Raw genomic sequence first — 72,089 nt, 5'->3', positions numbered from 1 at the left:
TCTTCTCTATTATCTTATCAACTTTGCTGTAATCTCTTCACTCAACTTAGTTAACTCTCAAAACTGTATGACTTTTCATTTTATGCAATTTCAGTAGAATACCTTTTCAGTATAATTCCAACTCAACAGAGAGAAAAAAATGGATTGAAACTCAATTTTGATGGTCGTAAACATCAATTCCAACCACTATAAAAAACAATGTATGGTTTTGATACATTAGTCGAACTATTCTATTTTGTCATTTTGCTATATTAACATTTTATATTATGAATAAAAACCAATCATTATATCAATATTTTACATTATGAATTAAAAATTTCTCTATATTATTTATTCTTTAATTAAATTAATTTTGTTTTTAGTTTTTAATAATTTAACATAATTTATAGTACTATTCAACCGCTATAATTCTGTCAATTAAACTAAATGCTTAACCGTTTTTTTGTTTACTTTACTTTTTTTCTCTATCTGCTATTTATAACCGCTTTTTAATAACTTTTTAATCGTTTTGTTTAAACGTGATCACCAACCAAATCATGTGTTACAACTTACAAATGACATAAATACCAATCTTATCATAGGTGGGAAATTTATCTAAAATTCAATTATAGATCCTTTCTAGTTATTAAGAAAAAAACAGTGTACCAAACATCATCTTTCAATAAAAAGACATGACACTTGAATTCCACGTGCTTCACAGCCAAGCATCCTGCAAATACGGATAAGCACAACGTACACTACTATATTACCATTACGCTAAATTTACATCACTACCCTCTCTTGCACCATCTTTGTATCACTATTGAAAAGTAAAAACATCTATGGGTAATTTCGTAACTACGAAACCTCAAGAACAACAATCTACGAGCACCACGACCACCAAGATTCCTGAATCATTATTTCTAAAATTTATTACAAAACCCTTCGGTCATGTACAAAGATAAAGATTCTCGAATTTTCTTTTTCTTGTTTTTTTCTTGTCATAAAGAAAAAGAGAAACAGTTGCGGCAACAAAAAGACAGTGGATAATCTACAGTGAAGATGTGAAATTGAGAAAAGCTAACCAAAACTAAGAATTTTCAAAAAAGTCCATAAATTAATACATAGTTAAGAAACAACCCCCGAGTTTTCTTTATCACTTGTCGTTTCTTTTCTTCACCATCTCCTTATACTTAGTAATGGAATCAATTCTCTGTAACTTCAACTGATGCTTGAATCGATTGATGAAGTCATCAGCTTTAGCATCTACTTCTTCATCAGCTTCTTCCACCGTCGTAACTCTCGGTGCTTTCACCGTCGCAGGACGACGAGCCTCGACGGAGATTTCATCTTCTTGAAAGTGAGAGAATGGAGATTTGGTACTAGCAGATTTCTTCATCTTCTTTGGAAGCTTCGGAGGTCTAATTCCAGCAGCTGGTTCAGTGTCAGATTTTGTCCTAGCGACATGGTTTAGATTGAGTTTACTATAAACCTCTTCAAGACTCTGTTCTTCTTGTTCTTGTTCTTGTACTTGTTCTTCTTCTTGTTTTGACTCTATGGTCACCGACGGTGGTGGAGCTTCGATTATATTGGTGGGTTCTTGAGAAATGTAGTTGTAAAGATTGAAAGATTTGATTCTATGAAGAACAGAAGGAGATCTAGACAAGAACGGTTGATTCTGTTCGATTGAAGCTGGTTGGTGAAAGTTGTTGTCTTCGGGTGTTGAAGGAGGAAACTCGAGATGAGATTTGTCTGGAGAAGTGAAAGAAGAGAAATTTATAGATTTGAGACGATGAATCATGGAAGGAGAGCGTTGGATCTGAGTTTGATTTGGGTCGTTGGATTTGGAAGAGAAAGATGAGCTAATGGCGATAGTACCAATCATTAGGTTGAGGAAGACGAAGAGTACTGTCGGTGTGAACCAACTATACATCGCCGTTAGTACAGATTCCGACATGTCTAACATAGATTTGTTTGGTTGTGTTCTTGTCCGAAGAGAAAAGGAGAAGAGGAAGGAGATGGGTGAGTTTGGTATTTTCGGAAAGCAAATAGGAGCACATGTGGGAACTAGGGGTAGTTTTGGTATTTCATGCTTTCACTTACTTTTCAACTTTGTGTTTTTATTTTTTATGAGGAGTGAGATGGTGGAAGACAAAGGAGGGAAGTGGAACATGCTTCTAGAATGTCACATCCACTACAATTTTGTTTGGTTTATTTCAATTTTTTGTTCTTGGATTTTAACGTATTTTTAAGAATTATTTGTTGTTTTTAATGGTAAAACTAGGTCTGGACGTTCGGATATTCGGGTCGGGTTCGGGTCGGGTTTTTCGGGTTCGAGTTTTTCGGGATTAGAAAACTAAAACCCGTTCGGGTATTTTAAAACTTTGGGTTCGGGTCGGATATTTCGGGTCCGGATTCGGGTTTACCCGAAGTATCCAAATATTAGAAATTTTGTATCCGATTCAATGCAAAGTATTGAAAAATACTCAAAAAATCTATAAAACCTAAGTATTTTATACCCGAATGTAACCCAAAGTAGTTAAAACATCCGGAAATATCTTAACATCCGAATATTTTAGGCATTTAGGTTATTACAAGTATAAATATTACTAATATATTATAATTTTTTTTTTTTTTTTTGGACAAACTAATATATTATAACTACGTACTTATATTTGGGTATATTCGGGTACTTGTTCGGGTTCGAGTTCGGGTCGGGTTTTCGGGTTGTGAAGTTTAAAACCCGTTCGGGTATTTTAAAACTTCGGGTTCGGGTTCGGATCGGGTTTTTCGGGTCGGGCTCGGTTCGGTTCTTCGGGTTCGGGTATTATGCCCAGGCCTAGGTAAAACCATGTTTTCGTTCGTGTAAAGACTAAACTGAGTAATAACCATTTCTCTAGATTAAAGGGTAATATTAGCAAATAGCCAAATTCTACACAAAAATTAAGAAACTAACCATGTGTCAGATTTTTTTGGAAACTAACTCTTTTTAATGTGGGGTATGGGTAGCACAAATACCAAATTATCCCTTTAAATTAAGATAATTACAACACAATTCAATTATTTAGAGAAGACGAGACTTGCAACGATAATTAGTATCATAATTCCAGTGTAAAATCTGACAACGGCGATGATGGTGAACAAGAAGGAGGAAGTCGCAGTGAAGGATCAAAAATAAATAAATAGCAAAAATTACAAATTTGGGTGAAGGTGGTGTTGTCGAGATTCATGAACGCATGAGATTATAGATCTAGTAGATGCGGTGGTGGTTGAGGTCAATACAATAGTAGTGGCCACCGTGAAGAAAATGGTAGCAGAAGAAGTGATGGTGGAGAAGATCCGATAAGAGACAAGAACTTTGGCGGCGGAGATAAAGAAAGAAGATAAACAGATGCTGATAATTTATTAAATGACATGTATCAAATAAAAATAACACGAGATCTGAAGAAAAACATTAAAATAACTTGAAATTTGTGAAAACTACAGTGTTTTCGGAAAATATAGTCTGTCAAAAGAAACAATAGCTTGCCATTTCAGAAAATATAGCGTGTTGAGAAACAATAGCATGTCATTTGAAAATAAATAGCATGTCATATGAAAGAATATCTTGTTAAATAAAATAATATCATTATGATTTTGTTGGAACTTATGTAGATGCCGATAGAAGAGAGTTTGATGGTTGTTGATTAGTCACTATGTGAATTTGATTGATACTAGTGGATGTGAAAGAGATGTTGTTGTCAACGGTGGAGTGAGAGCCTTTAAGGTGTTAAGATCGAGTCAGGATAAAAGCAGAGGATCCGGTGATGATGGTGGTCGTTGTGAGGGAGGTGGTTATGGTGGCAATGACTGTAGATATAGAGATGACGGTTTTTATAAGAAATCATGAAATTTTTAGAAATGACATGAATCAAATAAAAATAACGAAAGAAACAACTTGTAATTTGGAAAAATCTCATGTATCTTTGTAAAATAGCATGATATATTAAAAGATCGTGTGTAAAACGGAAAGATACCGGTGCCTCGAGAAAAAATACACAAATTCTGGAAAAGTAAAACTTGCAAACAATGGAGATATTTTCGACGGCGGAGTTCCAAGGGAGAAAGTGAGATACGGTTAGCACAAAAATTCGACGAGAAAGATAAACTAGCAACATAAATTCGGTAGAGATTAGGCGTAAGATAGAGAATCAAATGACATGGAGAAAAGTATGACCGCTGATGGGAGAGAGAAACCGTTGAGAAGAGGGAGATCGAAGGCAGAGATTCAATGAAAGAGAGAGACAAAACTATTAATTTTCTAGCGAAACTTCGGACTATAGATTGAGTCAGAGTTGTTCTGGCAAAAAAGGTTATAAATTGTGTTTTTGGATGAGAGAGAAATGTGAGGTAGAAGATGAGAAAATGATATTTAAGTAATTTTATATGCTCATCCGACAAGATACTGTACATCATGGTTATTCTCTTAATTCTTTTCATTTTCATGGTTAGTTTCTACATATTCTCTAGATTAAACTTGAAGCTTATTATTCGGGAGTTACTATAGAGTGTCTCATCGGTTCCGGCAATGGTGGAGTTAGGTCTCGAAACGTGTCATTTTATCTTTTATTGTATGGAAGTCTGGAGAAGTCCAATTTCAGTGGATTGCAAGCTTTATTACACCAGTTTTACGTAGGGCTTTGCAAAAAGAAAACGGTAACTAAATAACCGAGCGAACCAAACTAAAAAAATCCAAATCATATACAAACCGAAATTTTTAAAATTACCGAATAGCTAGTAAAAGTGTCTATCCAAATTAACCGGAACCAAACCAATAACCAAATTATCCAAAAACTTAGAATACACCTAAAAATAATACCCATAATATCCAAAAATTATAAACTCAAAAATATTAATTATTTTTAGACTCAAAACAATCAGATACTTTAAATAATCAACATATTTAATGTCGTTAGTTGTATATTTTTTTCAAAGTTAAATACTTGCATAATCAAGCTAAATTTAATTTTCTTTCTAATTTTTTTTTGTATTTTCGGTTAATTTTGGTTATTTTAAGTAAAAACCGAACCAAATCAAACTAGATAAAATTTCGGTTAGTTATGGTTATCTGGTCAAATATTTAATCCGAACCGAAAAAAACGAACTGATCCGAACCAAAATTCATTAAATATCCGAATAGTTATTATATTATTATACCCAAATTAATCGAAAACAAGCGCAACCGAACCAAAACCGACCGATTAACCGAATGCTCATGCCTAGTTTTACGGATTTGTTTAAAATGCTATGCAACTTTTTTTGTAAATGATACGAATTGTGGAAAAATAAAATAAATTAACAAAAAAATCTTGACGAATAAAATATTTTAGGGTTCATTTGTTATATGATCATATGACAGAGATTTATTTGTAAAAAAAAAGTATGCGGAGATAACATCAGTATTAATTAAGGTTATGTCTTAAACATATAGCATGATATCATGTAAAATTTTAATATAATTTGCTAAAATAATATATTACTAGATAATAATCCGCACTATGTGCGGCACAAAACGATTATCAACCAATTTTAATGTACTGAGGATATCGAAAGTGTTCGATTTTTATATTATTAGACAAACGGTGATGTATTTATGATTATCAAGATTAGAAAAAATTTCATTTATGTATTAATGTTTTTTTTTTTTTTTTTTTGTGCAAATTATGTATTAATGTTTATGTTTATCATAATATGATATATATCTTGGTATATTAATCAATATACAAAATACTTGGTACTCCATTTTGTATAGATTCTTATATCTTAATTGCATATTTTAATTGTATTTTGTTTTAGTTAATTGTATTTTCGTTTTAATTAATTGAGTAAAATAAAAAAATATAAATTAAGTGGAAAAAATAAATGTAGGTAAACTAATGGCAAAATTTGTAAATATCTTAATAAATGTTGAGTTTTTAATTAAATGGATTGAGAAATTCTATGAGAACGACACGTTAGCACGCCATTTTTGTTAATCACATGTGAAGATAAGATTATTTTTTAAAAATGCTTCTCCATTAATATATAAGAGGTTTTTCTGAAACAAGAACATATGAACAATTCTTGGGTTCACCCCTAGGGGTGAACCATTATATTCACCCCCTTTAGTTTTAACCAATCATTATGCCATGTCATATATCATTTAAATTGAAATTAAAAGTTAAATAAACAAATAAAATAAATAAACAAAATAAAATCATTCCAAAAAAAATTAGTTAATGGCGTCGTTGTTTGAGGAACCGAATATAAAGATCAAATTGCTTGAAGTATGAATCTAAGACGAATCTTATGACCCAATACGAAACATGACACGACTACTGTCACTTCATCACCTTGCTTCGAACTGCATCCATTCTTGCACTCTTCATTTGGTATTTATCATGCATCATCAATGCAATATGAACATACATAACATCATATCAATATCCAGAAAACATAACCTCCTGTGATTAAAGGGAGCAAAGAGTGTTGCAGGATTCATGTAATTAAGTTCCTATTAGCACTACATGGCATAATGCACACATCAAGATTTTCCCCTTTTTATATTTAAGACTTAACTCCAGGAACACATGATAAATAGCTTACATCACTCTTGATGATTGTCCATTTTTATCATCTTGACAAAGGAAAAAGTTGAGATTCTCATTAGATGCAAGACATTTGAAATTTGGTTCAAGATTTGTCAAATTATGCCACATGTAAGGCTGTGATTTAGTCTCTTAATTTCCTAACCCAACTACTCAAGTAATGCAGAGAAAGCAGATGGAACTCAAATGCCAACATAAACTTCAAGCGTATAAGAAGTAGAATTCAACTCATGAAAACTGCAACAAATTTAAACATCAAAATTTGGATGAGAAACATAAAACTGAAAACATGGCTTCGCCTAAACAAGAGAGAGCCTAACAGAAATGCATCAATCTATAGAAACCTCCATTTGCTAGGGCACGTAACCTTTAAGACCAACACAACAACCTTCATAAATAACATATATACCAACTCTACACCTAATCGACAAAAATCTCCAATTCGTTTCTGAATCCAACCGAACAGAACCGTCGTCTCTTTCCCGTTCGAAACGAATGCGTTTTCTCTTTCGAATCCAATCAAGGAGAACCACCGTCGTCTCCTATTTTTTTTTTTTTGTTGATGATTTTATTTTCTTAATTTATTTTATTTGTTTGGTTAATTTTTAATTTCAATTTAAATAATATATGACATGACATAATGATTGGTTAAAACCAAAGGGAGTGAATATAAGGGTTCATCCCTAGGGGTGAACCCAAGAATTGTTCAGAACGTATTCCATGCTATTTGTTAAATACAGTGTGATAAATGATGTAATCTATTAATAATTTTTTCATCGGTCATTTTACAAACAAATGATCAAGATATGATACGTATTTTATATATGAAACAATCATTTCTAACTTTTGGAAATAAATTTTAGCTAATAGAAATCGGTGTATCACAATTTGACATGTATTAACCGGATCGGATGATTAAAAAAAGAAAAACATCAAAAAAGGATCTCACACATTAGCGTTAAGAGATTGTTGCCTGCATCAATCCATCAAAAAGTATACGTAACCAAACAAGCGCATAAACAATCGGGCCATCTTGCGCATAGATAATTAGTGATAATTGTGTAAGTGTTGCATCTCAGTTTACCCAGTTAATTGTATATAACATTTTTGCTTCACTGAAACTGAAAGGACACATAAACAACTTAAGATGGACGTCTATAGAAATTAGCTAGAAGATAATACGTCAATGCCGATGTATATCTAGTAAGGTCATCCCACAACTTTACAATTTCGCAACTTTGGCTCTCCAATATGAAAACCAAATTGTTCATCTGGATTATGAATATATCATTGAGAATTTTATAAGCAATGTAAAAGATTACATTGTATACAAAAGTTTTAGTTTTAAAACTGTTGGTGCAGGAATTAGCACCTCCGACAATACCGGCTTAAACCGGACGAATTACGAATCAAATTAAGTCCTCAGTTTAAACCAGGAAATCCCGGTTAAGCCTGTTAATGGGCTAAAGAAGGAGATCGCCAGGCGAGCTCGGTTCAAAGACGGGAGATCGCCTAAACCGCCTTCTTCATTCAAGAAAAAGGAGGTTTTCCTAAAAGAAAAAAGAGAATCCCGAAAAGAAAGGAAAATCAGAAGATAAAACCTCGAAGATTCAGAAGATTTACATATCTCTAAACCGCCACTAAACATGTATAAATAGAGGGGTTTGTCCTCTATTTTAGGCATCCGCAACTTAATGCAAAAACCCTAATTGTTCTTGAGCAAAAACCCTAAACTTTGTCTTTAAGCAATAAAATTCACCTTTCCTTTGAATCTTTGATCAGAATTTGCAAGAGAGTTAATTGAATTTGTTTTCCCCCTTTAAACAAATTCATTGTGTGATTTTCAGAATCAACAAAAACATTGAGATGTAACTCAGGAAACAAACTTTCAAAAAAAGAAGTAAAACATGAGGATCGGATACCCTTATCAATTCTCACTAGCACTTCCCGCATTCCCGACTCTCAATTAATCTTGAGATATCTTAACCTAATATGAGATCAACTAAATGAGCAATCATACGTTTAACATTCAGTATAGTATAGATGTCTAAGTATATATTATCTTTATGTATTCAAACATAATTAGTCAATAACAATTAACCTGAACAACTTCCAAAACCCAAATTTTTGTGGTTCATCATATGTCCTTCTCAAAGCTTCAATACGACTTGGTTACTCTCATAGCCACACAGGGGAAATGAGTTTGCAATCTCCTTCTCTTAAACTCATGGTAATAGTAACAATAACACAATAAATATCCGTTTATAGTCATAGTAACAATAACACAGTAAATTTCCGTTGGTAGTACACAAACCTAAACTATATAATCTCGTTATACTATGTTTTTGCATACTCACTCTCGGTATATAGAACAAGGAAAAAAGATCACACGGGTCCAATGCATTTTACACTCAAGCCATTGATATCCAAACTCAAAACAATAAAAAAATATGTATATAAAAATAGCAAAACCAAAACGAGTAACATATAAAGCAAACCGAGTATTAGTTAATTATTTTTTAAAGCTTGGTACTTGACCGTACTTTAAAAATATTGAAATTTAGTTATTTGTTATTTGTCTTGACAACAATGAGTACTTGTTTTGTCAAATTATATGTGGAATAAGTAATGGGTATGGAACAACTAACATGTATTTATGCTCACTCTAGTTTGAAATGTTTTTTCGATCACCTCAAAAAAATTATTAGAAAAATGACAAGGGAAAAATATGAAAATGAAAATTAGAAAGTCACGGTAATGTTAAAAAGAAAATAAAAAGTTAAAAAAAATTTGTTTTCCAAAAACTCCGTAGAAATAGAATTGAGATTTTTGTTTTTGTTCAATAATTGGTACAACTTTGAGAATCATTGGCCAAAAAAAAAAAACTTTTAAGTGGGTTTTCTAATTTTTAGGTAAAGTACTTGTGCAACAATTTCGAATGGGTAATAAATTGTTTTTTTTTAGAATCAAACACCAAAATTCATTATAAAATTTATAAACACTTAACGCCTAACTCAAATGCAAACAACAAAACTAACTAATCCAAAGAAGGAGGTTCTTTTGTCTTTACAGTTTAAGGAACCCCAATAAACAACATCATAGAGAGGCATGAAGAAAGCCTTTAAAGACTGCAACTTTAAAAAATATATACTAGTGTGTCCACTTCACAACTACACTAAGAAAATGCATTTTACTTTCTTTTACGATGGGATTAAAGTTTAAACCTCAATCATAGATGTTTTTTTTTTGTTAGACACAAAATCCAATTGTACCATTTTATGAACCATGGTATAAGGAACGCATAAATCCTATTTAAGAATTGGACTGGACGAAATCGAGACGATGGAAGTTATGTATCTCATCTATGGATTTAGGCTTTGGTGTTTCTTTTGATTACAATTGAGTGTTTGTTTTCTTTTCTTTTATTTTACTTTTCAAAGAGGTTAGTGTTAGAAGTCGGTGTTCACCTCTGCCTTGGTTTTAGTTTGTATAAATAAGATCGAATAATAAACAGATGAACTCCTCAACCCCAAGTCTTTGAACTCTATATTTTTCTCCGCAAAAATCTTGAGCTCTAAGCAACAAAAGATCATCGTAATCCATTGATTAAGATCAATATTTTGTTATCTATTTGCCCACTGCATTAGTTGGTACCACAGTCGAACAGATCGTAATCATGTAACGTAAGAAGAATCTTTAAAACAACTTGAAGATAATAACAGAAAGTGGGAATTGGGTTTTAAACTCGCCATCCCTGAATTCATGGGAACTTACAAGTTACAACCTGACAAGTTTCTGCACTTGGTCAGTTCGGTTGAAGAGAATCTCGCATTCAAGCAGGTTCTCGATGATATGAGTGTTCCACTTTTAGAATCACGATTCACAGGGAGAGCCTCGGTGTTGTGGCGGCATGTGAATGAGGACATAGCTCATGCTGGGAAGAGTCAGATTGTCACATGGAAAAATTTTAAACGACATCTACACAAGGTGTTTCTTCTTTATAATTCGCCAGGGCTGGACCTAAAATACGTTGGGCCATAAACAAAACCAAAATGAAGGCTTGTACATTTTCCATTGTCTAAAACACACAAAAACACATACAGGCCCACAAAAGTCTACATAGAAAGCTCAAGAGTCTTGGAGTTGGAAGGGAGATGAAATAATAGGTTTTTTCTTTTAATTATGTAGGTATTTTCTTATTGATTAGGCAAGCCTAAGAAAGTCTAATATTTTAACTACTAGATTTTGTACCCCGCGCGTTGCGCGGAATTTTAGTTTAAAATCTCTTCTATTAATATCAAATTTTCATCATAAAATATAATCATTAAAATTTAAAAGATAAATATTTGAGCATAAATATAATAAGCGATATACAACATATATATTGTCGACGATAATGTTTCCTTGACAAATAAATAGTTTGATATATATCACGTGGTAACAAAGATCACTTAAAAAATTCGCGAGAAAAATAAACGATATCGACGACCTTCAAATGATCCTTTTATCTTATCTCTAAAAGATTTTCTTTCTTATTCATATTCCATGAAAACATTTTTTTTAAAGTGTTGAAGTTAATTATTGATTGTTGACTCAATTGTATATATTATTTATGATTAAATATTGATACGAACATAACATCATTCCATATAAAATGCGAATATATCGAGTTTCATGAACATTATTTAATGTAAATATACATATATAATACCATCTTGCTAGAACAGCTTTAGCGAGCTTGTTTTACCCATCGAAGTAAATGCAGCGTGTCATAAATGCAGTGTGTCATAAGAGAATTCTAGAGTAAGTCATCATTGTGTCTATCTTATCTCACTTTCCATGATTTACATGACTAAACGGTTAAACCCAAGTTTGAATCTAATAATCTGTTTAATAATGTATGTCATGTATTTTTCTAAGAACCCATTCGTTTCACACAATGAATGAGATCTCAAAGATTTTACTTTAGTCATGTGCATTATCTTTCTAAGTTTTAGAAATTTATTTTCACACACTTTTAACTATCAATTCTTTGGTCATCTTCTATGATAAACTCGTTGCCTTCTGACATCAACTTTCTTTTCACTTTCTATTGACTCATATATAATATATATTGGACTGTGAATTAATTTCAAGACATATCATAACTATTTTCTCCTTAATTCATATCTTTCAATACTCAGTTTTTTGGGTTAAAAGCATTGGATTCAATTGATAGAAAAATCAAATTTTTTCTTATCATGTTATAAAGTTAAAGTTCCACATGAGAATATGCTACACAAATTATATATCACCTTTTTTTTAACAACTTACATATCATTTTTTGTATATTTTGTTGTAGAATTCATGAATAATGTGATCATTGATTATTTATTTTTTAAAAGATGAATGATAATGTTTTAAAATTTATAAGATTTGTTTTTATAATTTTACAAGATAAAATGTGAATACAATATCTCCGGCTTAAATTATAAATTTAAGTTGAATTCAATAAGTTTTTTATTTTTAAGTAAAAATTTAATAATAAATAAAAATATGTAGTATATCGTTCTTAGAAACTAATGCTTTACTATAAATTTAATCTTCTTGTTTAAAATCTTATATATAGAATTGCATAAATTTAGTTTTATACTTTTATTCTACCATGCTTTTAAATTAAAAGATTACACATTTAGAAATTTGAAGTATGATCATTTTTAATTTTTATCTGTTAAAAGTTGAATTATATTATTACTACTAATAAAATTTTAATTGTATTATTTTCTTATTATATTAACATTTCTTTTTTTTTTTACATAATTCGGTTTTTATTTATTTTTATTTTTTATATTAATTATAAGTAACATAAATATGCACTAAATGAATGTTTAAAATTTATTTTAATGTACAATAAATAGTGTTGTTTAGGTGGATAGGCTAGATGGAGAGAAAACTCTCTCATTATATATATAGATTATTTACTTGTAATGTTTTGGGCTTATCTTAAATATAAAACTTAATTTTTGAATGGACTTGTTAAATTTGGAGGCTACAACAAATATTTTACTGGGCTGTGTCCAAGGCCGGCCTGATACTTGCCTCCAAAATTTATGACAAGGCACCAAGTTTGTGGATGACTATGCACAAAACAAAAGACCAGATAGTGTATCGTTTTATCGGTGGCATTCGACATCAAATTCAAAACTTGTTGCTTCAGTTTGATCTCGCAATAGTGATGTAAGCACACTAACCACTGAATCAGAGATTATACCAAACCGCATGACATCATACCGGCAGGATTCCAAATCATAAGTACGTGGATTGACATTCACATTTTCTCTTGCTTATTTATGGTATTGTTTTAAGTTGTCAAATAAGAGACTTGGTCCTCTTGTTATTTAGGAACCAGTCTCCACATTTCCCATTCTTCCAAATATTGTTGGAATCATTTGTGATTTTAAAAACTTGTTATCTTTGTATATGCTTATATAAATCAATGAAAAACAACAAAAAGAGATAGTCTTAACTACCCAAAAATATCGATCTTAGTTTGTTCATTAAACAAATTCTCTTTTGCTTTGAAATGGACCACTATTTTGTATAAAAGCACATTTCTTATCTACAAACACTTTCACCAGTCGATTTAAACGCAAATGCAAATGGCAGCACATCTTGACTCCGGTCATGTATGTTGAGCCGATGCAGTGGCGGAGCCAAAATAATATATTATGGGGTCATATATTAATATAATTAGATAATAATTTTAATTTATTTATTTTAATAATATTATTGTGAAATAAATTTTAGTATTTTAGATACTATTTTTTGGTCTTTATAGATGAATTACATATAGTTAAGAACAATATCATTATTGTAACACAAAACCTAATTTATAAAGAAGATATTTATTATTGAAAAACATAAAAGATTAAAGAGAGAAAAAAAAAATTATTAAAGAAAAATAGAAAAAGGGTCAAAGGGGTCCTTGAACTTGAGACATGGGGGTCAAATTACCAAAATCAAACCAAATTTACCATTACATAATATCTATATAGGCTTGCAAATCAAATTTTATAAATGTTATGGGGCAAGAATCTCATACACGGTTGATAGAGGTGGTGAGCAATTGCGATGTCGAAGGATCAGCGGCCTCACGAGGAAGTCGAATAACAGAGGGGAACCAACATCATTGGCATGGATATCACAAAGATCATGTCAATCCGTTCGGTACGGTGGTAGCCACACATAATGGCGGACTCAGAAAATATTTTTACCAGGGTCATAATTTAAAACAAATATTCTTTAATTACTTAAAATATAGAGAAAATTAGAAATAAAAGATAAATAATTAAACTATTGTTCATCTATGCATTCTATATTTATTATTGGTTATATATACTTTAATATTGGTCATATATGCTTTCATATAATTAAAATCCTAATATGCCCCCAGTCTTTTAAAATCTTACTAAACTATAAAAATAATTCAAAATTAATTTGATTTCTTTCTAAAAATAATTTAGAAAAAATATAGGACAAACTCAACATTTATTAACATTCTATTAGTTGTTTTATCGTCGATACTTTCATATCTTCTTCTTCTTTGATTCTCTTGCTCATCAAAGTTAAGCTTTCGTAATTGTTTTCTCCTCTTTAATAACGTCATATTAAATAATTTTTTTTTTTCTTCTTCTTATTCAATCTCTCTCTCTATCTCTCTCACTTTGATTTTAATTTCGTAATGGAGTGCAACTGTAATTTTTCGGGTTTTGAAACAAGAATGTACTTTCTAATTTTTATAGAATATAAGAAAAATCTTAAGAATATGTTTTCTAGCATTCTTAGAACAAAGTGTAGAACGAGGAACAAAGTGTAGAATATGTATTCTAAAATTCGTAGAAACTAGTATTCTAAATACTGTAGAACAAAAATGACTTCTAAATTTTGTAGAACATGTAGAGTTTGTAAAATACATAATCTAAATTTTGTAGAACATGTAGAATGTATAGAATATACATTCTAATTTCAGAAGACATATTCTAAACTCTATAGATCAAATTTTATCCATCTAAAACGTCAAGAAAACGACATATTTTTGACATTTTATATCCTCATGTCTTCTTCATCATTTTAATACAAAATTTTCTTAATTGTTTTTGAAACAATTGGTTCAATCTTATGCAAGGGATACTTTAGGAATAGTTGATATTTGTTCATAGAATTCATATATGGACAAATACTTAAATATTTATCCTTTATTTCCAATTTTCCTAATATAATACTAAATATTACATAAAATATTGGAGATTAACATGTTTTAAGTTTCATTAAAAACAATTAGCTATTACAAATTAACATGTTGTTTTAAACTTTTTAAAAGGAAACCATACTAAAATTTGTTGTATTTTGCAATAAAATGTTTAAAAGATACATTTAATTGTTATCATATAAGAAAAAAAAGAAAGGAAACGATACATGGTAACTAATGTTTACATACAAATAAGGAAATTAAAAGAAAATATAAAATTTTAAAGAAAAAGGAAAAAGACACATCATTTATGTCAAATAAAAGAGGAAAAAATGAAAATAATGTAGGTAAAAGGGGTCATTTGATGACATTAAAAACCATTTGAGCTGCTCTAATAAACTTAAGAGCATCAGCAACGGCAGTTCTTTAATTTCAGTTTCTAAACTCAAGTGTGAACACAAATCTAAGTGTGAACACAAAAATAATAAATATTTAAGAGAATATATACAAAATAGCCTTTGACTTGAAAAGAATTAAGAAACTAACTATGGGCTACATGAACTTGTCAGAGAGGTAGAGCAAATGACATCTTTAACCTTTATTCACTCTTTCTCTCTCTTTCGCTTATCTCCTTCTCTCCACCATTGTTAAACCTCAAATTTAATTTTCCTCATCATCAACATCACGCATCAACATCACGCTCAACTCCACCACAGACACCACAATCCTTGTTTTCTTTGACATTGCAACAGATCTCTAGAAAAATTCACTAATTTTGTAGGTTGTTTATAATTCTCAATTTTCCTCCATCTCTGTTGATCTCATGCGTTATATGTCTCCTTCCACCGTCGCATATCTCATTCGCTTCCATATTCTCTTACTTCTCTCTGATTTTAATATTCTCCGTAGCCCATCGTCATATGTTCTACAATTACCACACAAATCCTTTGACCCATACATCGTTTTTTTAGATCCAAATCTGTATTGAAAGTACAAGTAGTATTTTTGAAAATCGTGCTATTAAAAGAAATATCTATATATTTATCAATATCTCATGGTATTCAAAAGAATTACATGTATTTTTACTTAATTACATGTAATTTTCATGTTATTCAACGGAATACATATATTTTTCTTTTAGATACGTGTTATTTTTACTTAAATCGTGCTATTTTTAGAATTTTCATATTCTTTTTTCATAATTTTCACCACCAAAGGTCTTGTCTTTTCCATCATCATCTCCTCTGTAACCACCACCATCGTAAATCTATATTGAGAAATGCAAATAGTATTTTTAAAAATCATGCTATTAAAACAAATATCTATATACTTATCAACATTTCATGATATTCAACAGAGTCACATGTATTTTTACTTCAGTACATGTAATTTTCATGTTATTAAACATAATGCATATATTTTTATTTTAGATACGTGTTATGTTTACTTAAACCGTACTATTTTTAAAATTTTCATGTTTTTTTTTCCTTGATCTACCACTAGAGGTCTTATCTTCTTCATCATCACCTCCTATGTAACCACCACCATCGTATCAACCCCAACCACCACCGCCTTTACCAGATTTGTAACTTTCAATTCTTCATTCGCATTTACTACGGCCACCTCCTGATATGATCATGGAAAGCACAAAGGACATGGAACGTGATAAAGAGCTTGTAGCCGAGGAGGAGCTTGAAGCAGAGGAGCCGCTTGAACCTGAGGAGTATTTTGAACCAGAAAGTGAGCTCGTACCGGAGAAAGAGTATGGAAAAGATGTTATCTTAACCTCACTGGTTTTGATAAATGATCATCAAATGGGCATGTGTCTCATTTGTACTCTTTTTCCCTTGTCAAGTTTTGTCCCAATGGGTTTTCTTGACAAGGTTTTTAATGAGGCAAATGATTCACATTCAAATCACCCATTTGTTGATCCAGCCCTTGGAATAACATTCAGAAGTCTACCCCATGGAATATATATGGAGTCCAGCCCATTTTATGGTCATTACAAGCCCAAGAAGAGTCCAAACCAAGTTCTTAATTTGCTGGTCAAGAGGAGTGACGAAAATAGGAGTTCAAGAGTCATCTTTGAAGCCAAAGGGTCTTTTCTATTCAAATTCTATCTTTAATATTTTGTTAAGTTTCTAGACAGCCTTGGAGCTTGTTCCAAGACTTGTCTCTTTACATTCTCTTCTCTTCTTCTCCTTCTCTATATATTCTCTTGTAATCTCTTATGAGAACCTATCTTTCTTTTTTATCAAAAACCTTTTCTAAGAAGATCATCTTGTTGGTGTGTATATCCAGCAAAACCCTTAGTATCTTTTGGTGCGCATATCCAAAGGATCTAAGTTTCGGTATCGTGAAGCTCTTCCGCAAGCTTCTGTGATATCCATCGATTCATTCTCTCGTCTTTGAGTCGTGTGTCGTCTCTAGATCGAGATCATCTATCCATCATCACGGCTTCAGAGCCACTTCTATCCCTTGCTCAACTTTAGAGTGCCGAGTCCTCGGGAGGATCGTGTCAAGTGGTATCAGAGCACACTCTGAAAGTTGAGTATTCTATCTTGTCTGTTCATCTTCTTATTCCGTCTGTCATCTTGTTTTAATTTTCATAAATAATTGGTATTTGCTAAAATCGCGAAATCAACTGTCACGGGTTAGAAATTGAGTCTAGTATTTTGTAAAATTGTTTCTGGAATTTTCCTGCACGAGTTGATAATTTTTAGCATCCGAACAAGTCAAACTGTCGTGATTAGGGTTCTAGGAGAATTTTGTGGTATTTGAAGAGTCATTTCGTGTTTGTTTCAAAAAGAACTAGTTACTGGTGTTGTTTTGTTGTTTCTATTGCAGAAAGGATGGCTGAAACCAATGAGGAAGAGAGTAGCTACAATCGGAACAACAAACTTTTGACTGAAGCTATGAAGAAAATGATGAACACCGAATTGGAAGCTTTTCGCCAAGAGTTTCATCAGAATTTAAGATCTCCAAGGAGAAGCCAAGAGAGGCATGAGCAAATCACATATCAAAAAGAGGCAAAACCAAGGAGACCCCAGGAGAAACCTAATTGGAGAAGCAGATCAACCCAAGATCAAGCAAATAGTTACTACTACAATCGTGGTGATCAAAGACGTGTTGAGAAAGCTACCCCGCAACATAATGATGTGAAAAATTTAAGGCCGTGAAGAAAAGCCAAAAGGAAAGTCTAGCCTTAGCAAAAGAACAGTTCGAGGATGAACTTCTGAAGATTCTCAACGCTTACAATAAACCCAAGAAAGCTAAGTCAACATCTCAACCAAAGATGGTCACTGACGAAGTTGTAGTTCACAAGCAAAACCAAAAGGAAAGTCTAGCCTTAGCTAAAGAACAGTTCGAGGATGAGCTTCTGAAGATTTTCAACGCTTACAACAAACCTAAGAAAGCTAAGTGTGTTCTTCCTTCTAATTCAGAAAAAGCTAAGTTTGCTCTTCCTTCTAAATTTGTGAAAGATACGTGTGATCTTTCTGAGAAACCTGATTTTGTGCTTGAAAATGATCAACCTTGTGACAAACTAATCCTTTCCAAGCCAGTGCAACCGAGTAGTAATTTTTGTTTTTCACAGGTTATGGAAGAAGAATCTCAGGTGCTTGAAAATGATCAACCTTGTGACAAACTAATCCTTTCCAAGCCGGTGCAACCGAGTAGTACTTTTTGTTTTTCACAGGTTATGGAAGAAGAATCTCAGGTAGAAGTTCAAAGGAGTTTGCCATCGGTTGTTACTAATTTGGAGCAGCAAACTATCTTTGTTCCTGAACCAATCCTTGAGTCAAATGAGCATTATCAAAAGCACTGTAAGGAAGTTGATTTGGTTACAAAAAAGCTTAATGTGTTTGTTTTGATTTCTGCTCAAGATGAAAAACAATTTGGTTTGGAAAATGTGAAAGAATTTCGTGTTTCAAAATCTGTTTTTGACAAAATGATTCCAATTTTTGATACACTCACACTTGAAAAGCTCTTTAAGCCAAGATGTTTTCTGTTTGATGAGTTTCGTGAATTTAACTCGTCTTTGAGAATTTCTTTGTGTAGCAAAGCATTTGAGCTGTTTAGAATAAAAACCGAAAATGCATTGGTTAAAACTTTTTATGAGTTGCAAGAATCAAATTCGTTCAATGAGCTTTGCAAACCAACCTTGAAGGATTGTGTTTTTGGATTCTCTATTTCAAGTATAATGCATTTGTTCTGACCCATGAGTGCTGAAAAAGGAACACGAGCTATGGAGAAGAATAACTACATAGGAGAAGTGACATCAAGAAAAGGCACGTTCAAGGTTCCACTCCATATCCATGACGACTTGAGGAAAGCTGAAGGTGCACTAGACATAATGGCAATCAAAGAAAAGCCGCCGGATTTGCAGCAGCCTCAATCCCTTTACAAAGAACCCAAACAAGGAACCATGAGTGGAATTGGAGAATTAACTCAAGCTGAAGCAGTTCTGGTCCACAATCAATTATCTAAAGCTGAATACAATAGTGTAATCAAGGAGAAACCACCAGATGCTACACCACAAATTAAAACCCGAGATTGCACAATTTTGAGGCCAACCAAGAAGACTAATGATCGAGAGATAAGCACTCATCATTGGAATCAATCAAGAGATCTTCGTGAAGATTGTCAAGATCAATTTTCGCCAAAGTACACAAAAGAACGCATAGGCAAGCAATCAAATTTGTTTGTGAGGGCTAGTAAGGATTATGAAGACATGTTCTCGGAGGATAAACCTATAGGACTACCATCCATCCATGATGATTCTCAAAGCCACATTTGGAGACCAGGAGATTATCTAGGACGTTCAAGTCCTACACCTCACGAGATTTTGGTCATTTTACTTCACATGTTTCACGAGGAGCCTAAAATGGATCTTTCTTCATTGGATTCATTCCATACCTATCAATGGCGACCAGGAGAGTTTTTAGATACCTCTAGTGAGGAGGAGTTGGTCACCACCAATGCCTTGATCCAAGAAGAACCCCCGGATCCAACACCACTTTCATTAATCGTGATGATACCAAGCACCAAACACACTGCGAACCTTATTCAGGTAAATAACTCTTTCACTCGCTTGGTTTCTCATATTACAAGAACTGTTATTATGAGTTTATCAAATCTAGGAAACATCGAGAAAGAGTTAGATTTATTTAAAGAATATTTGGAACCAAACTCATGTCTTAGAACGCAAATAAAACATGAACATTTCAAAGATAATGCATTGATAAAAGCTGAGACATGTTTACTTGGTTATAGTGACTCCATGACTGTGATAACACACTTGCTCTTTGCAAAAGCTGTTGACAATATTTCAGGTACAAAAGAGGAGCCACCAGACTTAGAAGTTCTCTTGTCCAATCTCTATGAGAGGACGGGAATTGGAGTTGTTTTAATGCCAAGGATCGATTCTCCATCCGACCTAACAAGAAGAACAATCGACAATGCTTATGAACTTGAGCTGCAAGGTAAGTGTAATGTGAGTCCTAGCTTTAATGTTTCTGACTTGGTGCCGTATATTGTAGATCAAACGGATTTGAGGTCAAATCCTTTTCAAGAGGGAGGGGATGATATGATCATGGAAAGCACAAAGGACATGGAACGTGATAAAGAGCTTGTAGCCGAGGAGGAGCTTGAAGCAGAGGAGCCGCTTGAACCTGAGGAGTATTTTGAACCAGAAAGTGAGCTCGTACCGGAGAAAGAGTATGGAAAAGATGTTATCTTAACCTCACTGGTTTTAATAAATGATCATCAAATGGGCATGTGTCTCATTTGTACTCTTTTTCCCTTGTCAAGTTTTGTCCCAATGGGTTTTCTTGACAAGGTTTTTAATGAGGCAAATGATTCACATTCAAATCACCCATTTGTTGATTCAGCCCTTGGAATAACATTCAGAAGTCTACCCCATGGAATATATATGGAGTCCAGCCCATTTTATGGCCATTACAAGCCCAAGAAGAGTCCAAACCAAGTTCTTAATTTGCTGGTCAAGAGGAGTGACGAAAATAGGAGTTCAAGAGTCATCTTTGAAGCCAAAGGGTCTTTTCTATTCAAATTCTATCTTTAATATTTTGTTAAGTTTCTAGACAGCCTTGGAGCTTGTTCCAAGACTTGTCTCTCTATATTCTCTTCTCTTCTTCTCCTTCTCTATATATTCTCTTGTAATCTCTTATGAGAACCTATCTTTCTTTTTTATCAAAAACCTTTTCTAAGAAGATCATCTTGTTGGTGTGTATATCCAGCAAAACCCTTAGTATCTTTTGGTGCGCATATCCAAAGGATCTAAGTTTCGGTATCGTGAAGCTCTTCCGCAAGCTTCTGTGATATCCATCGATCCATTCTCTCGTCTTTGAGTCGTGTGTCGTCTCTAGATCGAGATCATCTATCCATCATCACGGCTTCACAGCCACTTCTATCCCTTGCTCAACTTTAGAGTGCCGAGTCCTCGGGAGGATCGTGTCACCTCCGTAACCACCATCGTTACCTTCACCCGTATCACTTCCATCATCGAATCTATTTTTTCTCTCCGAATCTTCCGCCACCACCGCTTCCTCTGAAATTACCATCACCTCCTCCATAACCATATTCATTATGGTGACCAAGACCACCGTACCACTTCTATGACCGGATCTATTTTTTCTTCACTGAATCTCTACCACCACTTACAAACAAATATATCATCTCGTAATAACTATACTTTCAAAAGGTTAATTGGTCTTTTCTCCACCCCTACCCCACCACAAAAAGAGTCATTTACCCAACATTTCTGACACATGGTTAGTTTCTTAATACTTTTCCAGTCAAAGGCTATTTTCTAATAATCCCCAAAATTTAATTGAAAGTATTTTAAGTAGACCAATGATTGAATGACAACTGTGAGAAACGTTTGTGATGGGTTTCTCTTGGGTTTCTCTTATAATAAACGTTTAACTACCTCTCTCCTCTCTTTCATATTGTTTTCTTTATTTTATTGGTGAGAGATGGTGTGAGAAACCATCGTTGTTGTTGCTCTAACAAACCTACAAATATAATTGTTACTATTTTAGGGGTCAGCTGACCCCTTCCTCTCTCTCCATGTGGGTCTGCCCCTGGCCACACACATTTCTGAACTGATACGTCAATTAAAGCTTGAATTTTCGCGCTTACAAGGATGTGATCAAACCGAGTGAGTGAGAAAAGTGAACCAATACTTCAATTACAAGGATATACGGTCGGACAAGCTCGTGAGTTTTACTCCTGACGGTGTAGCCAACGATCGCATTCCAATCACGTGGGAAGTTTACGAAAGAGAGTTTTGGGCGAGATTTGGACCTCATGATAACATTGATGGAGATCCATCAAAAGGGTCGTTGAATGACTACCCAAAGGCAGTGCCGGCTCAAATAGGGAGCGAGCGGTGCGACGGCCAGGGGTCCATTCCCGTGCTCCAATAATTAAGGGTGATCACTTTGAGAAGCTACAAAGTAATGCACGGGTGATCACAAGAAGTTTTGGTGGGTGCTTTAATGGGGGTATCTATCATTCCATTTCCGATGGGATCATGATGTTCTAACCTAAAACATTAAGGAATGTTATTATCTATGAAAAATGAAGGATGGACAGCTATAACAACAAAGAAAGGACAACCGCAAATTGACAATGTTTCCAAAACTCAAACACAGAAGGTTCTGTTGTGGTAACAGTGATGCGTATTGGGCAGGCACAAACTCAAACACAAAAGAAGCTTAGCTGGGAGGAGTTGAAACGAAAATGAAGTTTGGGTCTCTTCTTTAGTTTCAACGAACGTTACTGTCCTGGCAATGAATGTTGAAAATCGCTGCTACTACCCATGGTAAAGGATGATGCTGAACAGGAAGACGAAAAGGAGAATTTTATTGAGCATGCTGAACCGGAGATTACGTTGCAAGAACTCTGTGGTTAGGATGTGGCACAAACGATGCGGGTTCACACGGTAGTTAATCGACAACAGTTGGTGGCATTGACCAAGAGCGGCTCCACATATAATTTCATAAGTGAATAGACAGATAATCGTCTCAATTTGAAGCACACGACCGTGAAACCGTTCAACGTGATAGTGGCTGATAGTGATCCACCCTCATGTCGAGGCTCATACCCAAAAGTTGCCATGAACCTGAGTGGTGCATCATTCCTCATCGACTTTTTTCTGGCTATTACAAGGGTTAGATGTTGTGCTCGACGTGCAATGATTAAAGTTTCTAGGCCCACACAATGGAGTTTTATTGGATGGGCCAGAAGAGAGTTTTTCATGGTCTTTAACACAAACAGATCAACCAAACCCAATAGAAAGGAGATCACTAAAGAAGCAAGAATGGCCTGATTTTCGACTTAGCAAGAAAGCAAGTGCAGGAGATGGTGATTTGAGATTAATTCGACGAATTAGCTCATGCCCTTTCTTGTCATTGATCCTACTAGTCCAGAAAAATGATGTGTGTGGAGGATTTTCACGGTTTATTGGCCTCTAAACGCGGCAACAATTAAAGACAGATTTCCTATTCATACGGTAGAAGACATGTTTGGCGAATTACACAGAGCTACCGTCTTCACCAAGCTGGACTTAAAAGCTGGATATCACAAGCTTCAAGTTCATCCTCTCGACATTCCATGATAGTCTTTTGTACTCACAATATATATTATGATGCTATTAGGGTTATGCAACGTGCCTTCCAATTTCCAGTCTTTGAGGAATTTTATTTTTTGCCACCACCACCGCAAATTCATTCTTGTTTCCTTCGATAATATACTTGTGTATATTCATTCAAGGGAGAATTCTATAGGAGCAAAATTTATTTGTGCAGATGAAGAAAGTGTGAATTTGCTAAAAGTGAACTTTAGTATCTCGGTTACATTATCTCAAAAGGAGTAAAAGACTATCAAGAAACAATCTAGGCGATGTTTGACTTGCGAGCACCAACCACGATCACAAAGTTGCGAGGATTTATCTGGTTCACTAGATATTATCATAAGTTTATTAAGGATTATGATCTGATTACGAAATCACTCACCAACCTGTTGAAGAAAGGGAAATTTGAGTGGCATCCGACAAGTAAGGTAGCATTTTCACAAATAAATCGGCACTGACCACGACCCCTATTCTAGCCATGCCAGAATTCAATTCTTCATTTTGTAACACCCGTCCCGCCTTATAGGCCAAGACAACGTGTTATTCATCTGGTTCCGCCAAAACGCTTATTTCTTTAAACATTCAACACTTGTTCCACGTCTCATAAAGCTTGTTAACCTGAGGGAAAAGATAAAAGGGTAAACACAATGACGAAATTCTAATCACACTCAACAATCAGTGCTTAGCATAGAATGAGACTCCACATTCTCAAACATACGTCTAACAAACATACACATTCTTACATTAGTCCAAGCATGCATATACAAAATGAACAACAATAAAGCTAAACCAAAATCCCATCGGCTTAGCATGGCACGAAACCAATCCTAGGTTCGTCCAATCGCCAGGCACGAAACCAATCCCAGGTTCGCCCAATTACCAGGTACGAAACCAATCTCAGGTTCGCCCATCACGAGACACAAAACCAATCCCAGGTTCGTGCCCCCATCACATCAACTCATTTCATATCATCACACATCATCATGTTAAATATAAAGTCTACATATATATCATACATCAAATCGTCCTACCATGTCACAAAATATCAATCAATGAACATCAAATAAATACGTAGTTTCTAAGCCTATACAAACAATTCATGAAGAACATGCTTAGAAAATAACCATTGTGTTTCCACGATTACCACCCTCACCTTAGCCTTAACTTGCTCGAGACGCTTCGGTTCGAATACGGATTTCAAGTTTGGTTCTCCATCAAACAAGTCATATTTTCATGCCTCATAAATGTTCCAGTAAAGCTTCATCTCAATCCCACCTCGTTTGACCAATCAAACAATAGAACTTGTCACCATTTACTCTATAATGAACTGTCTCCGAAACATAAGAATAAAACAACAACTTACCGTTCAAAACGGAATCCCACCGTAGAATCTATAGGCTGTAGTACCATGAATAACTCCATCAAATTTCAGCTCGATCGGAGTAGGTTTGGGCCTCCAAATGTTGTCCTAAAGAATCCACCTCATATCTGTTTTCTAGGGTTTCTGGGTTTGACAGATTCTGTAGTTACTTGGCCAGAAAGCAACAGCCATAACTTCTTGGGTATAACCCCGATTCAAGATCCGTAAGTTGCTATGTAATCTTGGGTTGCTAAAAATCGCATCATACTCTTAGTTTGCCAAAAAAATATCAGATCATGCACCGACGAGCCTCCAAAGTAACCTGTATATCATTTCATAAACCGAAATCCCATCGGCTTAGCATGGCACAAAACCAATTCAAGACAATCATTAACCGACGTTGAGTTAAAATTAACCAACGTCAAATCCTTTATTTTTTGTAGTGACCGATTCAAAACTTAAAAAAAAATATGAGAATAATTTTTCTTGTAAGGAAGATAGAAATGTTAGAAAAAAATGAAATGATTTTCCTATAATTTGTATTTTTTTTTGTTTATGCAAATTTGAAAATTAGAAATTTTAAATTAAAAATGTATGTTTAAAATACTAATTTATATATTTACCAACATATATAAAAAATAAAAAATATTTAATAGTATAAAGTTGAATATATATATATACCCCCACGATTAGCGAAGTAGTTTTTTAGTCTATTGCTCCTAAATTGAAGTCATGATGTTTTTCTTATAAAAAGAAATGTAGAATAGTGTTCCTCCAAGATCTCTCCAGTGTCTTCGACCGATTACCAGATCCGACTCGAGGGAAAACTCTAATCCGCTGGATCTTCTATAGCCATCAAATCACTTGGACAATGTGTAACACCCGTCCTGCATTACAGGCCAAGATAATGTTTTATTCATATGGTCCCGCCAAAATACTTATTTCCTTAAACATTCACCAGTCATAAAACTTGTTCCACGTCTCTCATTACATTGAGGGGAAGATAACATGGTGAACACAATGGTGACATTCTAATCACACTCAACAATCAGTGCATAGCGTAGAATTAGACTCCACATTCTCAAACATACGTCTAACAACAGAACTTTTTCATACAGTATCCAACTATATACAAAATCAACAGTAACCCTAAACCGAGATCCATCGGCTTAGCATGGCACGAACCAATCTCAGGCTCGTCCAATCACAAAGATGAAACCAACCTCAGGCTAATCCAATCATTTGGTACGAAACCAATCTCAGGCTCGTCCAATCAATTGGCACGCAACCAATCTCAGGCTCGTCCAATCACTTGGCACGAAACCAATCTCAGGCTTGCCCAACAACTCATATTAGACCATATCAAATTATTATATCATGCATCCTATCATCAAACCATACCATGCAATATCAACCAATATACATATATCCAGTTATATAGTTTCTAAACCTATACAAGCAATTCAAGAAGAACATGCTTAGAAATAACCATTGTATTTCCACGATTACTATCCTCACCTTAGTCTTAACTTGTTGGAGATGCTACGGTTCGAATACGGATTTCAAGTTTGGTTCTCCATCGCATCCATGCTTTTGCTTTGCCAAATTAATGTCAAATTCTGCGGCGACGAGCCTACAAAGTTGCCTCCTCCACACTACTTTTATTTTCTTCTTCCTCTTTCTTATTCTTCTCTTCTCTACCCATGATCGACTCCAGATTTTCTCCTCCACCATCCTCGAGACTTGCCACAGCCACAACATGACAAATCGGACCAGCCAACGGCTTCCACCATCTCCACTACGTTTCGTCCTCTCTCGTCTTCTCACGGCTCTCTCTCTCTTTTATCCTCCCTTTCTCTCTATTTTCCGGTGACGAGATCCCTGTCTCGTCCATCACTTTCCACGTGAGACGTGTCACTTCTCCTCCTCTACCCTTCTCCACGTGAGATTCTCTGATATGTTTGTTTCTATTGAGCATTCTTTCTTTTTGTCCCACAACGAAGACGGCGATATGGACCTATATACAAATAAACTATCACACACATGCTAAACATAAACCCTTGTTGTTTTTGGATTTTTGGACTACATGGGAGTGGCGGAGGCAATGAAGAAGTATGGGGGTCATATGACACCCATGAAATTAAAATTTTCAGCTTAGGTTTGTTAAAATAATTATTTGACACATGTCCAAGAATGCTATTGATACCCTTCTCAAATATTATTGACCCCTCTAAAAAAGATTGAAAATAGAAATATGCCATTAATTTTAGGAATTATCTATAGTTTAATTGGGATTCAACATAATCGTTGGGCTTTTTTAACAAACTGTTGGGCTTTAACTAAGTTTTTTATTAATTGATTTTGTTGTTTAAAACTTAATTATAAGGATTCATTTAAAAAAAAAATTGTAATGACATTTTTTTATAATAAAATTAATATTTATAACAAAAAAAATATTATGACCCCCGTAACTAATTTTCCTAGCTCCGCCACTGCATGGGCTGACCTTATCATTTAAATAAAATGAATAGCCCATCTCTTGAGATCGGAGATGTTACACAATGAATCATCCACGCCTCATTACATTTGAGGAAGAAGAACCGCCTACCACCGATTCGACCGTACACATGCGATGAAGGTCGATTAAAAATTAAAAAAAAAGAAAGAATATGAGAAAAAAATTTCTTTAGGAGGAAAGGGAATAGAGAACAAAAAAAATGATTGCCCTTGAATTTTTTTTTTTTAAATTATAAAAATTTGGAAATTGTAAATTATAAATCTTCATCTTTAAAATATGTTTAAAGCACAAATAAATTTTTAAAAATAAAAATGTAGGTCTAAAATTACTAATTTATATTTCTTTACACACATAAAACACAAATACAAAATATAATTGTATACTATTATTTCTACTTATTATATAATTAATTTTTGTTTTTGTAAAAATGAAGATTGAATTCAAAACGATTGATAGATAAGCATGTGATTAAAATTCACTTTATTAAACTTGAAAGATATACACGATTTGAATACATCATGTAAAAATATAACGATGAAAACTAAAGAGTTTGTAAGAATGCAGGAACTGCAAGTGATCTCGAAAACTAATGTTGGAATATCAATTGAGCCATGCTCATTACAGTACTCATTAATTTTACCCCAATATGAATCACCTTTTTGGTTTCTGCCAACGATGTTATTTGTTCCATATTTAATCCAGCCACTCAGTAGCACCAAATTTTGCTCAGTGGTCCATTTGGATCATCTCAGACAAGCATGAGTTGAATCCTCTTCATTTGGAATGACTTCATGAACACCGCTCATACCACCAAGAGCCATTTGTGTAAAAAATTCGGGGAATTCTGTTGCTCAAACATTTGTATTAGTTTCATTACCCATTGGAGTATAAGAATAAGAGGATGCTCGAGATGAATATGACATCATCGATCCATGATATGGACAATAGTTCGGAACAGCTGACGGCATGAAAAAATTTGCTGGATATCCATAATTTGGGAAAACGGCCAATTCCCCCCTGAACTTAGTTGCTTTATCGCATTTGTACACAGAACTTTGAGTCGTGCTTAGAACTACATGAACTTAACTAAAATTTGAATTTCCTACACGAACAATGTAAACTTGGTCAAAACCATCAAATCGACAAACGGTGTTAAAGTTCCGTTAACAAATACTGACTAGGATGCCGTGTTTGTAATTGAGGATGCCACGTCATGCTTCAAAACGACGTCGTTTCAATAAATGTTATAAAAATAAAAAATCTGAAACAAAATATTACAAAATGGGGATTTGAACCCACAGCCTCTAGTATAACTACTCAAGAACGGAACCAGCATACACATAGAAACTTTGTTATTGTATCATTCAAAACCGTATATATATCCAATGCATTGAAAATAACAAAAAGAAGCCTTTCTCTCTTTACGTTCTCTTCTCCATTCTTCACTGTAAATAACATCTAATTCCATGAAATCTCTCAAGAGAGCTGAATCTGAGAGGCAAACCAAAGCCCTAGAGGCGATGGTGGTTGATGTTTGATGTTTTACATTTCTCTGTTAAATTTTTCGATGAAATTTCTGGAAAATTTTGTTATTGTAGATCTGAGTTTTGTAAGATTTGATTAATTTCATCCGCTTGAACTGTTGTTAGCTTCTAGATTATCGATTTGTTGTTTGATTTTGGCTAGCTTTTTCTCGATTTAGATTTTTTTGTGCTCTCTACGCAATACCCGTAAAGGAGAAGAGAAAGTAAGGGGTGAGAAAGGCTATTTTGGTTCTTTTTCATATATTAAGTTTTATATGTAATAATAACCAACATTTATTAAGTTTTATATGCAATAATAACCAACGAAAGCTTCATTGGATCCATTGGTTATGAGCAGTGTATTTGAGCCAAAGGTTATGGGTTCAATTCCCAAGTTTGAAATATTTTGTTTCAGATTTTTTATTTTTACGAAATGACGTCGTTTTGTGGCACGACGTGGCATTCTAGTAAGCATTTGTTAACGGAACTTTAACACCGTTTGTCGATTTGATGGTTTTGACCTGATTTACATTGTTCATGTAGGAAATTTAAATTTTAGTTAAGTTCTATGTATAAATACGATAAAGCAACTAAGTTCATGGGGGAATTGGACGTTTTCCCTCCATAATTTGGTATATGTTGGGAGTTTGATTTTGAAACTGATAATTGATGGGATTTGGATAGTTAAAAAGATAATTAGAAGAATTTTGGGAGCTAAAAGGGTTATTATTATGATCTGTTTCACTGAAAAGATGGGTGAAACAATAAACAAGAGTTTATGAAGGCTGATAGCAAATCATATATATGAAAGTAGAAGAACCCTCTCCAGTTATGTGACACGTCATCTCCCCATATGCTAACACGTGTCCAAATTTGAATTGTTAACCTTTAGACTTCTCAAGCTTTTTTTGGCAGATTCACTTCAGCTTCTCCCCTGCATTTAATTACCACATCATAAAGATGCAAATGTTTTGAAAGCGTTACATCCAAACCCAAAGAGACTTCACTTTTATAATTTTTCTTAACACTATTTCCAATTCTCAACCGGTGAGATAGATGGTTTTGCAGTATCCCTGATCATGCAAAGCAGAGGTGAGAAAACTCTACAAAAGTGTCACTACCATTGGATAAGAAAGTTTCTTAGAATACAAAAAAATGCAAATATACACCGCATTGATTTTGAGATTTGCAAAAGACCAGATTGCATTCTTTTTTTGTTGGGTTATTGTTTAATACCCCTTAAGAAAATTTTCATGATAAGCAGTTTAGATATAGTTAAATAACTGGTAAAAACTTCCCAAGTGGGTTTTCAAGCAACCACATGGTTGTCCAAAGGAAGACAAGTGGGAGATAAAATCAAAGTTCGACTCGAAGAAGTTCATTCCCGCGGAATCTTATTGATGTGAGTCAAATTAAGACCTAAGACTACTCTCTGAAATAAGAGATCAATTGCAGTACTTTAGGGTCGAATTCCACAAATCTCTCGTGTTCACACAATAGACTAACAGGTTTTGAATTAAGCTAAACAGAAAAGATTGTAAAAATAAATAAAAGCAAGCAAATAAAATCGGTTGTAGATTCAGATGAAGAAAACGTCAGGCTTAGAGATTGCTCAAGAAATAAATAAATAGTAGATCTAGCAAATTAATTAGAATTATTAACGAACCGTCCTAGAATTCAAATCACTAATTTATAGCCAACCACCTCTCGTATGAATTGACTAACTAAACCTAATATCAGGAAGTTCCACCTCTCGAATGTAAACTCCTAGAATTAGACTAGCATTAATAACAGGTTTGATTTGTTCACAGATATTCCTAGACCACCTCTCGAATGTATCTAGTAATTTCTGCCCACCTAAGATAGTTCCAGTAATAGATGACCTCTCAAATCTACTTATTATCCTAAGATCAAATTCTAGTTAATTACTCTAGAATCAGCATTAAGAACAATCAAAAGTGAAGAACTCTATAGATTTTATCCTAACAGGTTATCGATCTACTAATTCATCTAAATCCCTATTGAGAATCCCTAAACCTAACAAGCAAACTACTCAGACATGGAGATTGAAACAAACAACATGTTATGAATAGAAAGCATAAAGAAATTCAATAAAAGAGATGAGTTAAGAAAGATCTTCTCTAAAATGAGTCTCCACAGGGTTTTGCTCCCAAGAACAGAATAGATAAGGAGAATAGTCTCTCCCAAGCTTAGGTCTAAACAATGACCTTAAAACTATATATATAAGTCTTAAAAACGTGCTGGGCCTTCTTTAAAAATAAGAGAAACTTTTGGGCCGAATCTGCAAATCTTCATAACTTCAATAAGTTGCGTTTTTGAATTGCCGTCAGGTATTGGTGTCGATCGACACCAGGGGTGGTGTCGATCGACACCTACGCAATTTTTAGTCTCCGGATTTCTTCTGCAGCATAAATTCTCTGTTTTCCTCCAGAATGCTCCATTATCTCCAAATGAATCCCAAACATGTAAAGACCTGAAAAAGACTAGAAAAGACTCTAGAAATAACAAAAGGACTCTAAAACCTATACATATATCACGGTTAAAACCGGTAAAATCCGTGATATATCACTTATTCATCTCAGAGAGGTTATCTACAAAATTAAATCACACATAGTTCCAGGAAAATTCATCAAAAAATGGTTTCTCTAATCATAAAGATGTGTGAAACTGATAGAGAGATTATTCTTGTAAAGAGGTAACTAATCTACAATAACATATTAACATATTCTAAATCATAAACATCTATGTAATTGATGAATCATATATATATACTTCACTTTTTTGGTCAATAAAGGAAACTTGCTGATGGACGCAAAGTCTTAGTGGCTCGAGTTGTGATCTGCTCTAAGAGCCCATGCAAATATGGTAGACACTAATAGGGTTTATATATTTTTACATGATATTGTAAGTTAATATCGGAAACTTGCTTTTGTTCTACACAACCGAAGGAAATAAAAACTGTGAATATACTATTTCATTGTTGAACGGACGGGAAAAAACCCGAAAAAACCGTCATCTATTTTTTTTTGGCCGTTTAATACGTGTAGTATTAAATTTGGAATAAAAATAACTCGTTTAATTTCGGTTATCTTTTAAAATCTTCGTTTTTAAAAAATTGGTAAAATCGTACCCCCGAATTAACGACTGTTAACTTTGCTAACGGAAACACTAACTGCGGTTAAACTTTAACCCATGGTGTTTACGTATATATATACAATCTCTTTTCAAACATATACAAATATATTATCATAGTCTGGTGGTTGAGAGAATGTCTCACAACTCCCCTTTTGTAAACCATAAACCTCTTATATCCCTTTTTTGTCTACATATCCCCTTCTCAATTAATGAAATGTGATCTGACGATTTTACCCTCTGTTTATTTATTAGTATTATTTTTGATTTATTTGAAATTTAATTAAACAAAAAAAGAAAAAACCGAACCCAGAAAAAGAAAAAAAAAACGACGGGAGCTCTCTTCGACTCTCTTCTCTATCTCGAGCTCCACCTCCGGCGAGCTGCATTGTTGCCGTTTCTTCCGTTCTGGCGATCTTCCGGTGAGCTGCGGTGAGACAGGTTAGTTCCTTTAGCTGCATAGAGCATGAAATAGAAGTTTAGGACGCATCCTCGACAAGATGTCCTTGTGGTGGACGCATCCTCGACAAGATCTCTGAGAACGATGGTGACAAAGGGAAGAGATACTATCAATGCAACGTGTATAAGGTAAATAGATAGTATCATTATTGACGCGAAAGTAAAACTGGTAGAACTGGTAGATCTCTGAGAACCCAGATGTATGTAGTATTACTAGTTAGACTAGTATTACCCGTAAACATGTAGTATTACTAGCTACACTAGTATTACTCAGATGTATGTAGTATTACTAGTTACACTAGTATTACCCAGATGTATGTAGTATTACTAGTTACACTAGTATTACCCAGATGTATGTAGTATTACTAGTTACACTAGTATTACTAGTTACACTAGTTTACCCAGATGTATGTTGAATAATTGATCTCGGTATATAATTCTTGTATTGTAGAATGATGGTTTACACATTCGGAAACTTTGGGATAAAGCTATGGAAGAAGAGGTGACTAACTTAAGGGAGGAGGTTGATACCCATCACAAAAAGATTCAAAGCTTGGAGTACTATCAAGAAGAAATGCGTTCGGAGTTGAAAGGTAATGGTAAGGAGATCCAAAAACTGAAGGAGTTAGTCGCTCATCTAGCAGAGAAATGCGTTCGGAGTTAGTCGCTCACTAATGTGTAAGCTTATTTTTTGCTTTGTAAGACTTGTCTATGCTTTGTAAGACTTTTCTATGATTTGTGAGACTTTCCTATGCTTTGTAAGCTTATTACCATTATCAGTATTACTAGTTTTACACGTATTCCTTAATTAGTAATACCAGTTTTACTAGTATTACCAGTATTACCATTATCAGTATTACTAGTTTTACCCGTATTCCTTAATTAAATTTATAAAACTAACTTAACAAATCCAAATTCAAATCCTAACAAGACAAATCCAAAACAATTAACATAACAAATCCAAGTTCAAATCCAAACATCAAAGAGACAAATCAGTCAACCAAGCTGTCTCTTGCTCCGAGTCGTCATCTTGGTTACTTGTGGGTCACCATCCTTCTCTTGGGTTGTATCTTTTGGGTCACCATCCTTCTCTTGGGTTGTCTCTTCCGGGTCACCATCCTTCTCTTGATTCTTCTCTTCTTGATCCTGCAATTGAACAAAGTTATATCACAGTAATACCAGTATTACTCAGTTATACCAGTATTACAAATCGTACCTTTCTCTTATCTACTTTTTGCACCTCCCTGAATGCTTCCAACGATTTAACTCTTTTATCCAACGAGTTAACTGTATCATCCAACCCTGAAATCATTACTAGGATTTCATTCAGCTGATCTGTCATCCCAACTTTCATGTCTTGAATCATCTCCACCACAGCAGCCAAACTCGGGAGTTCTTATCCATCTACTGCGGGAATATCCTCACCACCCGCAATCTCTGGTCCTGCGATGATTCCTCGGGCCTATAGATCCTGTTGGTACAACTCTTCAAACCTGATTAGACGGCCCTCTTTATGACGCTTCAACCAACTTTCCACCACCGGATCAGCTATGTCAACGTCGTCTTCTTCTTCCGTGATTGCTCTCATAAGTGCGTGCTCTTCAATTCTAGGTGAGACGATACAATCAATGACCTATAAACATAAACAAATATGGATTATTATAATTAAATAGAATAGCAAACGTTTCATAAAACAGAATATATAGGACAACTAACCTGAGTTGTACCCAATTCATGATTAATAGTATCAAGAGGAATGCCTTTCAAATGGTTCTTCTTGAACTTCACCTTGCACATCCTAGGACATCCCTCATCTGCTCCTGCAATGTCCTCAATGAATTTTTCCCTCAACAGTGGGATTGCCTCGAATGCAAGAAGCTACAGAATAAAAAAACATATATTTAGATTCAACAGTAATACCAGTATTACTAGTTTTCTAATATGCAGTATTACCAGTATTCCTGTAATAAACAGTATTCCTAATAAATAGTATTCCCAGTATTACCAGTATTCCAAACAATCACCAATTACTATAACTTGTAACTAACCTCTATCGGAAGACAGAAACCCGCAACCGGCCATATGTACTCAAAAGAATACCTCCCCCATTGAAAATTCTTACAAAACGCAAGATCATTTACAGCCTTTAGACACAATTCATCCACTTCAGGTGCCTTTTCCCCGGTCTTGATAGGCGCTACAATAATGCTGGTTAGGAAATAGAGGACCATCATCCTCAACCTATCTTTAGATCTTTCACCCTTCGGTACCATTTTTAAGAGCTTCTCTCTCACGTCTTCACGTTTCACAACAGCATTCTTGAAATGCTTCGTCTTGAACACCGTACTTCCCACATTTTTATACCCAAGTGCATAGTTTTTGCAATTGAAGCCCGATATCAATGCATGTTCCAATATACCATATCGGATTGGAACGCCATTGACGATGAACCACACTTCCTTCTTCCTTTCAATGCGCGCCGTGTGAAGAAGGAGCATCCACATTCCCATAACTCGGTGGTTTGGATCTCTTGGCATGTGGAAGACGTGTTGGAAACTCGGATGATTCTCAAAAAATGCCCTCTCAGACTTGCTCATCGGAGGCTCCAACTTATCGACTGTAGTCAACACTTCGTGAATATAGCACCGAGTTGATAGCTTGATTTTCTTCACATATTCCGAAGGCGGGAAATACATACTCAGCGGTGGCATTGCTTCTGTTTCCTCGTCGATCTCCTGCAACAGAACAGACATTCATTCATATATCATTATTCTGGGAATAGTATTACCAGTATTACCCTAAAAATATACACATAGTTGTACCCCAGTAATACCAGTTTCACCAGGAATTCAAACACATAGTTATACCCTAGTAATACCAGTATTACCCAGAAATCAAACATATAGTAATGCCCTAGTATTACCAGTTATACCCAGAATTCAAACACATAGTATTCCCAATTCTACCAGTTATACCAATAAACAATAGTTTTACCCTGTTCTACCAGTAGTACCCAGATATACACATAGTATTACCCTGTTCTACCAGTTTCACACTATTCAAATACTTACCATAGCATTTTCCGGCTGATTTTCTGGCGCAATCTCATCCTTCTTACTCTCATCAGAGGAGGACTCTCCGCCCAAAGATCTACTACCATCATCATCGGAGGACTCCTCTCCTTCCTCATTCCCTTCCTCATTCCCTTCTTCTTTCTCTTCTTCTTTGTCTTCTTCTTCGCTCTCTTCTTCGCCACTCTCTTCTTCCTCATTCTTCTCAGAATTTTCTTCTTCATTCTTGTCTGACTCTTCTAAAACCGGACTTAAGGTCCCCGGGACTTGTTGTTCTTCAACTCCTTCTCCCTCAATTGCCGTCGGGGATGGCTCCTCCGTCGAGCCTGGCTCCACCGTCGTTGTGTTGGATGGCCCCACCGTCGGGGATGGCTCCTCCGTCGAGCCTGGCTCCACCGTTGTTGCCTTTGCTACTCTCTTCCTCTTTATCGAGAGGTTTCGAAACGAGATACAAGAAACGAGAAAAGGAATCAATAAAGTTGGAAGATTCTTTCGTAATCTCTCAATTACAGTTTCTGGGGAGATTTGAAGAGGAGAGGAAGTCGGAGCAAGAGAATCTCCAACGTTTAGGGTTTTCTCTTTGAATTGGGGATGAGTTTTTGATTTCAAAAACAAAGTTAAAACGCAAAAGAAGAAGAATCGATTTTTTGGTTATGGTTCTATGGGTGGGTCGAGATGGATCGGGTCTGGTTCGAATAGATCCAGGTTTTAGCAGTAATATTGATGTTTCGGTTGGGGTATAGCAGTAATATCCACAGTTTTCGATTTAAAATTAAATAAAAATAAAATTATGTTTTCTCAAGGGAGATATGAGACGATGCTTAGACAAAAGGGGACTCACGAGACATTTTCTCCTGGTGGTTAAACGTGTGTTGTATTGTCCACTCGAACCCGAGTTCGAAACTCTCCGACGTCACTTTAAAACATTTTTTTTTTTTTTTTGGTCTTCGTCTTCTTTGTGAAGTATATGTGCAGACTAAGCATCTCCTTTTCAATCCTCTATTTTCCTCAGTTTCTGAATCTTAATCCATTGTTTGTTTGATTAGCGCCTCTGCAATTTGAGAAGTTCATGGAAAAAGTTTGGATTTTTTCGAGAAATATAGTGTTTAGGGATTTGGAATCATACCAGAGTAAAAAGAAACTTATGGGTTTAGGAATCTTAAATCACTTGTTTGATTTGATTATATATATATATGTCTGACTTTGGGTTTTGAATGTTGTTTGATTAGATCCAATTGTGAAGTTTTTGATGGAGCAAATGCAGATCTGAGATTTTGTGGACACTTTTGGGTAGATCTAATTTCTGGAGAGAGATCGAGAATTGCTTTTGTTTTATTTCCAGATTTCGTTGAATAGATTTGCATTTTGTTTCAAGAATTTTTCAATTGAGTGCTCTGATCTCTGAGTTTCTGGGTTTTGGGTTTGGTCTCGAAGTCTTCCCACATTTAACCATCTCGCTCCAACAATATATTCGTAAGTTTTCTGACAGAGAATGTATATATATACTTAAACACCATGGGTTAAGTTTTAACCACAGTTAGTTCTTCCGTTAGCAAAGTTAACAGTCGTTAACTCGGGGGTACGATTTTACCAATTTTTTAAAAACGAAGATTTTAAAAGACAATCGAAATTAAACGAGATGTTTTTATTCCAAATTTAATACTACACGTATTAAACGGCTAAAAAAAATAGATAGCGGTTTTTTCGGGTTTTTTCCCTTGAACGGACTGTCAAGATGAACAAATAAATCACCAAGTATGATGTTTTGATCTCTTATCCGTAAAAATTAATATGATGTCGTAAATCTCAAGAATTTTTATGTTACAATTTTGGAGAAACTGAAAAATCGAAAAGGAGTAGATGGAAAAGTTGGTTAAAGAAAAGGACAATATGTTCATGAAGGAGGTAAAGATGAAAGACATTGAACATGAGAAACTCCCCGTTAATTTTAAGAAAGCGTATAAAATGAAGTGACTCCACCTAATATGGTATGATCTCATCTAGAGCTAATTTTCACTTTCGATTTAGAAGATTTGCCATTTGATTTGGAATAGTGGTGGAGGTAAAAATTTATTTTAATAATTTTTAAAACAAACCCAAGCGTAGCGTGAGTATTCATCTAGTATATAGTAAAAAAGATAAGTTTTTTTGTGTGGCCAAATTAAGTGAAACGAGTTTCTCTTTGTAGAATATGAAAAATGATGAATTTTGGTAATAAAATATTAAAATAAAATTTAATATTCTCTGATAAAATTGATCTTAAATAATTGGGTTGGATAAGAAATATCTAAAATCCCAGCATCCAATAGAAACAAAACACATGTTTTTATCCAAATATTATCATATAATTAAATAATCGCCCATTCAGTGTCTGCCACGTGTCACAGTGAGACCCATCTCTTTTTGTTTCAACATCGTTGTATCTCTTTAACCATGTTATCTCCACATTATCATTTTTCTTTTATTCAACATATCATTGTAGTGGTTCAACAGTTGAATTAATTATTCAACTGTTTAAAAAATGACCATTGTATATAGTCTTATACACCTCGAAGATCTCACCAATGTTATTAACCAATTACCAGATCCGACTCGAGGGAAAACTCTAATCGCTGGATCTTATAACCATCAAATCACCTGAACAATGAATTATCCATGCCTCATTACTAAAGAGAAGAAGAACCCTTACCACCGCTTTAGCCGTACACATGCGATGAAGATCGATTCAAAATTTTGAAAGAAAAAGAGAATATGAAAAAACAAAATTTCTTCAAGAGGAGAGAGAATAGAGAAAAATACGATTGTCCTTGAATTTATTTTTGTTTTTAAATTATAAAAGATTTGGAAATTGTAAATTTTCAATTTTAAAATATGTTTAAAGCACAAATAATTCTTTGAAATAATAAAAATGTTGGTTTAAAATTTTTAATTTATATTTCTTTACACACAAAATTTAATTATATACAATTCTTTCTACTTATTCTATAGGCTATGATTGGTGACAAATTATAAAGTAGTACAATATTATTGTTACCAATCAATAAAAATTTATAAAAAGCTGTACAAAATAATAAAAACAGTTTAAATAATAAAAACTGTATCAAATTAAAATTATTTCTCCACTATCTTCAACTAGGCATGATCAAAACCTAACCGTAACCGTATTTTGGACCGTAACCGGACCATTTCTCAACTGTAACTGTATAAACGGTTAAAAACCATAACCGTTAACCGTAAAACTAGATTGGATACTGTTAAATATATATACTAACCGTAACCGCTAATTAACCGTAAACGTATCAAAAACGTTATTTAAAATATAATTGTAATTGTTTATAATGCAAAAACAAATATCGAATGTTTAGATAAAGATTTTTGAAAAAGTAAATAATACCGCATATGAAAAAATCTCATTATAAATAATAGTTTTTTTTCTCAAATAATTATGTTGTAATGTTATATTGCTCAAATGAAGAAAAGTTGGTTTATAACGTAATTTTCATCTGATTAAAAGTAGTATAAAAAGTTACGTAAATTGTAAGATTTCGTCTCCTATATGAACCGTATTATAATCATCATATAACCATACCCGTATATAACCATAATCGTATGTAACCGTAACCATTTTAACCGTATATATAGTGATTAAGGTTACGGTTAAAAAAAAATTATTACCGTAACCGTAATAACCGTAACCGTGGTCATGCCTATCTTCAACAATCATTTATGTAAAACCAAAAAAAAAGAAACCTTTTAAAACTTATCTTTCCACTATCTTCAACAGTCATTTATCTAAAATTAAAAAAAAAAACAATCATTGATGTCGAGAGATAACGCGAATCATAAACTTTCAATGCTATTGGTTGAGCAAATTTTCCTTAAATATTTTATTAATAAAATAAATATGAGAAAATAAAATTTTATTCTCCTATATATAGAACTACGCTGCATGGAATCGGCTCTTGTGAGGCGTTTCTCGCTCCGGAAGCGGAAGTGGAGTGGAAGCGCTCGGAATCGCTTGGAATCGCCTCGGAATCGCGATTCACAAATTGAAGTGTTTGGAAACGCGAAGGAAGCGCACGATTCAGCTGTGGAAGCGTCAATGGTAGAGATCGGAAACGTCTCCGCTGTAAATCGAAGATAAAGAAGATGAGACAAGTCAAAACTATTTATTTGGGACTTATAATTTGTAGAAAACATAAAAAAAAAGTTATGTTTGGGCCCAATTAGCCCACTTTGAAAACAAAGTAAAAGTTAAAACCTAATGTACTAATAAAGAAACAGAGAGGAACCAAAATTGAGAAGTGGTGAGGTCAATCGTCATGTGTAAGCTATTGAATTTTTCTCCCAAATCATAAACTAGAAGAAGCAGAAGCAAAAGAAAAAGGTAAATTCAAATCTAGTTTTCTGAATATTCATCTAATTGTACTTTTTTTTTTTTTTTTTCCGTATAATTTATAGAATGTTGTTCGTATTGTTTATACTCTATAGTGACAGTTTCTATAATCGTGTCAATTGTTTGATTTTTGTACTTTGTTTTGTGGTTGTGAATTCTCAGTTTTAGATTAGTATATATATGTGGAAGCCCCTTGGTCCATTGGTTGACCAAGGGTTAATTAATGCTTCTACACCTAGAGGTCTGGGGTTCGAGTCCCAGATAATGCGATTTATTAATAAATTTGCAGATTATTGGAGGCAAGTGTGCAGGAGATCTCCAGCGATGTACAATTATAGCCGTTCGTCAGGATTCTACGCAGAAAGAGAAGTGTCCATCAAGAGCATGAAGAAAGAGGTGAAGGAGGTGAGCATGAAGGAGGTGTCGTCTGTCGTGAATTTAATAAGGGTCGGAAGGAATTGTCCGTTGTAGAATCGTCTATGTAACAGTTCTCATAATTTATAATAAATAATAAATCTAGACGAAAAAAAAAAAAAAGATTAGTATATATATATATATATATATATATATATATGTACTTGTTGTTAGTTTATTATTAACTATTCAAACGTATTGAAGCTAAGAATTGTATTTCCCAGATATATAACGATATCGCTAGTATGTCTCAAGATCCTCTAAATATTGATGAGTCCTCTAACGTGGATGATAAAGCACCTTTGTGGATCTATGTTAACAAGAATGAGAAGTTGGCAGGGGGAGGATCATAGAAGTTTGAATGCAAATTTTGCAATAATTTATATGTTGGATCTCATAGTAGAGTCAAGGCTCATTTGTTACAAGAGGGAGTTAAGGGAATTAAAGGATGCTTGAAGGTTACTCATCAACAGAAAGCTCACATAAAAAAATTAGTTGATGAATGTGAAGAGAGGATAAAACGTGCAGCTCCTAAAAGAGTTCCATTGCCTTCGTCATCAAGAAAATCGTGTAGTTCTTCTCTTGATTATGATATGAACTATAAAGTTTCTAACACAAGTGAGCCTGATCCAAAGAAAATGAAAGGAATGGGTCCTTTAGATAAAGCATTTTAAAGTCAAGCTAGGGAGCAATGTGATGGCGAGATAGCTAGGACATTGCTCCCTAGCTAGGATGTTCTACACAGCTGGTTTATCTTTTAACGTTGCGAGAAATCCTCATTATCGTAACTCATTTGTACGTGCATCACAAATTCCAGGATATCTTCCTCCTGGATATAATTCCCTAAGAACTACACTTCTTCAAAAAGAAAGAAAAAACATTGACATGCATTTGCAGCCTTTGAAGAACACATGGAAACAAAAAGGAGTTAGTATATGTAGTGATGGTTGGTCGGATCCACAACGAAGACCGATATTTAACTTGATTGCTGCAAATGAGAGTGGTCCAATGATGTTAAGGGCGATCAATAGTCAAGGTGAGACAAAAACCGGTGAGATGATTGCAGAATTGATCATAGAATGCATAGAGGAGGTCGGACATGAGAATGTGGTTCAAGTAGTCACCGACAACGCTTCAAATAGTGTGAAAGCAGGTGCTCTTATTTCAGCCAAGTTTTCTACTATCTTTTGGACACCATGTGTAGTCCACACCTTGAACCTTGCGTTGAAGAACATATGTGCACCATCATTGAGCACAAGAAACAATGAAGTTGTATATGAAGCTTGTTATTGGATAAAGTCTATAAGTGAGGATGTGACTTGGATCAAGAATTTCATAATGAACCATGGAATGAGGCTTGTAATGTTTACCGAACATTGTGATCTTAAGCTCCTTACAATAGCTTCTACAAGGTTTGTAATCTCTTTTGTTTTGTTGAAATCTTACTTACATTGTTACATATAAAGTTTACTAAATTTTACTTCCACCGGTTTGCCTCTACGGTTGTAATGTTAAAACGATTAAAAAAAATTAAAATCGGGCTGCAACAAATGGTAATCAGTCCTAAATGGGATGATTATAAAGAAGATCGTGTGGATAGAGCATCTGCAGTTAAGAAGAAGATATTAGATGAGATGTTTTGGGATGAGCTTGAATATGCTTTATCTTTCACTTTGCCCATCTATAGCGTGATTAGAGCTGCGGATACTGATAAGCCTTCTCTTCATCTAGTCTATGAATGGTGGGAAAGTATGATTCAAGATGTGAAGTTGGCTATTTTTTAAAAAGAGAGAAAACAACTTGATGATGATTCTGTCTTTTGGAATGCTATTCATTTTGTTTTGACATCTCGATGGAGCAAGAGTAACACTCCTCTTCATTGTATGGCACACTCTCTAAATCCCAGGTAAATAACTTGATTTATTATTGTTTGTCTTTTTTTGATGAATTAATAACATGTTCGTTCTCTTAAAACTCAAGATATAAAATATAAAATGGGTATTGAAAGCTAGATTTCAGTTATTACTTAAGAACTACGTTGAAATTACTTAAAGAAATACGTTGCTATTCTCATATAGAAACGAGATGTGTGTCTGACGGGCTATAAAGGTAGAAAAGCAATTAACATCTTCATAAGTGTGTGTCGGTTTATGGATTATTGTGGCTTTTAACTTCTTGTGTATTTAATTAGCATAATTATTATATATTTTCGTTGGATACTGCAGATACTATAGTTCAGAATGGCTTGGAGAAGAGAACAATAGAAAAGCTCCACATCAAGATATGGAGATTACTAGAGAAAGAAAAAATTGCATTATGAAGTATTTTCCAAATCAAGATGAAAGGAGAGAGGTTAATGTTGAATATTCTAACTTCTCTTTATTCTTGGAAGATTTTGGTAATGTCGATGCAATTCATGATAGATTTATTCTAGAACCTTTGAGATGCTGGGCAGTTCATGGATCTTCAGCGCCAAAGCTTCAAACCTTAGCATTTAAGTTGCTTGGACAACCTTCTTCATCCTCATGTTGCGAAAGGAATTGGAGTACTTACAAGCAGGGCCGGCTCGGTAAAATCGGAGGCCGAATACGAAAAAAAATTTTGAGGCCTTTTTAATAAGTAAAAACTGTTAATTTTTTTTTTTTTTTTGCTAATTATGGGCCATTTACAATTTTTATTTAACATTTTTTCTTAATTTTTGGACATTGTTTGCTAATTATAAGATTTTTACTAATTATGAGGCCTTCTTACTAATTATGGGGTTTTTTTTTGTTAATTTTGAGGTCTATTTTACTAATTTTGAGGCCTATTTTACTAATTGTGGAGCTTTAAAAAAAAAAAAAAAAAAAAAAAAAAGAAAATCTCACAAAATGGGCCTCGGAAATTTGAGGCCCAATACAAATGTGTTGTTAAAATTTGTCCAGGGCCGGGCCTGCTTACAAGTTCATACATTCTGCAACAAGAAACAAGATTGTTCCACAAAGAGCTGAAGATTTGGTATTTGTTCACACTAATCTTCGTCTTCTATCTAGGAAGAGTGCTACTTATAAAGAAGGTCCCAACCATATGTGGGATGTTGGAGGTGATCAGTTTGATTCATTGGATGAGATTAATGTAGGAAGACTTGAGTTTGCAGATATTTCCCTTGATGAACCAGAGTTGGAGGCTGTTGTATTTGATAGAGTTGATGAAAGTGAGAATGATAACGGTATCAACATGTGACTCCAAGCGCTATTTTTATTTTTAAATATGTTGCGATATTTAAATTATGTATTGCATTAGTTGTTTAAAACATTTTATTTTAATATAATTTTATGTTTATTGTTATATATATATTATATTATATTGTATATACGCTTCCAATACGTACTCGCTTCCTTTTTTTTTTTTTAACTCGTTTCCCGCTTCCAAACGCTTCCGCTTCCGCGTACCCGCTTCCGATTCCATGCAGCTTTGATATAGAAGCATGAAGCAAAGTTTGTAAAGTAGTTGTTTTTGATTGTTTTTTTTCGCAAACGATTTCTTTTCATTTATCATCACAATCTGAAGAAAAATAAAGTAGCAGATACTATTTCAGTTTCAGTTATACACGATGAAGGTAATAATTAATTGTCTATGATACATATATGTTGCTAATGTATATGTACGGTAAAAATAATTATGTGAATATAATTTTAATTTAATTTATATATAGTTGTCGTATATAACACATTCATGTTATGTTATGATATAATAATTATTATTTAACTGCATAATTTTGTTAATAACTTAAATGCATAATTTTCCACATTCATGTTATAATTTTCCATAATTTTATTATTTAACTTAATTTTGTTAATAACTTTCAAAACAAACCCAAACGTAGCGTGGGTATTCATCTAGTATATAGTAAAAAAGTAAGTTTTTTTGTGTGGCCAAATTAAGTGAAACAAGTTTCTCTTTGTAGAATATGAAAATGATGAATTTTGGTATTAAAATATTAAAATAAAATTTAATATTCTCTGACATAATTGATCTTAAATAATTGGGTTGGATAAGAAATATCTAAAATCTCGGCATCCAATAGAAACAAAACACATGTTTTTATCCAAATATTATCATATAATTAAAAAATCGCTCATTCAGTGTCTGCCATGTGTCACAGTGAGACCCATCTCTTTTTGTTTCAACATCGTTGTATCTCTTTAACCATGTTATCTCCACATTATCATTTTTCTTTTATTCAACATATCATTGTAATGGTTCAACAGTTGAATTAGTTATTCAACTGTTTAAAAAATGACCATTGTATCTAGACTTATACACATCCAACTCGAGGAAAAACTCAAATCGCTGGATCTTCTAACCATTAAATAACCTGAACAATGAATTATCCACGCCTCATTACTAAAGAGAAGAAGAACCCTTACCACCGCTTTAGCCGTACACATGCAATGAAGGTCGATTCAAAATTTTGAAAGAAAAAAAGAATATGAAAAAAAAATTTCTTCAAGAGGAGAGAGAATAGAGAAAAAAACGATTGTCCTTGAATTTTTGTTTTTAAACTATAAAAGATTTGGAAATTGTAAATTTTCAATTTTAAAATATGTTTTAAGCACAAATAATTCTTTGAAATAATAAAAATGTTGGTTTAAAATTTCTAATTTATATTTCTTTACACACACAAAATATAATTATATAGAATTCTTTCTACTTATTCTATAAGCTATGATTGGTGACAAATTATAAAGTAGTACAATATTATTGTTACCAATCAATAAAAATTTATAAAAAGCTGTACAAAATAATAAAAAAAGTTTAAATAATAAAAACTATATCAAATTAAAATTATTTCTCCACTATCTTCAACTAGGCATGATCAAAACCTAACCGTAACTTTATTTTGGACCGTAACCGGACCATTTCTCAACTGTAACTGTATAAACGGTTAAAAACCATAACCGTTAACCGTAAAACTAGATTGGATAATGTTAAATATATATACTAACCGTAACCACTAATTAACCGTAAATGTATCAAAAACGTTATTTAAAATATAATTGTAATTGTTTATAATGAAAAAACAAATATCGAATGTTCAGATAAAGATTTTTGAAAAAGTAAATAATACCGCATATGAAAAAATCTCATTATAAGTAATAGTTTTTTTCTCAAATAATTATGTTGTAATGTTATATTGCTCAAATTGGTTTATAACGTATTTTTTCATCTTATTAAAAGTAGTATCAAAAGTTACGTAAATTGTAAGATTTCGTCTCCGATATGAACCGTATTATAATCATCATATAACCATACCCGTATATAACCGTAATTGTATTTAACCGTAACCATTTTAACTGTATATATAGTGATTAAAGTTACGGTTAAAAAAAAATTATAACCGTAACCGTAATAACCGTAACCGTGGTCATGTCTATCTTCAACAATCATTTATGTAAAACCAAAAAAAAAAAACCCTTTAAAACTTATCTTTCCACTATCTTCAATAGTCATTTATCTAAAATTCAAAAAAAAAAACAATCATTGATGTCGAGATATAACGCGAATCATAAACTCTCAATGCTATTGGTTGAGTAAATTTTCCTTAAATATTTTATTAATAAAATAAATATCAGAAAATAAAACTTTATTCTCCTATATATAGAAGCACGAAGCAAAGTTTGTAAACTAGTTATTTTTGATTGTTTTTTTTTCGCAAACGATTTCTTTTCATTTATCATCACAATCTGAAGAAAAATAAAGTAGCAGATACTATTTCAGTTTCAATTATATACGATGAAGGTAATAATTAATGGAAAAAATATAGTCAGCTACACGAAGTATAACAGAATACATGGCTACACATGCCATCACGATCTCACCAATGTTCTTGACCAATTACCAGATCCGACTCGAGGGAAAACTCTAATCGTTGGATCTTCTAACCATCAAATCACCTGAACAATGAATTATCCACGCCTCATTACTAAAGAGAAGAAGAACCCCTACCACCGCTTTAGCCGTACACATGCGATGAAGGTCGATTTAAAATTTTGAAAGAAAAAGAGAATATGAAAAAAAAATTCTTCAAGAGGAGAGAGAATAGAGAAAAAACGATTGTCCTTGAATTTATTTTTGTTTTTAAATTATAAAAGATTTGGAAATTGTAAATTTTCAATTTTAAAATTTGTTTAAAGCAAAAATAATTCTTTGAAATAATAAAAATGTTGGTTTAAAATTTCTAATTATTATTTCTTTACACACACAAAATATAATTATATACAATTTTTTCTACTTATTCTATATGCTATGATTGATGAAAAATTATAAAGCAGTACAATATTATTGTTACCAATCAATAAAAATTTATAAAAAGCTGTTCAAAATAATAAAAACAGTTCAAAATAATAAAAACTGTATCAAATTAAATTTATTTCTCCACTATCTTCAACTAGGCATGATCAAAAGCTAACCGTAACCGTATTTTGAACCGTAACGGGACCATTTCTCAACTGTAACTGTCTAAACGGTTAAAAACCATAACCGTTAACCGTAAAACTAGATTGGATACTGTTAAAAATATATACTAACCTGTAACCGCTAATTAACCGTAAACGTATCAAAAATGTTATTTAAACTATAATTGTAATTATGTATAATGCAAAAACAAATACAGAATGTTCAGATAAAGATTTTTGAAAAAGTAAATAATACCGCATATGAAAAAATCTCATTAGAAATAATAGTTCTTTCTCAAATAATTTTGTTGTAATGTTATATTGCTCAAATGAAGAAAAGTTGGTTTATAACATACTTTTCCATCTTATTAAAAGTAGTATAAAAAGTTACGTAAATTGTAAGATTTCGTCTCCGATATTAACTATATTATAATCATCATATAACCATAACCGTATATAACCGTAAACGTATTTAACCGTAACCATTTTAACCGTATATATAGTGATTAAGGTGACGGTTAAAAAAAATTTATAACCGTAACCATTGGTTAATCAACCGTAACCCTAATAACCATAACTGTGGTCATGCCTATCTTCAACCATTATTTATGTAAAACCAAAAAAAAAAAAAAGCCTTTAAAACTTATCTTTCCACTATCTTCAACAGTCATTTATCTAAAATTCAGACAAAAAAAACAATCACTGATGTTGAGAGATAATGCGAATCACAAACTCTCAATGCTATTGGTTGATCAAATTTTCCTTTTATTTGAACAAATATTTTATTAATAAAATAAATATCAGAAAATAAAACTTTCTTCTCTTATATATAGAAGCATGAAGCAAAGTATGTAAATTAGTTGTTTTTGATTTTTTTTTTCCGCAAACGATTTTTTTTCATTTATCATCACAATTTGAAGAAAAATAAAGTAGCAGATACTATTTCAGTTTCAGTTATATACGATCAATGTAATAATTAATTGTCTATGATACATATATGTTGCTAATTTATAATTACGGTAAAAATAATTATGTGGATATAATTTTAATTTAATTTATATATAGTTGTCGTATATAACACATTCATGTTATGTTATGATATAATAATTATTATTTAAATGATTACATATGTGTTAAAATGTAAAAATAATTTTATAAGATGGTATTTGTACTATTATAATTAGTATTATTTATTATTGCTAAATCTAAATTATTTCTAAAATTGTATTAAACTGATTTGTCGTAATTAATATTTTATCTACAGTATGTCTAATGCTAATGAAGGATCTAGTTCTTCACGTCGACGAAAGAATGTAAGTTATATATATTCCATAACTAATATATTTAATAAAATAATTTTTATATCTCATTTACATGACTCATTCATATATATATGCATAAAAATATATTTCACATTTTTTAGAAAGAATACTAGTCTTCTTATGAAGAGAGTGTTATGCTTGAACTATATGAAGCCGAGCTTGCAAAAGTAGACTATAATACATATGGTCTTAAAAAACCACATCAAAATCATATTATGAGCGAACTATTAAAGAGGACGGGTAAACATGTTGATGGTTGGATAAAGGTCAACAACAAGATAGATACATTGAAGGGAAATTACAAAGAATGGGTCGATCTAATGGATAAAATAGGTTTAAGTTCGGATAGCAGAACTGGAGTTATCCGTATGGATGACGATTGGTGGCAATTACGTGAGGCGGTATGTATTCTATTTTGTATTAATTTGAATTAGATGTTAAAATTGTGTATCTAAAAAATCTTAATTTTTTTTTTCAGGAGAGTAGAACAATTTTGGCTTGTATTTGTGGACAATATGTTGTATCAACTGAACACATGTATGATGTTGATGGAGCACGTAGAGAACTGCATGAAGAAGATTAAAGAGCTGATTTTAGTGGTGGTTTTGATGAGGATGGTTATGCTAATAACGAGATTCCTCAAACTCATGACGAAAATACTGATGAGGATGCAGCACCCGAAACACATGTAGATATCCTATTTGCATCGGCAAAAGAAATCCAGAATCGTTCAGGTAGAAATACTGCCTGTGCTGTGCCATACAGTGCCGGACGAAGAGAAAGTAGTCAGCGAAGAAGTAATTCACGAGTTTATTTGTTGGTAGAAAAGATCGTAGTAACCGTAGAAAGCATCAATTCGAAAGCTCGGTTACCATAGCAGATGCATGACGTGCAACTGTATCAGCTATGCGACATGATAGGTACAATCCTGAAGAATACGCAAAATTTAAAGAAGCATTTGCTATATTGAATTAGTACATACCGTTTTGGAAAGCCTCAGCGAAGCCTCTTAAGGACGATGCATGGTGGTGTAATGCATTTTTAGACACCTCTTTTGAGTCAGATGAAGATAGAATCCGATTTTTGGAAAGTATAACTGAGCTGGATCGGTTGGAAACCGTAACTCCTTAAAATTTGGCAAACTTTGGATCCTTTTTAAGTGGTTCTAGCGGTGGAAGTGTGCGATCATCAGGAAGTTCTGTAGGATATTCTTCAGGAAATTCTCTGGGACATTCATCCGAAAACTCTGAATATAGGTTTGCTAAATTTCCACAGTTTCAACCATCTCCCGCTATGGGACAATTCTTTTCATCTCCAGGGCAAGGATTTAACATGCCCGGACAGATGGTGGGTGTGCCATATGTTCCGATGATGTTTCCTCAAGGATTTGGTGGTTATCCTTTTATAGCCTTGTCGCCTGCTACACAAATGTTGCAAACATCAGGATCTCCTGGAGTCTTTAATGTTGGGGCATCATCATCGATGGGTTGAATTTCAGCTAGACAAATGGGAGAAACTAATCAAGAACAAGAACAAATTTTTCTCCTGGTTTTGTAACGTCAAATCGACGATCAACTAATACTGGATATTGGTTTGGTGTACCATCTACAATTGGTACTCAGCCACGACAGTTGAATTTTATGGATGATAGAACATCAAACAATCCAACTGATATCTCGAGACATTGAATATATAATATCAAATGTTTATGTCGTTTATGAATGTTTGTATTAAAAATTTTAGATTAAAAATTTATGTTTAATGTATGTTTGTTTACTGATAACATGGGATTTTCGCCCATATTTGTTATTGTTTTATGATGTTTTAGGAAGTGTTTGGTGTGATTTCAAGGCTAAAGACGAGATATTCAAGTATTTATGAAGTCCAGAAGGTTTTAGGAGTTTCTAAGCAAAATGGACCAAAAGACGAGCAAAACCCGTTTCATGACATATTCAAAGCTCCAGAAGTTAGGCGTCCGTTGGAGGCCTTCCCGTGAAGAAAATTTGAAGATCATGTACTCTATGGAAAGCTGGAAGAGTCAAGATTACTATGAAGGAAGAATCAACTCAATCCCAGCTTCCAAACAGAAGTTAAAGCCGATTGAAGTCAGCCTGTCAGAGACCGGTCGCAAGGCGTGCGACCGGTGGTGAAGCCCTTGGTGGCACCGGTCACAACCCAACGTGACCGGTCTGGTGCCTCTTGGTGAGCCCGGTCATGGAGCCTCTTTACCGGGCTGAGCTGTCTCGTCCCCACACTTAATGAAACTACGTAGTTTTGCCGAGAAAACCCTAAACCGACTTGTTCCTTCCCGAGGCCTATAAATACATGTTCTAAACCCTAATTAGGGTGTGTCTTCGACCTCTATCACCAGCAGCCTCTCATAGACGACCAGAGAAGCCTCCTCACCGATCTCTCCTCCGACCTCCTCTTGCCACCGCCGTTGAAGCCGCCGATCATCACCAACCCTTCTCTTCATCTCTTTTCTCTGTTCTCTACTTGTTTAAGGAAGAAGAATCCTAAACTCTGGATTTCCAGAGAAGATCTCTAAACCCTTTTTCTATACTAATACTCTTTTATGCAATCTCTTAATCATATGATGTTGTGTTCTTTGAGTATGTGTGAGTAGATCTATCGTTTGGTATAAGGGTTTCAAAGGGGATTCATGGATCTGTTTTCTAGGGTTTCTTAGATCTATATTTAGGTCATCTTGTTCTTCGTTCTAGGTTTGTTCTTAATGCATATTGCTTGAGTAATTAACCTGCAATTGATCTTAGGTGGTTTTATGCATCACAAGTGTATAAACCCGCGTTCACTAGCCTAGATGTGAGTATCGTGTTATAACAAGCACACACCACTTAGTTATAGGGCTTTACGAACCATAATCGAACTCGTTAATCATGCTGGTTTAATCTCGTAGTTGCATGCGTTAGTTTAGTAATGGAGTTGTTAGACTTAGATAGTCGTTTAGTCATAAGCTAAACGGTTTTACATAAGTGTTTCGTAGTTCATGAACTGTTTAAAAAGCATAGGTAGTTTACCTTTGTTTAAAACCCTAGAATAACCCGATCTGTGATACCCTGAGAAATCCTTGAAACCCAACTTCTCGTTTATTGATATCTTTCATCATTTAATTAGCTTTATTTTCTGTTTAGTTCAATGACAACCCAAAAACCAAACCCCTCTCTTTTGTTTGTCTTAGACATATTCCTTTCCATTGAATTCGTAACGTACTTATAAGTCTCTATGAAATCGATCCTTAAATACTACATCCGATTAACTGTGCACTTGCAGTATTTCGTGTAGTCTCAAAGGAAAAACTTTGAGGCGAAATAAAACACGCATCATTTACCACTGATTTTAACTTATTTTTTAATGGCCAGGAAAATCGGATGAAAGAGTTATACTCTCGTGGACTAGATAATCTAACAGACCAAGAATTATGTGAATTGTTTATGCTTGAAGACGAAGAAGTCGATGGGGTACTTATTCAACCAACGATGCAATACTATGAACAATATTTTTATCGACAACCCATGCAAGTGGGAGGGTGATTAGGTTGGTTAAATATTAAACGTCAAATTGAACGTGATGATGCATCATGCTTACATGCAGTAAGGATGACCCGAGGAAAATTCCAAAAGTTGTGTCAGCTGATGGAAAACGAGTATGGCTTAACACCAACAGAAAATATTAGCATTGATGAAAGTGTTGCAATGTTTCTTTCCACATGTGGTCATAATGAGGTTCAACATACTGTAGCCCGAAATTTCGGACATAACCAAGAGACAGTTAATCGGAAGTTTCATGAAGTGTTAAATGCGATGGAGCGATTTGCGTGTGATCAAATAAAGACTCTAACGTCCCAGCAACTTAGAGAGTATCCCTGCAGTCTTCGTTATGATCCAAGGTATTGGCCATTTTTCAAAAGTTTGATAGGTGCTATAGATGGAAGACATGTTCCCGTCATAGCACCACAGAAAATCGAAGAGTTTATTGGGATTGTTTTGGTTAAACAAGCCTAAATATTAGGGTGATATGTAATTTAGACTTGCTTTTCACATATATATGGAATGGAGCACCGGGTTCCCTACATGATTCTAGAGTTTTATCGATAGCACAAGAGAATAGCCAAAGATTTCTGAAACCTCCAACAGGTAAATATTATCTAGTTGACTCTGGATATGCAAACCGAAAGGGTTACTTAGCTCCTTACCGGAGCAACCAACAAGAAGAGGTGAGGTATCATTTAGGGCAATTTCAGAATGGTCCACCTCCAAGAAATAAGCATGAATTGTTCAACAAATGGCATGCTTCACTTCGTTCTGTTATTGAAAGAACTTTTAGAATCTGGAAAAAAAAATGGAGGGTCGTGAAAGAGTTACCGCGATACAAATTAGAAATTCAAAAAAAAATGGTGCATGTTATAATGGGTCTTCATAATTACATTTGGCGTTCCAATATTGCTGATGATGATTTTGAGACCGATGCAGAAAATGAAAATGATAATGGACAGCATGATGTAGATGTAAGTGTGGTCAATGAAATAGAAGAAGTGGAAACATCGAGAAGTGGAGCATATATGGAAGATGTACTTAATCAAATAGCATATTTGTTATGGGAAGCTCATACCTAATTTCAATTTTTATATGTTTGTGTATGTTTAATTTCTATATGTATGTATGAGACATTGTATTTAAGATGAAAAAAATTACTAAAATTAATTTTACTAAATAATGTTTTTATTTTATAATAAGTAAGCAAATATTTTTATTAATTATAGGACTAGTAAATTCATATTATTATTCTAAAATTAAAATATTGTTCATTCTGTATAATTTTAATATTTTCATAACCATTTAATTGTCATCACATAATTTTAAATTTTCATATGTAGTTATATACTAAAGTACATTTCTATGTAAAAAATTTTATTTTATTTTTCTAAACTTTTAATATTATTTAATATTTGTGCCGCTATAATGTTTCCAATCAGATTAAATTTTTAAAATTTGTTCTGCTTTGTTTTTTTGTACAGCTTTCGTGTATTACTCTTTTGTACAACTTTGCATTATTCCCTAACAGCTAGGCCTTTACAAAACAGCATTGAGGCCTACTGGCCCAGAGTAGGTTGCTCCTTGCTGAGAAGAGTAGAAGATGAGTGAAAGAGAGGATCTTGAAGAAGACCTGAAGTTTGGGAGAGGAGTTGGGTGGATCGTGGAGCAGACTGATCTAGAGAGGCATTACTTATCAGCTCCACGACCAGATTTAGACTTTCATCAACACCTTGTAAATATGAGAATTTCTTTGTATTTACTCTAATATTATCAATAAAATCCATTCATTCCAAACAGATATATTCTAAACTCTTATATCTTTTATTAAATTCTACTCAACCATGTTGTTTGTTTCAAGTCTCGATAGTTGGTTTGTTAGGGTTAGGGATTTTCAAGGGTTTATGATGAATTGTTAGATCTGATTGAATTGTTAGGCTAAATCAATAGAGTTCTTCATCTAGGACTATTCTTACTGCTTATTCTTGATTCGCGACCTAAAAATCGATCGTAAGATTAATTGACAAGAGAGTGTAATTTTCCAGAAATATCTTAGGTGAGCAAAAATTACTATTCGCAAAGAGATTTGGTTTATAGATTTTTGTAAACTAATCAAAACCTAAAATTAATGCTTGTCTAATTTTTAGTATTCGCAAAGAGATCGGGAATTCTAAATTTTAGACATAGATAATCTCTGCAACGAGAGTTGATTGACTTTACCTTCGTGGTCAGAGTTCTATAACTAGTTATTAATTAACTCCCAACAATTTAGTTAATTTACAATTCTGAATTTTCATGAGAACTTCTGTGAATCAAAATATTTCCTCATCTGAATTTACTTTGATTTTGATTTCTCTGCAATTTTAATTTTCAGTTATGTTCTGTTTAGCTTTATTTCAAAACTAGTTATCTATTGTGTGATCTAAGAGTTTTATGGAATTCGACCCTTAAGTGCTAGAGTGATTTTTTTTTATTTGAGAGAGTAGTTCATAAGACAATTTGAACTATATCATAAACGCGAAACAATGAACGCGGTTTAAGGATTTTAAATCGTAATTGACAAAATTAATTGAATTTTTTTAATTGAGATGATTTTGATGGAATTAGAAAGTTTCTAATAAGTTCATGGTGAATTGGATAAAGGTTAAAAATATAGAGTGATTCAAATTGAACCTTTATAAGAGGATTTGGAAATGAAATGTATAATCACATATATAAAAAGTGTGTTTTGCAAACGTTATTACAATCGGTATATAATTTGACTTGCAAGTAAGACTTTTCTCTTCCCCTTCCACACATAATTGGTTAGATAGTTTTTGATGGTTCAGATTTTAGAATTCAGATGTTAAACTTACTAGATGAATACCCACGCTACGCGTGGATTTTTGTTTTGAAAAAATTGCAGAAATAAATATGATTATGGTTTTGTTGTTTTTATGTTCATTTTAATAAAGTCAGATCTGTTTTATATAGTCATAATTTGTATGATTAGATTCATCTTTGACTCGAAATATCAATTCTAATTTTTCACGTATAAATCTGATTATTTATATACCTACGATCCTAATCTTTCACTATCATGGATACATAAAACAACAAGTATATGATAAATTGATACAATGGTATGTAGTTATGTTACTTATGTAGTTTGAAACTTGTTCAATGTACTCTCTCGTCATCTAGTATGCCAACCATATCATGATATGCTAGTAATTTAAGTCAACACTTTAGACCTCTCCCATTGCATATAGCCATAGAGAGAGTCTCATGTTTTAAATTTATTAGTATGTCTAACGTCTCAAAGGAATCTTACGTGAAAAAACTTGTATGTCAATGTTACTAACTTATCATAACGGACAAAAATGAAAAGAGAGAAGGTCATATGATAAGTCATATTTACAAAACGTAATTAATAAAAAATATTCAAAAGAAAATTACTAAATTAATATGAAGTTATGTATCAAACATCTAAAGTACAACACAAGTAATTTTTTTAGCCATAGTGACTATTGATAAAAAAATTTAATAAAATAAAAAGGGTAGAATGAAAGTAGTGCTTGATACATTAGTATAATTTTTTACTTTTTTAAAAAAATCAATTAAGAGAGATATTAGTGAAAGATTTAAAATAACAAAAGACTTTTGATTTTCCTTCAATTAATTATACTAATCTTTTAATTTAATTAATATAGAATGACATATGTCATTTTCTTATATGATGATGTGGCACTCATATGGAGAGAGTTGGCCAACTTTCATATATATGATTTGTGTCGCATACTCACATTTAATTTTGTCTTCAATAATATATTTCGGGGCAATTCAATCTCATAAATTGTCATGTGAATGCATTCATTGTTTCTCTTTCTTTTGTTCTGTAATAACCAAAATAATAAAGGAATTATTACATAACTAGTACTAATAGATTTCGTGTAAGAGAATCACAAAAAGAGGAAAATAATTAGATTCGCCACAGTTTCACACACCACCGTCACTAAAAGCAAATAGACAGATCTAAAAAAAACCTTCGCAATCCAGAGTGACCAAAATTGTCTCAAAACCCAAACTTACCCTTAGACCAACCACAGATTTACGATAATGCCACTCTTCTCCCACCGCTTCACCACCGCATCTTCTTCTTCTCCGGCGTCTCCTTCGTACTACAATAAACCCTCTTCGAAAACCCACAAACCAAACTCTTCTTCTTATGCTTCGTCTCGTATTCATGTAGCTATCATATTCTTCTCCCTTGTCTCTGTTTTCATCGGAGTCGCCGGAACTATCTTCGCACTCTCCTCCGCCGGTCCTGCTTCTGTTTATCGATGCGGTGGATCTAAAGACACTTCTCGGGTTGTGTCTGCTTCAAGAAAGCTTGGAGGAGATGGTGGTAATGGTGTTGTTGAAAGACGAAAGCTTTTAGGGTTTGTTGGGATCCAGACTGGTTTTGATTCCGGTGATCGTAGAACTGCTTTGAGAAGTACTTGGTTCCCTTCTGATCCTGATTCTCTTTTAAGGTATCTAAACTCTCTTATCTTGTTTATTGGAATGATACATTGCTTTCAAATTCTGTTGTCAAATCTGAATTACTGGTTAGTTAGATTCATCGATTTATAAAGTTAAGTAAGTAATTTAAAAGTATTGACATTTAGATGTTATACCGTCATGATTGGATTTTGTCACCTTTAAAGTTTTAATCTTTTGATGTCATTTCGGTTACTTTAGCGATTTTGGAGTTCATATTCGCTAAATTGTGTTAGGCTTATCAACTTGAGCGGTTTAGCAATGCGGTGAATGTAGGTAGATTAAATAGTTTTGATGTGTTGTTAGTTACTTGGAAAAGTGTATGTTCACTCAGATTTACATTTGCTTATTTTGGATTTGAATTTAATGTTGTGTTGTTGTTGATTGGAATTCAGGTTGGAACAAGCGACTGGATTAGCTTTTAGATTCGTCATTGGACGGTCAAAGGATGCAAAGAAGATGGTTGAGCTTGAGAAGGAGATAAAAGAGTATAGAGATTTTGTGCTTCTTGATGTCGAGGAAGAATATGTACGACTTCCATATAAAACGTAAAATCCTGGTTTTGGTTGTTGATCTGTGTTTCCCTACAGATTTTCTTAGTGTTTTGGTATTTTTATCAATGACTGATTCCTGTCTCCTCCTTGTAGGTTGGCATTTTTCAAAGCAGCTTTTAAACTCTTTGAGGCTGATTATTATGTTAAAGCCGACGATGACATTTATCTGAGACCAGGTATTTGAGAGCGAGTATTTCGGGATGTCTTCGTCTGCATCACAGTTGTATTCAAATTTCTTTTCTTTTTGGTTCAGATCGACTTGCGACGCTTCTTGCCAAGGAAAGACTTCATTCACAGACTTACATTGGTTGCATGAAGAAAGGACCAGTTATAACTGACCCTAAACTAAAATGGTATTAAATAGCCTTCTCAACATCCGCGACTGTAAATTTTTGCAGAGTATCGGTTTTGGTGACAGGTATATAATTTGTCAGGTACGAGAAACAAGGCAATTTGATTGGAAATGAATATTTCCTACATGCTTATGGACCGATATACGTTCTTTCAGCTGAGATAGTGGCTTCAATTGCAGCAGCTCGGAATGGCAGGTTTGAAATGCTTTTGATTTACTAACTTGCAGATTCTGATATGCAAATCTCATTATCGGTTTTTTCGTTTCAGCCTGAGGATGTTTAATAATGAAGATGTAACTATCGGATCTTGGATGCTTGCAATGGATGTACATCACGAGGACAACCGTGCTTTATGCGATCCTCACTGTTCCCCAAAGTCCATAGCAGTCTGGGACATTCCGAAATGCTCAGGTAACATAAATATGATTTCACATAATAGCGGTCACAAGCATCAGTAGCCAACCTTTTCTTTCACAAATCTGTAGGGCTTTGTAACCCGGAGAGTCGGTTAAAGGAGCTTCATAAGACGGATATGTGCTCCAAGAGTCCGACATTGCCTCCCGATGACATCGATCAGTAGTTTGTTTCAAGAGTTGCCCCACTCGACACTTCTTGAGACGGTTCTACAGAATATATGATCTCACAAGCACTAGAGTTCCAACATCATTGGAGCTGTATAGGGAAAAGATGACTTCATAGTTCTGACATTATCCGATTTTATAGTTGTTGTTAGATGTACCACATATATACACTGAAACTATATATTATAGACAGATACATCAATATTCTTTTTTGTAAAATTAGATTTGTGTGCCTAGTATAGGCACTGGGTGATGATACATGTGAATCTTGTTTCATTTGTAAAAGAAATCACATTCGATCTATTTATTCGATATTTTAATTTTTTTATCATACTGTTTCAAATTTTATTACCTTGTCAGCGGAGATAAATCACTCAAAAAAAAAAGACATGAGAAAATGTGTATATTACTAGGATCGGACCCGCGGCCCACCGCGGGAGAATATTGATTTACATACGTTGATTTTAATATTGTGCGTGTTTTTAGTAGAACAAATCGTGTAATGTACTTATAAATATTCCTAATAACAAATTGTAAAGAAAATATTAAATTGTTTATAATTAAACCAATCGTATTAATTATGATTTACAAAATTCTTTTAAATTTCAAAAATTAGACGAATCATGGGAATTAAAGCAGTCAAAATAGGTCAAAAACCGTGGGTCGAGCCCAAATCATCTCACTATAGGCCAGATTTGGGAAAATATATTAAACCCACAAATAAGCGGGCCACATGGATTGATTCGCAGTGGGTCATCGGTTTTCGTCCGGGGGTTGGCGGATCAACCCGCATGATAGTATTTATTGATAAAAATATAATTTATTCAACATGTGGTAGTTTAAAAAACTTTTAATAAATGAAATTATAATATTTATAAATATAAGAATATATAAGATTATTTTCTCTAAAAACATTTTAATTTATTTATTTTAGTAGAATTTTAAATTTTGGTTACTCTAAAATTATTTAAACAAAATCTACGGGACGAATCAACTCGTTTTGACAGCTCTAATGGAAATATTATTTAGTCATACAACTCAATGGAGTTTGGACATAGGAATTATAGAATATGTATCTTATTTGTTAGATGAGAGATTGAAAGGTGAAATATAATAATTAAAAATAATTAATATTTTTCATGATTCACAAAATTTAATAAATATTTATCATTTTGTTGACTAATTCTAAAAATCATATTCAAAAAATCTTTATAATTTGAAAATTAAACTTCTTTGGTAAACTATAAGTATGATTGTATGAAAATACCATAATTTCGATTTAATCTAATTAAATTAAAATTAGTTACATAGATTTCATATTTATTTAATTTACACGACCAAAATAAAAATATCTATTTATTTAATTTATAAAATAGATGGGTTAGTTGTGATAAATTTTTTAGAAATCTTTAGAAGCAAGTAAGATATCTTTTAATTAATGATAACTGACTAAAATAAGCAAAATTAATGAGAAAAACGTTAATTGTTATGGAATTAGTTCCAAAAGTATATGAACAAATATATTATACGTAATTAATGTATAATATTATTCGGAATATGATTTTATAATTAGTTACCATAAGTACAATCAAATTTTATTTGATTTCCATAAACATTTGATTTTAGTTCGATTTTTCATTATTAATTCGAATTTATATTCCAAACAAATTTCAAATATCCGATTTCAGAATTTCGGGTCAATTTTCTGATTTTGACCCGACCCATTTACATTTGTACTTCTCTTTTAATAGTATAGAGATTGTATGAGAGTTATTCTAAACACAAATATATCGTTTTTATTACGTTTCAGTGAAGATTGTTACGAAAATGTTGATATGGCCGAGTTGGTCTAAGGCGCCAGATTAAGGTTCTGGTCCGAAAGGGCGTGGGTTCAAATCCCACTGTCAACATTTATTTTCTGGTTAATAGATATATAAGGCTTCTTTTTTTTTTTGTGCAAAATCAAATGGGTGACTTATATATTTAGAGAAATTATTGAAGAAAAAACAAATGTTATATCAATCGCTTTATGGAATTGTTGAAGAATTAGTGGTCCCAACCACTCATTTTTTTCTTCTTTTTAACCAAAAAGGAAAAGTAGATGAATTATGTGGATTTTATTAGTGAATATGTGATGTACTTCATTAGTGAATTTCTAATGTGTATTTAAGAACAATCTAGTCTGAAATTGTCAAATATTTAAGGTTTAAATATTTGTATGTTGCTTAATAAATTATGGCAATTATAAATTAAAAATTTTTGTAAGTTTTTGTGTTAGTTTGTGTGGTAATATGAAAGAAAGTTAAGATATACTTTATTGAAAATAAATGACATAAATATTGATGAAAAAGAAATTTTTTCCGCGGTATATTTTATTAAAGCTAAGGAACTAGTTAACGAAGATAAAGCATAGGAAACCAAACACATGGACACAAGGTTCCTTTTCATCTAATATATTGTATATAGAGGAGAGTTTATGACTATAGCAAAACATGTACAAAATTTTCAATTTTGCTATTATCTCTAACGATTGTCTAAAGGACGATGTAGATCCAGTTAACTCTATCGTCGACATCATACTCTCATAGAAACTAAAACAACGAAACATGTAGGTTTCACTTATTGTTCATGTGTCGATAAATAGAAAAACAATCAAAGTTGATTATTGGGTTTAAGAGTTATTTATAAATATTTGTAATTGTAACAAAAAGACATTGATGATTCAGTTGAAGTACTAATGAAAGCATTCGGTAGGAGACAAGTTATTCTTGAATATGAGGAAATAAGTTGAGAGTGAAGTTTTATCCAAAAAAAAAAAAAAATTGGGAGTGAATATTACATAATTTATTATTTTACGATGTGAGGATATACACAGTTTATTTTTAAATAGATTGACTTGATTCTTATTTTTAAAACTAATTTGAGACCTTTTTCTACATAGATTACTTTATGTTAATGCCAAATTTATTCTTATCATCTTAAATTCAACAAAAAAAAATTTGAAGAATACATTTACGGATATAAAATCGGCACAAAAATTTAAATAGCACTAGCTAGAATTTAAAACTCAAAAGAGGGATGCACAAGACCATCAGTAAACATATGAAAAAATTACAATACTAGTTTTAAACAAAATTTAGTGTGTTTTGATTTGCACAAAAAATTAAAATAAATAAATCACTCTTTAAGCCTATATATACATTAACCAAAATTACTAATCCTATAGATCATTTGACCCAATTTACTGCCACATGTGTTTTTCTTGAATGTACTAAGGAAGAATAAAATGATCAATTTGAGTCACAAAAAATTATATATATGGTGATCAATTGTGAAATGCTAGCTCTTTGACACGTATTACTAGGTTGATGGGAATTCATTTGCTACAGTCCCCGACCATACCGCACTAACAAAAACATGAAATTTAAGCATTTCCAAAGTAAGTTGATCTTTTGATTTTAATTAGAAACAAAAAAATAAGTTGCAATATTTGGAGGACGATGGTTCCGTTGTCAAGTCAAATGATGAACAAAGAAGGAACCGTACATTGATGAGATAAGTTCTATGTGAAACACATCTTGCCACCTATATTTATGTAACTATGTGAACCAAATTAATCATAAGTTGTTTATAATATATTTTGTTAGGTTTTGTCTCTTTAAGTTTAAAAAAAAAAAAAAAAAAGTTTGTAAAGCAAAAACTTGTCGTCCACATATTCCCAATCTGAAATCTCTTCCACTTCGATTCTCTTCCATCCAATATTTCCTCGAGGTTAAAAGCATTTCCTATAATACAAAAAGTACTAGGATCGGACCCGCGGTCCACCGCGGGAGAATATAGGTTTACATACGTTGCGTTTAATATTGTGTGTGTTTTTTAGTAGAACGAATCGTGTAGTATACTTATAAATATTCATAATAACGAATTGTAGAGAAAATGTAAAATTGTTATAAATATACCCATCGCATTGATTATGATTTACAAAATAGAATTTTGTGTTTTAAAATTCTAAAATTAGACGATTCATGGGAATTAGAGCAGTCAAAATAGGTCAAAAACCGCGGGTCGAGCCCACATCATCTCACATTCTCACTATGGAGCAGATTTGAGAAAATATATTAAACCCGCAAATAAGCGGGCCACATAGATTAATTCGCAGTGGGTCATAGGTTTAATCGGTTTTCATCCGCGGGTTGGCGGATCAGCCCGCATATTAGTATTTATTGATAAAATTATAATTTATTCAAAATGTGGTAATTTAAACAAACTTTTAATAGTATTTTGATTTATTTATTTATTTTAGTAGTATTTTAAATTTTGGTTACTTTAAAATTATTTAAACAAAATCCATGGACAATCCCGCAAATCCGCATACATTCGCGGGACGGGTTTGTATTTCATATATGCTACCCGCAGGTCGTGCGGACCGACTAACTACAAGTCAAAATATTTTTTGTCTATCGCAAAACGGACTTAACAGGTTGAATCAACTCGCTTTGACAGTTCTAATGAGAATATTATTTAGTCATACAATAAAATGAAGTTTGGACATAATAATAATAGAATATGTATCTTATTTGTTAGATGAAAGATTGAAAGATGAAGTATAATGATTAAAAATTAATTATTATTTTTCATGATTCATAAAATTTAATAAATACTTATCATCTTGTTGAATAATTCTAAAATCATTCAAGAAATTTTTATAAATTGAAAATTAAACTTCTTTGGTAAGCTATAGGTATGAAAATATCATAATTTTGATTTAATCTAATTAAATTAAAATTAGTTACATAGATTTCATATCTATTTAATTTACACGACTAAAATAAAAATATCTATTTAATTTACACGACCAAAATAAAAATATCAATTAATGATAATTGGCTAAAATGAGCGAAATTAATGACAAAAACGTTGATTGTTATGGAATTAGTCCCAAAAATATATGAACAAATTTATTATACGTAATTAATGTATAATCTTGTTTGGAATATGCTTTTATTATTAGTTACCATAACTACAATCAGATTTTATTTGATTTCCATAAATATTTGATTTTATTTCGATTTTTCATTATTAATTCGAATTTATATTCCAAAAAAATTTCAAAGATCCGATTTCAGAATTTCGGGTCAATTTTCTGATTTTAACCCGACCCATTTTCATTTGTACTTCTCTTTTAATAGTATAGAGATAGTATAGAGATAAGAGATGTATATCCAGTTGCAAAACTTTTGGTAACTTGTTTTGAATCTTGAACAAAAAAAACAAAATTAAGAGAGTTAATTGAGCCGAGGGAACTAGTAATACTAGGCCTGTGAATTCTGTATTTGAGTCAAATGGTTCGGATTTTTCTGGTTAGTCCATTTTTATTGTTAAAAAATCATACCAAAATTATCCGAAGATTTAAATATCCGCTTCGATTCGATTATCGGTTATTTTGGTTTTCTTACATGTTTATAATCTGTACAAATATTCGGATTGGTTGTTTTTTTAGAGGAATTGGATATATTTTCATAAATTTTACTATAATATTAATCAGGTTAACCAACCCACGTTGGTCCAGTTGGTAAAGGGCTCACAGCTGTGAGTTCCCCCTCCTGGGTTCGATTCGGGTTGGCCACCTAGCCGCTCCCTTAACGATGGGATAAAGCGTACCCGGATGCAAAACCTCGTGGATTAGTCTTTGGGCCTAGAAAGCCTTTGGGATGACCACGGTTATCAAAAAAATAATAATAAAAAAAAAAAATAATATTAATCAGGTTGACTAAAGATTTTTTAAAAAATAAAAATTGGATAACCGTTCGGTTCCAGTGAACCAAACCGAACTGACCTGATAACTGAACCATCGAAAAACTTGTCGATCCATTTATAATAACCGACCATGAAGCAAGATGACTAAAAATCGGTTCGGTTCAGAGATTTTGGTTTCTGGTATTTTTTTTTTCGTCACTGATATTTATACTATGAATTGACTATACTATTTTGATAATTTTTGTAACCATAATGACTGCATGAACTATATACTTATACTATGACTACGATAGTCGCAATAAATGTATCGTACTATATCTTTCTAAGTTCTAACTCTTCTAACGATTTAAAACCTTAGCATATCAAACATTTAAATTACAAGATTGTGATGTACTAAACGTATAATGCATCAAAATTCTGCAGCCGCAATCTTTTCAAATTTTTTCTATAAAGATATTGCTTCGATGCAAAAATACGTGGAATCTATGCAAACAAATTTGTTTCTTCTGTATAGTTGCTTATTCAGTGGTTGTCACCAACCCCTTGAGATCTCAAACCCACAAAAATTATTATGTTTTTCTTTTTTCCAGAAACTATTAATAAATAATAAATACCAACCTCGAAACTATAATATATATATATATAAACAGCATTTCTTCACAGTGTCTCTCTACTCTCTCAGATTTGCATTTTTTTCTTCTTTGTTATGGAGCGTGCAAGGAGACTTGCTTACAGAGGGATCGTGAAACGTCTCGTCAACGAGACAAAACGCCACCGTAACGGCCAATCCTCATCTCTCCCGGCGACGACGGTTACTCCCTCAAGGTATGTCTCCTCCGTCTCCTCCTTTCTCCATCACCGTCGTGATGTCTCTGGATCGACTTTCACCACCTCCTGTAGAAATCAACAAACACGATCAATCTCCATCGATGCTTTGAAGCCAAGCGACACTTTCCCGCGCCGTCACAACTCTGCAACACCGGAGGAACAAACTCAGATGGCGAATTACTGCGGATTCGATCATCTCAACACGTTGATTGATTCAACTGTTCCGAAATCGATTCGGTTAGATTCGATGAAGTTCTCTGGGAAATTTGATGAAGGATTAACAGAGAGTCAGATGATTGAGCATATGAGTGATTTAGCTTCGAAGAACAAAGTTTTCAAATCTTTCATTGGTATGGGATACTATAACACTCATGTACCTCCTGTGATTTTGCGTAATATTATGGAGAATCCTGCTTGGTATACTCAATATACTCCTTATCAAGCTGAGATTTCTCAAGGAAGGCTTGAATCTTTGCTCAATTACCAGACGGTTATTACTGATCTCACCGGTTTACCGATGTCGAACGCTTCGTTGCTTGATGAAGGTACGGCGGCTGCGGAAGCGATGGCTATGTGTAATAATATCTTAAAGGGGAAGAAGAAGACGTTTGTTATTGCTAGTAATTGTCATCCTCAGACGATTGATGTTTGCAAGACTAGAGCGGATGGTTTCGATTTGAAAGTTGTGACGGTTGATCTTAAGGATGTAGATTATAGCTCTGGGGATGTGTGTGGAGTGTTGGTTCAGTATCCTGGGACTGAAGGTGAAGTGTTGGATTATGGTGAGTTTGTTAAGAATGCTCATGCTAATGGTGTTAAGGTTGTGATGGCTACGGATTTGTTGGCTTTGACAATGTTGAAACCGCCGGGGGAGTTTGGGGCTGATATTGTTGTTGGGTCGGGTCAGAGGTTTGGTGTTCCCATGGGTTATGGTGGTCCTCATGCTGCTTTCTTGGCTACTTCACAAGAGTATAAGAGAATGATGCCTGGGAGAATTATTGGTGTTAGTGTTGATTCTTCCGGGAAGCAAGCTTTGCGTATGGCTATGCAGACTAGGGAACAGCATATCCGCAGGGATAAAGCTACCAGCAACATCTGTACCGCTCAGGTAAAAATGGCTTCAAACTCTTTAGGATTTACGTAGTATATACCGGTTTGACTATCTGATAACAAAAGCGGGAAGAATTAGAGGTACCGAGAGCGGTACCATTTTTACATCTTCAAACTATTTTGCTATTGATTATCATTTTCTACATTGCTACTAATTTTGCCACCTTTCTTACATTGTAGGCATTGCTTGCAAACATGACTGCCATGTATGCTGTCTATCATGGACCAGAAGGCTTAAAATCTATTGCACAACGGGTTCATGGTCTAGCTGGTGTATTTACTTTAGGATTGAAGAAACTGGGAACTGCACAAGTCCAAGATCTTCCCTTCTTTGACACTGTCAAAGTTACGGTTTCGGATGCACATGCAATTGTTGATGCGGCAGCCAAAAAAGAGATCAATTTGCGTCTTGTGGACTCCAACACTGTAAGTTTCTTCATATATATATATTTCTCTTTGAATATCTGGATATGATTATTAACTTTGATGGGTTTTTTTTCTTGTCCTTTAAGATTACTGTTGCTTTTGATGAAACAACCACCTTGGATGATGTCGATAAACTTTTTGAAGTTTTTACTTCCGGCAAGCCGGTGAGTTTACTTTTAACTAATATCCATTCCTTTCGCCTGTTCACTCTTTTTTCATGTTTGCTTGAAATACTGTTTTCTCCAACTTTCCAATGTACAAGGTTCAATTCACGGCTGAGTCTCTCGCACCGGAGTTTAACAATGCTATTCCTTCTAGCTTAACAAGAGAGAGCCCTTATCTGACCCACCCAATCTTCAACATGTATATTACCTTCTCTATATCTTGGATCATTTATTATTTTGTGGCTTATTATTAAGTACCATTTTTTTCCTTACATTTTGTTAGGTACCACACGGAGCATGAGTTACTTAGGTACATCCACAAGTTACAAAATAAAGATCTATCATTGTGCCACAGCATGATTCCACTAGGATCTTGTACAATGAAATTGAATGCCACGACCGAAATGATGCCAGTCACATGGCCAAGTTTCACCAACATGCACCCTTTTGCTCCTGTTGAACAAGCCCAAGGTTATCAGGTGAGGCCACTTATTTGATTTAACTGACTGCAAATTTGAACTATGTACTGATTTTTTTGTTTTGACAACTTATAGGAAATGTTTACCAACTTGGGTGAGCTCTTATGTACGATCACTGGGTTCGACTCTTTCTCATTGCAACCTAATGCCGGTGCTGCTGGCGAGTACGCCGGGCTCATGGTTATCCGTGCATATCATATGGTAAACATAACTCTAGTTTCCTTATTTCCAGTATGAACTCATACTCCAACAAATTTGGTAAATGGGTGAATGAATGATGCAGTCAAGAGGCGATCATCACAGAAATGTGTGCATCATACCTGTTTCTGCACACGGGACAAACCCTGCTAGTGCTGCAATGTGTGGAATGAAAATTGTTGCTGTTGGAACTGATGCCAAGGGAAATATTAACATCGAAGAGTTGAGGAAAGCCGCCGAAGCCAACAAGGACAACTTGGCTGCTCTTATGGTATGCATTTGCTTCTGTCATCACAATAGTTATACCCATTTTTATTTTTTAGGTTATTCCACTTTCTGATTCTGCATTTTCTGTTTCAATATCAGGTTACATACCCGTCGACCCATGGAGTCTATGAAGAGGGTATCGACGAGATTTGCAACATAATTCATGAAAATGGAGGCCAAGTTTATATGGATGGTGCTAATATGAACGCACAGGTATGGTTTCTCTGCTGGTACGGATTGTATTTGGACTGAAAAATCCAAAAGTTGTCGAATTTGAGAATGTATTTTCGACTTCAAGGTGGGTTTGACAAGCCCTGGTTTTATTGGAGCGGATGTTTGCCATCTCAATCTCCACAAAACCTTCTGTATTCCTCACGGAGGTGGAGGTCCTGGTATGGGCCCTATCGGCGTGAAGCAACATTTGGCTCCATTCCTACCTTCTCACCCTGTGGTTAGTGTTAATTATGGTTTGTTATGATCGCTTATCCATCTTTCTCATTGATTGGGTTATCTGCCTTCTAGTTCTCACTCTATTTACTCTGCTACAGATACCTACCGGTGGTATACCTGAACCCGAGCAGACATCACCGCTGGGAACCATTTCTGCTGCACCATGGGGGTCTGCGCTTATCTTGCCAATCTCGTATACTTACATTGCGATGATGGGATCTGGGGGACTCACTGACGCCTCAAAGATTGCAATTTTGAACGCTAACTACATGGCAAAGCGTCTGGAGGTACCTTCACTTGTCCTTGCAACTCTTTAAAGAAAGTGAACTTTTCTTCTCTTGTGCAACCTCACTTATTCTTTCTTGTTTTTCAGAGCCACTACCCAGTTCTTTTCCGTGGTGTCAATGGAACAGTCGCCCACGAATTCATCATTGACTTGAGAGGATTCAAGGTATATTTATTTATCTCGCTCGAGTAAATGCTCTCTTTTTTGGGTTAAAGATGATGAATCCATGCCTTGTTCAATGTCTTCAGAACACTGCTGGAATAGAACCAGAGGATGTGGCCAAACGACTTATGGATTATGGGTTCCATGGACCGACAATGTCTTGGCCTGTCCCTGGAACACTTATGATCGAGCCAACCGAAAGCGAAAGCAAGGTAATGCCTTACACTGCAAATCTCTCAATCACTCAGCTCTCAGTCTCTAAAACATGGCTTCATAATTTGTATATATATGTAATATTGCAGGCTGAGTTAGACAGGTTCTGCGATGCTCTCATCTCAATCAGGGACGAAATTTCCCAGATTGAGAAAGGAAATGCTGATCCGAACAACAACGTTCTTAAGGTAAAGAAAAATTGAGAGTGCAATTTCAGTTTCGACTTGCTCTCTTATCTTATAATAATGACCTTAAAAACACACACACACAGGGAGCTCCACATCCTCCTTCATTGCTGATGGCAGACACATGGAAAAAGCCGTATTCCCGTGAATACGCAGCCTTCCCCGCTCCATGGCTCCGCTCCTCCAAGTTCTGGCCCAGTACAGGTACTTGGAAACTAGGGGTTGGCATTCCCATTGAAAACAATTGTTATGTATAAATCTTTTCACAATGTAAAATATGTGTGAAACAGGGCGTGTGGACAACGTGTATGGAGACCGTAATCTGGTGTGCACTCTCCAACCGGCGAACGAAGAACAGGCTGCAGCTGCAGTGTCTGCTTAAATCAAGCCACTATAAAGCGATTCGCACTCGCACCAGAAGCCACAATGAAGCAATTCGGACCCCGAATCCAGACACATATCTTTACGGGCTTTACTTCTCTTCCCAGTCTCATCATCACTTTCACTTTCACTTCCTGTACAATGTACATACGTAGTTCTAAGTTCTCCCTCATTTATCTAATAAATTACATTTCTATATATTCCACTTTCTTTTACTTTTAACATTCGATTCGGATGATGTGATCACTATGGTGGTTATATTTATGACATATGGTCTCTTTGGAAAAAGTTTGAATTCTTAGGATATTTGTTGTTTCAGTTCATAATTAGGAAATTTGGCAAAATAACCATAATTCTTGGGTTTATTAACAACATGTAGGCTCTCAATGGTTGCATGTAGAGTAAAAAGTGGAAGTGAGAGGAAAAACAAAATTAAAAGAAAGGAATCTAAATTTTTGAGTAGTTATTTTTCTTTCTCCTTTTTGTAGAGTTAGTAACTTTTGTATTTTTATTGTCAAAAATAAACCAAAAAAAGTTTCTAATCTCTTTTTCCAAATAGTAGAAAATAAACGGAGACGTGTACAGTATAGAGTGAACTTTTAAAAAACACATATTCGACGACAATTTTTCCTTCTTTTTTTTCAAGAACAATTTTTGGTTATTACTAAGTAAAAGAAAAGAGGAATTTTTGTTGTAAGATATCTAATGAAACCGTCGCTGGAATTGATATCTCATTTAAAAAGAAAGATATCAAATATTTGGAGTTTCTTTTTGTATATTATATGGATGATCCGATCCGCAAGGACCAAAATTTATCCTAATCAACTGACTTTATCGAGAAAGATTATTTTTTTAGGCCAAGAGGTTGGTTCTGATGTTATTAATTTTTCATAGGGATATCTAGCAGGCAAAAATTTCACTCCGCGAAAAAGATGATTCATTCGGATCAACATGAAAGCCCAACTACATTGCCAGAATTCTTCTCAAGTTAGCTTCTGCTATTTCAAGAGTTTGCTGAGCTTCTTGTGGATCAATGTCACTATTCTTCTCTGCATCATTTACTTACAGCAATAGAATGCCAATCTTCGGGCTTTATTTGTAAAGTCTTTATTACTTGATAATCGAAGCCCAATGATCTATGAACCAGCCCGTAAACTTCAAAAAATAGAGAAATAAGAACCAAGTCAAGTCCGAACTCTTGTTTTTAGTAATTTTTGGTTATCCCTAGGAGTGAACCCAAATATTCACCTCTTTTAGTTTTAGCCAATCATTATGCCATGTCATATAACACTTAAATAGAAATTAAAAATTAAACAAACAAATAAAGTAAATTAAGAAAATAAATCATTAACAAAAAGATTGATTTATGATTGACCATGTGAAAGGAGATACGGCAGCGATGGCTGATGAGGCTAATTGTATCGCTTGATTGACACATAAAAGTATATGTGACCGTCGCGCCAAGGTCAGTAACTGTTTCATCGCCATGGCTGATTAGCTTCTCTAGCTCTTCTAGCCTTCTAGAGATAGCGTCACAACATCGCCATCGCCAAGGTCATTGAATTTCTCGTTCCGACGTGCGTTGCAACATAGTACCTTGAGCTTGAAGACATGGGTAGGCAAAGAGGAGAATGTGAAGGCAGCTCAAGAGGCGTTGTGTAACGCCCCGACCGCCACACCTCTCTTAATGGGCCCCACGTCTTTTCTCGGGCCTATGGGCCCACTCCTGTCCGACGGTCGGTCCGCTACGTTCGGGAGGCTTTAAAGACTTGTTTACCGACCCTACAAATCACCACGTGATCTTTCCCTGTGTTTTGTCCTCACTCACACAGTTCCGACAATCACTTCCCGGAAGGTCACCTATCCTGAAACTACTCCAGCCCAAGCACGCTTAACTATGGAGATCTCTCAGGACAGTTGACCGAAAAGATTAGTGCACTTTGGTGACATAGGTGGCCAATCAATTCTTTTAAACCTCTCCGCATGCACCACCATATTCCTGAAATCAGGGTGTTACACGTTGTATGTGAGGTGCAAGGCTAACTCCGAAGCCACACTCGGAACCTACAAGGGTGACGTTAAGCTTGGTGTTGGAGCAGCTAGGAGCCTTCACGTGAAGGATTACAAGTACTGAGCATCCTCCATGGTTTGGGTTGTGCCGCTATCATCTTCCTGGATATATTAATGTTCAAGGCTTCAAGCAAAAATTGAACAAGTCAGATTAATCAAAGAGACAACCAAACCAATTTATATAATTAAGAGCCTAATCAACTCATCAAGTTTAAATCTAAAACAATTAACACTCCTTCTTATTAAGGTTAATTTAATAATTTTTGCATGACTCAAATCGATACGTAATGAAAACTAGCTTACAGTTTCTAGGGTTCAAAATTACCCGGGGGGAAGAGGAGAAAGTTTGCAGCTAGAATAGTTCCAGGATTATGAAGGTTCTAAGGGTGAAGAAGTTAATGCTATCAATATAATGGCCATGGAATGAAATTGCAAAACCTAAAACGAAAAACGACGCCGCTGTTAAATAAATCAATGTTTTTGTTGATAATTTATTTTCTTAATTTAATTAATTTGTTTATTTAATTTTTAATTTTTATTTAAGTGTTATATGACATGACATAATGATTGGATAAAACTAGGGGTGAACCCAAGTATTGTTCTTTTTCAAATATGAATATATAGTTCGTTCTATATATATATATATATATATATATATATATATATATATATATGTTGGGGTTGATTTTTCGCTAACAAGTAAGGATATGATCTATGGCTCTGTCAATTAAGAAACGTCTATTGAACCATTACAAATAAGGATATGTTGAGAAATATAATATCTAAACAAGGAAATATCACAACGAAAAAAGAGAGAGGAGAGAAGAGAGAAACTCTTTAAGTTTCTTATTCTTATGTATTTCTCATATAATTTCTCGTTTGCTTCAAAATGACAAACACGAATGATAGATATGCAAGGACTCTCGATCAAGAAAGTTTTTTAGATTCTTAAAGCTTGTTACGTTTTATCTATTGATTTATGAATTTCTTAAAATATGCCTTATGACACATGACTTATTGAGTAACATGTTGAATTGATGTTGAAGTAGGGTTAGGTAAAAAGAAGGAGTCATTCCCATTGATCGACCATTACAAAATATTATAGCCAGTTGTTACATGCCCTTTGTTTGCTTCAAAAAGACAAACACGAATGATAGATATGCAAGGACCCTGATACAAGAAACTTTGGATTCTTAAAACCGATACGTCTTATCTATTAATTTATGCATTTAAAGGAAATATGCCTCATGCCACGTCACTTATTGAGTAAAATGTTGAATTGATGTTGAAGTAGGGTTAGGTAAAAAGGAGGAATAACTCCCATTGATCGATCATTACAAAATATCAACGTCAGTTGTCAGATGCACATGATTCATCTCAAAAAGACAAGCGCGAATGATAGTTGCAAAGAC

General features: G+C 33.7%; 7 protein-coding genes, 1 long non-coding RNA gene and 1 other non-coding gene across 9 annotated transcripts; 6 read left to right on the top strand and 3 right to left on the bottom strand.

Moving 5' to 3' along the window:
• Positions 1-868: 868 nt before the first annotated feature.
• Positions 869-2,222, bottom strand: LOC9314987 (nuclear transcription factor Y subunit beta). Its single transcript, XM_021029572.1, is given in 3 exon segments — positions 869-1,974; positions 1,977-2,012; positions 2,015-2,222. Coding segments are annotated over 3 exon segments (900 nt in total). The 5' UTR covers positions 2,040-2,222; the 3' UTR covers positions 869-1,135.
• A 15,341-nt stretch (positions 2,223-17,563) lies between these two features.
• Positions 17,564-19,048, top strand: LOC110229571. Its single transcript, XM_021030171.1, has 2 exons — positions 17,564-18,346; positions 18,449-19,048. Exons 1-2 carry the CDS (start codon positions 18,128-18,130, stop codon positions 19,046-19,048), a joined length of 819 nt encoding a protein of 272 aa, XP_020885830.1. The 5' UTR covers positions 17,564-18,127.
• A 14,477-nt stretch (positions 19,049-33,525) lies between these two features.
• On the bottom strand, positions 33,526-34,438 carry LOC110229416 (uncharacterized protein At3g43530-like). Its single transcript, XM_021029535.1, has 2 exons — positions 34,218-34,438; positions 33,526-34,134 (listed from the first exon to the last, which is right to left on the bottom strand). Exons 1-2 carry the CDS (start codon positions 34,296-34,298, stop codon positions 33,964-33,966), a joined length of 252 nt encoding a protein of 83 aa, XP_020885194.1. The 5' UTR covers positions 34,299-34,438; the 3' UTR covers positions 33,526-33,963.
• A 1,025-nt stretch (positions 34,439-35,463) lies between these two features.
• On the bottom strand, positions 35,464-36,420 carry LOC9316811 (protein rpi-1). The gene is made up of 3 exons (XM_021027950.1): positions 36,414-36,420; positions 35,573-36,087; positions 35,464-35,496 (listed from the first exon to the last, which is right to left on the bottom strand). Exons 1-3 carry the CDS (start codon positions 36,418-36,420, stop codon positions 35,464-35,466), a joined length of 555 nt encoding a protein of 184 aa, XP_020883609.1.
• A 4,577-nt stretch (positions 36,421-40,997) lies between these two features.
• On the top strand, positions 40,998-41,863 carry LOC110229421. The gene has a single exon (XM_021029550.1). The coding sequence runs from the start codon at positions 41,115-41,117 to the stop codon at positions 41,844-41,846; it is 732 nt and encodes a 243-aa protein (XP_020885209.1). The 5' UTR covers positions 40,998-41,114; the 3' UTR covers positions 41,847-41,863.
• Positions 41,864-48,022: 6,159 nt separating this feature from the next.
• On the top strand, positions 48,023-50,748 carry LOC9316810. The gene is made up of 3 exons (XR_002332929.1): positions 48,023-48,132; positions 48,243-48,542; positions 48,620-50,748. It is a non-coding gene; the product is annotated as an uncharacterized LOC9316810 (long non-coding RNA).
• Positions 50,749-55,551: 4,803 nt separating this feature from the next.
• On the top strand, positions 55,552-58,029 carry LOC9316809 (probable beta-1,3-galactosyltransferase 12). The gene is made up of 7 exons (XM_002880696.2): positions 55,552-56,206; positions 56,609-56,761; positions 56,861-56,943; positions 57,021-57,120; positions 57,202-57,315; positions 57,389-57,531; positions 57,606-58,029. Exons 1-7 carry the CDS (start codon positions 55,791-55,793, stop codon positions 57,698-57,700), a joined length of 1,104 nt encoding a protein of 367 aa, XP_002880742.1. The 5' UTR covers positions 55,552-55,790; the 3' UTR covers positions 57,701-58,029.
• Positions 58,030-59,530: 1,501 nt separating this feature from the next.
• On the top strand, positions 59,531-59,611 carry TRNAL-AAG. Its single transcript has one exon. It is a non-coding gene; the product is annotated as a tRNA-Leu (tRNA).
• A 4,052-nt stretch (positions 59,612-63,663) lies between these two features.
• LOC9316808 (glycine dehydrogenase (decarboxylating) 2, mitochondrial) lies at positions 63,664-68,895 on the top strand. Its single transcript, XM_021027397.1, has 15 exons — positions 63,664-65,394; positions 65,577-65,822; positions 65,909-65,986; positions 66,085-66,185; positions 66,270-66,465; positions 66,541-66,666; positions 66,749-66,934; positions 67,030-67,143; positions 67,229-67,381; positions 67,479-67,667; positions 67,754-67,831; positions 67,915-68,040; positions 68,131-68,229; positions 68,313-68,430; positions 68,517-68,895. The coding sequence occupies exons 1-15, from the start codon at positions 64,165-64,167 to the stop codon at positions 68,606-68,608; spliced, it is 3,132 nt and encodes a 1,043-aa protein (XP_020883056.1). The 5' UTR covers positions 63,664-64,164; the 3' UTR covers positions 68,609-68,895.
• The last annotated feature ends 3,194 nt before the right edge of the window (positions 68,896-72,089 follow it).

The sequence above is a fragment of the Arabidopsis lyrata genome (assembly GCF_000004255.2).
Source record: "Arabidopsis lyrata subsp. lyrata unplaced genomic scaffold ARALYscaffold_4, whole genome shotgun sequence".
Lineage (NCBI taxonomy): Eukaryota > Viridiplantae > Streptophyta > Magnoliopsida > Brassicales > Brassicaceae > Arabidopsis > Arabidopsis lyrata.
Note: the sequence above shows the minus strand (reverse complement) of the source record. Positions and strands in the feature narration are given on the sequence as shown.

Bases quoted from the DNA above. Each gene is read 5' to 3' on its own strand.
- LOC9316808 (XM_021027397.1), top strand. From the start codon at position 64,165: ATGGAGCGTGCAAGGAGACTTGCTTACAGAGGGATCGTGAAACGTCTC. The intron at 66,935-67,029 runs GTATGCATTTGC...TTTCAATATCAG, and splicing joins ACAACTTGGCTGCTCTTATG to GTTACATACCCGTCGACCCA. The intron at 68,041-68,130 runs GTAATGCCTTAC...GTAATATTGCAG, and splicing joins CAACCGAAAGCGAAAGCAAG to GCTGAGTTAGACAGGTTCTG.
- LOC110229416 (XM_021029535.1), bottom strand. From the start codon at position 34,298: ATGTGCAAGGTGAAGTTCAAGAAGAACCATTTGAAAGGCATTCCTCTT. The intron at 34,135-34,217 runs GTTAGTTGTCCT...TTATGTTTATAG, and splicing joins ATGAATTGGGTACAACTCAG to GTCATTGATTGTATCGTCTC.
- LOC9316811 (XM_021027950.1), bottom strand. The intron at 35,497-35,572 runs GTAAGTATTTGA...CTGGTAGAACAG, and splicing joins ATCAGCCGGAAAATGCTATG to GGTAAAACTATTGTTTATTG.
- LOC110229421 (XM_021029550.1), top strand. From the start codon at position 41,115: ATGTTCTACACAGCTGGTTTATCTTTTAACGTTGCGAGAAATCCTCAT.
- LOC110229571 (XM_021030171.1), top strand. From the start codon at position 18,128: ATGGTCACTGACGAAGTTGTAGTTCACAAGCAAAACCAAAAGGAAAGT. The intron at 18,347-18,448 runs GTGCTTGAAAAT...GAAGAATCTCAG, and splicing joins TTTCTGAGAAACCTGATTTT to GTGCTTGAAAATGATCAACC.
- LOC9316809 (XM_002880696.2), top strand. From the start codon at position 55,791: ATGCCACTCTTCTCCCACCGCTTCACCACCGCATCTTCTTCTTCTCCG. The intron at 56,207-56,608 runs GTATCTAAACTC...ATTGGAATTCAG, and splicing joins GATCCTGATTCTCTTTTAAG to GTTGGAACAAGCGACTGGAT. The intron at 57,121-57,201 runs GTATTAAATAGC...ATAATTTGTCAG, and splicing joins ACTGACCCTAAACTAAAATG to GTACGAGAAACAAGGCAATT.